The sequence below is a fragment of the Coloeus monedula genome (assembly GCF_965178545.1).
Source record: "Coloeus monedula genome assembly, chromosome: W".
Classification (NCBI taxonomy): Eukaryota; Metazoa; Chordata; class Aves; order Passeriformes; family Corvidae; genus Coloeus; species Coloeus monedula.
In genome coordinates, this window is record NC_138821.1 from 18,302,307 (window position 1) to 18,374,395 (window position 72,089).

A 72,089-nucleotide genomic window follows, 5' to 3' on the forward strand; every position below is an offset into this window, starting at 1 on the left:
ATGTGAGAGTCCCCCTCCCACGACTTGCAGCTTTTCCCACAAACGCTTTCGAGGGTCCACTCTTGAGCTACTGGGGTGCAATTTTAAGGTTGAGACGTTCAGAAACAAAAGTTCTCTTCATCCATCTCTGGAAGCATTTCATCTCTAAGAACAGAGGCCCTTCTCCTTCCCTGGGAGCAAAGGGTCCTCCTCATCTTCATCTTTAGGACTATCTCTGGGAGCATCTCTAGGAACTGAGGTCTTCTCCTTTCCCATTTGGAGCAAAAGTCCTCATCGCTTCCATCTCTCCCTGTTCAAACTTCTCATGAAATTACAGATGCTTCAGCATCTGCTTATCTCAGCACAGGTGCTTTTGTTCACAAGTACAAGTTAAACGCTCCACCCCCATGCCTTCATGAAATTACAATGGGTACTCTGATACATCATAGCTTTACAACAGAATTTCAGCTTTAAGCATCTCCTCTTTCTTCTCCCTCAGGTTTTCAGCTCTTCACAGCACTAAAAGCGTTAATCTCATGTCGGCCTTGCAGCTGGAAAGTCGCTTATCGATGTTGGTCACATGATCCTTTGCGGGACAGCAGGGCAGCTTTAGCTGAATCTTGGCCGAACTGGAGAGGGGGAGCCGGGCCACTCTGGCTGCACATAGCAGGGCTGGGGGAGGGGGGGGGGGGTCCACGGGTGGAACAGGGCCCGTCGGCCCCAGGATGGCTGTGGCCCGCTGGCCCCTGCATGGGGCCCGCAGCCACCTGTCCCAGCACCGGAAACAAGAGAGGGCTCTGCCCGGGGTTTGTCTATTCTTAAGTGTGGATCACAGAGGCGGTCACAATTTTAAGTGGCTTAAAAAATCATCCATATTCAAACTGGCCAGCTGATAGGTTCTGTCAGGTCACAGAGGAAGGTCTAAGCACACCTTTGCAAGAACATCACTTCCGAGACTATGCTTTGCTAACCCATGACAAGTTTCTACTACTACCACATAAGAACAGGACACTTTACTCACTCTACTGGTCATGGCTTTGGAGACAACAATAGAAGATGTCAAGAGGACAGATTTATTCTAGAATTGTGATTAAGCCTGTAAACTATAACCAAAAAGAAAGCTCTTAGGAGTAGAGAGATATATACTGATGCTTCCAAATAAAACCTCAGATTCATTCGCATCTCTGCTGGTGGGTCTCATCCCTTCATGTATCACAGGGGGAGGGTTCTTCCTTCTACCCCAATGTCGTGGTTTGATTCTGGCCAAACGCCCGGCACCCATGAAAGCCACTCGCTTACCCTCCCCTGCCACAGCTGGGCAGAGGAGAGAAAAAAAATTAACGAACAGTTCATGAGTTGAGATAAGGACTGGGAGAAAAACACTCCAGGGGCAAAACAGGCTCAACAGGTACAAAGTGAATGTATTACTAACAGAATCAGAGGAGGATAATGAGAAGTAAAATAAGCCCTTAAAACACCTTTTTCCTCCCAGCCCCTCCCTCCTTCCCACCGACAGTGCAAGGAGACAGGGCATGGGGGTTTTGGTCAGTTCGTCACCTGAGGTTTTCTTCTGCTGCTCCAGGAGAGGAGTCCTTCCCCTGTGAGACTGTGGGGTCCCTTCCATGGGAGACAGTTTTCCGTGAACTTCTCCAACGTGGGTCCACTCTCACGGGCAGCAGTTCTTCCAAAACTGCTGCAAGGTAAATTCCCCCCACGGGCAAACGGTCCTCCCAAAACTGCTGTGGTGTGGGTCACTCTTCCATGGAGTGCAGTCCTCCAAGGACAGGCTGATCCAGCCTGGAAGCAAGGGCCCTCTCCACCGGGTCTTCCACTGGATGACAGCCTCCTCCAGGCATCCACCTGCTCCAGCATGAGTGCCTCCCGGATGGGCTGTGGGTGGATCTCTGCATCACTTGTGGATCCCCATGGGCTGCAGGGGGACAGCTGCTTCACCATGGTCCTCACCACAGCCTGCAGAGGAATCTCGGCTCTGTCACCTGGAGCACCTCCTCCCTCCTTCTTCACTGACCTTGGTGTCTCCATGTTGTTTACCCTGACATGTTCTCCCCTCCTCCTTTTCTCTGACTAGAAGAAAAACTGCGCATGCCCCACTTTGTTTTGATTTTCTTCTTAAATATGTTATCACAGAGGCATTACCAACATTTCTAGTTGGCCCAGCCTTGGCCAGAGGCATGTCCATCTTCAGAGCCATCAGGGATTGGCTCTGCCAGACATGGTGGAATCTTCTATCAGCTTCCCACAGAAGCCACCTCTGTGGCCCCCCCACTACCAAAAATCAGGCCGTGCAAAACCAACACACCCAAGCACAGAAGAGCATCTAGTCTCCATATTGGGAATTACTTATGTCAGTCAGCTTGAGATTGGATTTTGGCTTACCTTCGTCTTGTGCAGCCTAAAGGCAGGCTGTCCCTCAGCCTGGGACAGGGTAAAATACAACGCATCAATCTGCCCACATTCTCGGATACCGTGCTGCCTGTCAATCTGTTTTTGTAACAGTTACTTGTCCAAGGAGATCTTCTCGCTGGGCACACTTGCAGCTATGACATCTACCATTGCCTGTGTTACCAAAAGTTCAGTAAAATTAAAAAACATCTTAACACTAATGTAGCATTAAGAACCAGGCATTCTTTATTTGGCAGGATGCATGGGGGTATATCTCCTCCGAAATACCATGCATGCGGAGTACAGGAAAGTTTCCAGTCCACTTTCCCATGACCTATTCATACATCTAAACTTATTTCCCAGTGACTCCTCATTCCCTCCCCATTCTTCACTGCAGAGCAACCATCAGCTCTAAATCCCCCTCCTCCTCTTCTCACCCTCACTTTAAGCACCTCTGTCCTATGCTGCACACAGAACAACATCTCTTCAACCCTTTGCCTTTCTTTTCCTTTTCAAGTGTTAAAATTAATGGGTCTTGTGGGGTCCTCCTGCATTCCTTTTGCCACTCCAGATGATTTCTTAGGGTGAAAAACAAGTCAACATAAGGAGCTTCATCCCACTTATTTTCCCTTCCACAAAACATTAATTGCAATATGGAATTATACTCTAAGGTCCCATCCTTAGGCTACTTCTCTTGGTCTTCCAATGAGTAAAGTGGCCACCACTGATTAAAAAATTTTATAAGTTTTTCTCACATGAGGGGATCACCCCCAATTTGTTTTCAGTATTTCAAGATACATCCCAGCAGTGGCACCTGTGATACCCCTTCTGAGGTTTTATCTCCCATTATAACCAATTACCATTGAGGAGCTCCTAGAAGGTACTCTAACTCTTCCCTGTTCCCACCTGTTGTGGTTTGACACTGGCCGGATGCCAGGCACCCATGAAAGCCTCTCACTCACTCGCCTCCTCAGCTGGACAGAGGGGAGAAAATATTATGAAGGGTTCATGAGTTAAGGACCAGAAGAAAACACTCATCAATTACCATCAAGGGCAAAACAGGCTCAACTTAGAGATATTAAGTAAATTTATTACTAAAACATCAGAGCAGGATAATGAGAAGTAAAACAAGCCTTTAAAACACCTTTTCCCCTCCAATCCCTGCTTCCTTCCAACTGACAGTGCAAGGAGACAGGGAGTGGAGGGGTTTGGTCAGTTTATCACCTGTGGTTTCTCTCGATGCTCAGGGAGAGGAGTAATTCTCCTGATGCACCATGGGGTCCTTCCCATGGGAGACAGTTCTCTGTGAACTTCTCCAACATGACTCCATCTCATGAGCAACGGTATTTCCAAAACTGCTGCAATGTGAGTCCCTCCCACAGGCAACAGTCCTCCCAAAACTGCTGTAGCGTGGGTCACTCTTCCACGGGGTGCAGTCCTCCAAGGACAGGCTGATCCAGCCTGGGAGCAGGGCCTCTCTCTCCATGGCTCTCCCACTGGATCACAGCCTCCTCTAAGCATCCACCTGCTCCAGCATGGGCTCCTCCCCCATGGGCCGTGGGTGGATTTCTGCATCCCCTGTGGACCTCCATGGGCTGCAGGGGGATAGCCTGCTTCACCATGGTCCTCACTTAAACCTGCAGAGTAATCTTGAGTCTGGTGCCTGGAGCACCTCCTCCCCCTCCTTCTTCACTGACCTTGGTGTCTGCATGTTGTTTTCCTCACATGTTCTCACCTCCTCCTCTTCTCTGGCTAGAATTAAAACTGTGCCACAAACTTTGGTTTTGTTTCTTCTTAAATATGTTATCACAGAAATATTACCACCATGTCTAATTGGCCCAGCCTTGGCCAGTGGCACATCCATCCTCAGAGCAATCAGGGATTGGCTCTGCCAGATATGGTGGAAGCTTCCAGCAGCTGCTTGCAGAAGCCACCTCTGTGCCCCCTCCCCACTACTAAGAACCAGGCCATTCAAAACCAACACACCACCTTAGGTACCTTTAAACACAACCCTGCAAAGCTTTTGCTGAACCTTACAGGCAGGTTAAAACCTTTATAGTAAAGAATGCCTTTATCTTACCAGGGGTCTTGCTCCAATTTCCTTCAGACCAGGAATCGAAGGTTCTCCCCGAGAGTCCCTCGGTGCTGGCTGGAGGTCCTGCAATCCTATTACTGTCTCTGTCCGACTCTGCGACTCCCATGCATGCACAAATGCATGGCTAGCTTCAGTATAAGGTCCATGTCAAAAGAGGCAGGAAGGGTCTTTGTGTGGGTTCCAACAGGAGCATTTATTGCTTCTACACTGTCGAAGGTTCCAGAGGCAAAGACAAGAACAATGGCGAACTCAGAGGTTTTATCCGGGGGCAGGGAAAAGGCGGGACTAGGGAACGGGACCAATGGGGAAGCTCGGGGGGAGTGACAAGGGGTAGAGGCTGACAGCCAACCGGAGAAGCCAAACTGGGGTAGATTAACATAACAGAACAATGCATCCTGGGAGAAGCCTTTCTGGTCACCCTAACCTAAAGAGGTTCTTGTGGTACTAGGGACTTGTCTTACTGAGAACTCTCTGTCCCTTGTAACGTAGGTTCATTGACTACCACAGATCCCTTGGACCTGTTGAAATTCAGGAGTGTGTTCCATCTGGGTCACCAAAACTGTTACCAAAAATTCAGTAAAATAAAAAAACTCCTTAACACTAATGTAGCATTAAGAAGCAGGCATTCTTTATTCAGCTGGATGCATGAAGGGATAGCTCCTCTGAAATCTAGTGCATGTGGCGTACAGGAAAGTTTCTGTTTATATACTGTATTTTACATACATTTTCATTGATTGTCCCAGAATAAACATACATATGATAATAATTTCCCCAAAATCATTAACATATTTTCCCTCCTCTTTAGGCATGCGTTCTTCTATCCTGGGGGTCTCTTTGGTGGTCCCTAGTGGTTGTGGACCCCAATGTTACAGACCCTGTCTGTCACCCCCTTAAAGGGCTGCTGGTTACTCTCTCCCTCTTCCTCCTCATGCCCTCTGTTATGATCCGCTTAAATATGAATTGAGGACAGAACCTCAGGTTTGAATATACCCCGAAACAAGATTAAAACTTAAACAAAGTTAAATGTTGACACCAAAAAATTGATATATTTTATTTAACAGTAAAATGAGAGAGAAAGAAAGAAATAGAAAAAGAGGTGGGGGGGGACAGGAAGAGTGAAAGAGACAGATTTAGTAGAAATATATCACCCCTCCATGGGTCCCAACAATATCTCATTGATCCTCTCCATCTGGTCTTCTTGGTGGTAAGGGTGCCCCGCCAAAAGGCATAGAATTCAATGGATTAATATATGTTTGGGCCAGGTGGGAATGCCCAGGTACCTCCCCTAAACGGGGGGGGGGGAAGTTTAACGCTGTGTCTTGCAAGAGTCTGGATCGGTTGCATCACCCTGCATCACATGCAGTGCTCTGGTGTGTAGAGGGATTCCTTGTGGAACAGGGGCATATGATACCCCTGGAAAGATTGGACAACCCAGGGTTGATGAGGAAAAACCCCTGAACTGGTCCCTGGCTGCAGGCAAGCCTGGAAAACACCTGGCTGCAGGCAGCCCTGAAAGTCCTTGGCAAAGCAATACACTGGTCGGCTCCCCTGCAGATTAGAGGCCGTCTAGAGGGACTAGGCGTGAATCTTTGCAAAAGTAGATATAAGCTTGTATAGGTAAACAATAAAGTGGAGAACGATGCTCAATCGTATTGGTGTATGTGTCATTACTCTGGCCAGCTCTTCAGCACTCAGACCCCCCAAAACCTGGCACCTGAGCAGGGACTCAAGTGATTTTCGCTTAGATGCAGTTTGTTTTTGCTTAAATGCGTTTTGCTTAGATGCGGTTTGTTTTCGCTTAAATGCGGTTCGCTTGAATGCGGCAAGACTCCGAATCATCACAAGGACGGTGAGGAGCCTGGAGAGCTGGAGCGGAAGTGTCCCGTCAAAAAAGTTGAGCAGAGCTGGAGACTGGAGCTCGCGTGGCCGAGCGAGACCCCGCAGGTAAGAAGCTATGAAATACGAGGCTGCAACTCATCTCCTAGCCAGTATTCTCTCTAAGAGAGGCAAGACTGTAAAAGATCGAGATCTCTATGCCCTAATTACGTGGGCCCGGGAACAAGGGTTTTTGAAATGCACTTCACTTTTGTTCTCGACCGAAGAGTGGTGGGAAGTTGGAAACAGACTGTGGCTGTCCACAATTGAGGGTGGAAAGGAAGGTAAAGAAGCAAAAGATCTGGGATTAACTTGGAAAGCTGTGACTAATACCCTCGTAGAAAGAAAAGCAGAGAGGAAGGTGGCCGCAGCAGCCATGGAGACACTGGGGGGTGTAGGCCTGGAAAAGAAAGAGAAAGGGGTCTCACGGAGCGGGGGCCGGAGACCAGGGTGGAGTCCAGGGTTGCACGATTCTTTGGGCTGACTGCGGGTTGACTGATGAAGGGAATAACAGCATCCGTATGTTCGCTGTGGGAGCTGCTGGATGCGACGGGGAAGGAAGTTACCCCACAGACGCCTGAAGGAGAAATGGCTGCAAAGGTGGAAGTACAGGGTCCCAACTCTGGGGGCGGGCTGCAGGTGAGCAGAGGAGAAATGAGCGGTCCTAGCTCCCGGCCGAAAACGGCAGCGCGCCATCCCCTCTGCCAGACAGGGGATCATCGTCCGACTGCGAAGCAGCCTCCACAGCTTTGTTGCCCACAGAAACAGAGCCAGCCAGGGCTGCCGGGGGTCAGCCCCAAGAGGAGGAGAAGCACCGAGAGATGATGCATGAAGTAATCAAGAAGCTTGCTGAATTGTCTACGCATCAGGACGTGCTGGAGTCTAAGGCTTGCGAAACCACACCATCAGCACCATGGCGTCCCATGGACCCACCGGTCAAGACAGCCACCAGAACTCCTACGTTCCCATCGGGAGAACCGGGCACAGGGCCTACGGCCCCTCCCTTCCCGCAGGAGGAGGTGCAGCCATTGCCTCCATCAGCCCCGACAGCGAGGATTGATCCATTGTGAAGGAGATGGAATGGAGTTGTCCGTAACACAATTATTGAAGGAGATTGGCAAGCCGTAGATGTCCTAGCCTGCCCTGTACTGATACGGGGGACACCGCAAAGTGGGAACCCCATGACTGGAAGATCTTGCAGCAAGCAAAGCAAACGGTCACCACGCACGGCTTACGGTCCAAAGCTACACGGAGCATCCTGCAGTTTATCTTTACAGCAGATGTTCTGTGTCCTAATGATTGCATCAGCATTGCACAACTGTTGTTAACCCCTTCACAGTTCCTGCTCTGGGAGCAAACATGGAAGCGGCTAGCACAAGAAGAAGCTAGCAAACATCAAGGTGACACACAAGACCCATTGTATGTGATCCAAGCCGAGATGCTAACTGGGAGCGGGGCTTTTGGAGCGACGGTGACGCAGCTGACCATGCCCGTAGTCATTCATCAGTTGTCACAGACTCTTGCCCACAAAGCCTTGTTGTCAGTACCCGAAAAGAAGTCTCTTCCATATGCAGCAGTCCGACAGGGGCTGTCAGAGCCATATGGTCAGTTCATCGTCTGTCAGCAGCCTTGAAGGATGCAGCTGAGCTCTCCGAAGAGCTCCAAGAGCAAATGTTCTGGACCCTTGCCTTTGAAAATGCTAATAGACAAACTAAGACAATTCTTGCCACACTGCCCCAGGGAGCAGGAGTAGATGACATGCTTGTTAGCCGTGCAGAGCAGTCGTCTCAAACAGCTGCATTTACCGCAATGCTGCAGAATGTCTTGCAAAAACAGGGACAAGTCATCGCCGCAGCACTGACTGGAGGGGCACAAAGACAAACGGGGACGAAGGCCACTGGCCCACCTCCTGGTCCCCAGATGGGCGGAGTAGCCTGTTTCCAATGCAGTGAAGGGGGCACCTGAGGCACACTTGCCGGAAAACAGTGTGGTGCCACAACTGCAATTCTGGCAACCATGCTGATGCCTTTTCCTGGTCTTAAAATCAAGAGTCATATACGGTTAGAAGGGGAAAAGGGATTTTACCTTGGTATTTATTTTAAGGATCCTTGGGTGCACACGTCCAGGTCATATGCATTGAAATGCATCCCGCTGAGTCTATCTCCCCAACATCGGGTATAACATTATAGGTTTTACTTATTAGCATATCTATCAAAGATTCCCCAATGAGAGGCTCAAGTGAGCCCCCCTCCCCAAGGAACCTTCCCCTGGATGGTTCTATCTTGGTTTACAGAATATGTTCTGGAGAGGACCTTGGGGTCTGGGGCACACTGATCCCTAGCTACGAAGCTTCTAAAATGTTTAGTCTCTTAGCTTGACAAACAAGTCCAAGAACGTAGGCAAAAAGCACAAGGAATACAGAAGTTGTAAAAAGGTATAACAGGGGTATAAAAGAAAAGGCAAAAAAACTTCATGGCATCAGTGTCACCATAGCATGCTGCCATACGGGAAATTGCCAGCGCCGCACAGTGGGGCCACGCGCCAGGACACATGTGAGCTCCCCAAAGAGCCATGACTAGAGTGCAACCCCGGTGGTTTCCTTCACCAGAACCAGCCAGACACCCAAGCGAGCCTGGGAGTGGACATGGCAACCTCAGTAGAAGTCACGCTGATGAACCACCAGGTCACCCTGATCCCGACCACAGCCAAGGGCCCCCTGTCATCAGACAGCCCTCGTCTGGGTGGCCTACTCGTGGAGCGGTCATCAACCAGCTGGCAGGGAGTAGTGGTGCTCCCTGGAGTCATCAACGCCGACTACACTGGCGAAATTAAGATCATGGCCTAGGCACTGCAACCACCCGTGACTATCCCGCAGGGCAGTCGCATTGCCCAAATCGTCCCCATTCCCCTAATGACCAACGGGGGAACCAGCAACAGCAGTGTCCGTGGAGACCACGCTTTTGGGTCTTCTGGGTTCAATGTGTTTTGGACATTGAACCTGGCCCAGAGACCTCAGCAGCAAGTGATCCTGCAAAGGGGGGCAGAAGCCATCAAAATACAGCCGCTTTTCGACACAGGGGCGGACATTACTGTAGGTACAAAAATGCTGCTAGCGAGGATTTTCTTGCTATTTTCTAAGTCCGTGAGAGATTTTTCTTTCTCACAGAAGAGGTAGCAGGGAATGTAAACAACCAAGCCACCTGCAACCTTGAAAAGTCTTGTTTATGGTATAGTAGAAAAATATTTTGACAATGGATGTTTTAGGATTTTAGCCAATCACCCCCAAGGGGTGGCTGGTCCTTTGTCCAATTAGACTATGAAGAAAAATGTCTACAAAAGAGTTTGTAAAATAATTAAATAAATCAATCTTGCTGCACAATTCCTGCCTGCTGGATCTTCTCTCCTCCTCCTCCCTACGGCTGCGGGACACGGTGATATACTGTAGGAACCAGGCCCGCGGTAATACATTACCATAATCAACCAGGCAGTATGGCCACCTGTTTGAGGACTGGAAAAACCAGCAGCCACGCTGGTAGGGGTGGGGGAAACACAAATCCCCCAAGTAAGTGCAACCGTAATTACCCTAGAGTTTGAGGACAATCAAACCATTGTGTGTCACCCCTATGTTATGAAGCTGCCTCAGACCCTGCAAGGCCTGATCGGACGTGACATCCTTGCGCAGCTAGGCCTTGTGCTCACCACAGACCAGCATTTATGCTTATGGCCACTGCCGATCAGCCGCCCATACGGGCTCTCACCTGGTTACCAGATGACCCTGTCTGGGTTGAGCAGTGGCCGGTAACAGACGAAAGGCTGAAGATAGTAGAACAGCTTGTTGCAGAACAGCTAGCGGCAGGATATATAAGGCCTTCAGTCAGCCCATGGAACACCCCCATCTTTGTGATCCCAAAGAAGTCAGGAAAATGGCGCCTCCTTCATGACCTTCGACAAGTGAATGCGTGCATGCAAACTATGGGGGCGCTGCAACCTGGGCTACCGGCTCCTACAATGATCCCAGCAGGATGGCAAATCACCATAATTGACTTAAAAGACTGCTTTTTCACAATCCCGCTGCATCCAAAGGACACAGAATGTTTTGCCTTTACAGTGCCCACAAAGAATCGCAGTGAGCCTACTAAGCGCTATGCATGGGTTGTCCTGCCCCAGGGGATGAAAAATTCCCTACGCTGTGTCAGCTATATGTTGACTGGGCTACGCAGAAGCACTCATCTACCATTACATGGATGACATCCTGATAGCTACTGCTAAAGAGTTTTCAGACCAAGAGATGCAATGGGTCAGAGAGCAACTGCATGAGACTGGATTAGAGATCGCCCCCAGAAGATCCAGCAGACTGCACCATGGAAGTTCCTGGGCTGGCTCATATCAGAATCGCAAATTAGGCCCCAAAAGATCGAGCTAAACACAGAAATCTCCACGCTCCATGATGCGCAACGGCTGCTAGGAGATCTGCAATGGGTCCGCAGAGTTGCGGGAATCACGAACGCCGACCTCGCCCCCTTCCTGCCATGGCTGCACGGGACGAACTCTGCTGAACCTCGAGAATGCTCCCCGGACCAAGCAGCAGCTCTCGCCAAGGTCACAGATAAGCTGCGGCACGCATGGGTGTCACGCAGAGAAGAAGGAGTCCCACTCGCCATCCTCATCACCCTGATCAGCGCAGCAGGTTCACATGCCATCTATGGCTATGAGCGGCTGGACCGCCCGCTGAATGTAGAACGGCCAGTACTAGGGCACACAGTGTTCATGGATGTGGGGAGGAAGACGAAGCAGGCCGCCTGTGCGTGGAAAGAGAACGACCACTGGAAGACTCATGTCATAGCAGGAGAACCGGCTGACAGCTTGCAAACACTCGAACTGGCGCCGTGATATGGGCCTTACAACAGTGGTCAAAAGAACCGGTGGATGTAGTCAGCGATTCCCTATATGTCGTTGGAGTAGCCCAACGGATCCATGATGCAGAAATCTGGTATACTAACAACGAACATTTGGGCAGACTGCTTATCACATTGCAGCATACCCTGCAAGAACAGACACACCCCTACTGTATCCTGCACGTTCAGAGCCACCAGTGGAACATTGGGCTGGGAGAGGGCGATGCCCATGCAGATGAGGCGGTGACCTGTGCCCCCATAGTGCATCTCCCACCCGCAAGCACTTTTGAGCAAGCCAGATGTAGCCATGATTTGTTCCACCAAAACACAAAATCCCTGCAGAGACAGTTTAGGATCCCGCTGACAGAAGCGAAAGGCATAGTGTGGGCTTGTCCCCGGTGTAGCCATCACGGCCCGGGGTTGGGTGTGAGAGTTAACCCCAAGGGTTTAAAAGCCCTCGAGCTCTGGCAAATGGGGATCACTCACGTCCCTGAGTTCGGCCAACAGCGCTATGTCCATGTAACAATTGACACTTTTTCACACTTCCTGTGGGCTACCGCTCAGACAGGAGAGAAGGCATTGCATGTGGAGCGGCATCTGCTCTCTTGCTTCACAGTAATGGGGGTACCCAGAAAGATCAAAACGGACAATGGGCCAGCATACACCAGCGGTCGCCTAGCCAGATTTATGCAGCAGTGGGGGGTAGAACATATCACGGGGATCCCACACTCGCCCACTGGTCAGGCAGTGGTAGAGCGAGCCCATCGTACACTAAAAGAATATCTGGGCCAACAGAAAGGGGAAGAGATGGAACCAAGTAAACGGTTAAGCAAAGTGCTGTTTACATTGAACTTCCTCTCTCTGGCCGGGGATAGGGAGAAGCCTCCAGTGGCAATCCATCATCAGATGGTTTGTAGGGGAATCAAGCAAGCTCTTCCAGGAATAAGTGTTTTGTACCGTAACCCTCGAACGAGGTTGTGGGAAGGTCCCAGCCCAGTGCTATTTAATGGCCGAGGATATATGTGTGTTTCCTCCCCAGAGGGACTGCTGTGCGTGCCCAGCAAGTGGTGCGGTGCTACGCATGCAGGACCCCAAAGCGAGAGTCATCAGCTCCTGAGGAAAGTAACGCCACTACTACAACAGCTGGAACACTGGGACCCCCATCCCGAGAAGCCTTGGGAGAGGCTGCAGACGTGGCTGAGTGAAGGGGCTGAGAACTTGCCAGGTCCACCACTCTCTGTAGTGGGGGAAATAGCGAGACCCTATGGCGAATGTAACGGCTGCCCTGGGTGGTTGCTAGTGACTTGCGGTGGTTTTCGGCAGACCCTCTGGACACACAAGCTAACATTAGAAAGCGGGTGGTATATGTGCCCGCCTTGTGCGGACCGTGATTGAAGGCGGAACCAAGAAGGGGAGTTGCGTAAATTCTTGGGTATAGCACCAGACACAGAGGTTGAGTGGGGAATTGTCTTTGACTGTCTTGAGACAAGGGTATTGGCGGACATCTTCGATCGGCTGTCCGCCCATTTAGACTGAGTGAAGGCAGTACGGAGTGTGGCAGTGTTAGGGCGAGAGTGTAGCACACAGGTTCGTGTCCTGCGGCAGCATGTGGTGGCCCCCGAGTGCTGGGAAGCGACAAAGCAGTGCTGGGCCTGCAAACATTCTGAGAGGTTTGCTTCTTGTAAGCATCCTAACAGGGTCCCACGCAATGTTGACAGCAATCCAAAAGAGACAAAACATATGGGTCAGCCTAGCTAATTTAACGGGGCAAGACTCCATGTGCCTGAGCCTGGCCACGCCAGGAGACCCATTTCGCACCTGCTTAATTGGGGTCCCATATTTTAACCCGCAAGACTTCCGAGGGATGCTAGACAACAGCTCCCTGATAGGGAATGCCACAGGCAATGGCAATTGTTCAGGGCTGATTGGACTCAAGCCTGTGCAGCAGCGTGCCTGCTGGCAAGGTGCATTCTTGAAAAGCATTAACGTCACCGTGGGGACACCAGAAGAGTTAGATCTACTGGGTTCCACAAACCAAACTGGGGATGGTTACATGACATTTGAGCCTCCCACTACCAGTCAATTAAATGTTAATAAGTGCCTTTGGGCCACTGTTGACCCTCTTGCAGACTGGTTTCTGAGAAACTACGAGTCCGAAGCAATTTACTACCGAATCAACCTCACGGATCAAGCCCCGAAACTCCTCCCCAGTGGTACGTTCTTAATATGCAGGGACCGCACGTGGAATGGGGTTCCCGCCAGCCCACATGGAGGACCGTACTACTTAGGGAAACTCACCCTGTTCCACCCAAACCTGCATCAACTCTTAAATCACCGACCGCACTGAAACCAGGGTGCGGCGTTCAGTCCATGACCTAAAATGTGAAAGGGCTGAAGAGCCCGTCTTCTGGAGTCGTGGTACAATTTGGCTAGCATCCATGTTTTTACATGGTGCTTCAGTGGCTAGAGCGCACGCAACATTATTCAAACTTGCTTGCTGGGCGAGGGATGAACTAAACATAATTTCGCAGATGCTTGACGAGCTAAGCGCTGTAGATACAAAAAATGCTGCTAGCAAGGATTTTCTTGCTATTTTCTGTGAGAGATGTTTCTCTCTCACAGAAGAGGCAGCAGAGTATGTAAACAACCAATCCACCTGCAACCTCGAAAAGTCTTGTTTATGGTATAGTAGAAAAATATTTTGACAATGGATGTTTTAGGATTTTAGCCAGTCACCCCAAGGGGTGGCTGATCCTTTGTCCAATTAGACTATGAAGAAAAAAGTCTATAAAAGAGTTTGTAAAATAATTAAATCAATCTTGCTGCACAATTCCTGCCTGCTGGATCTTCTCTCCTCCTCCTCCCTACGGCTGTGGGACACGGTGATATACCCTAGGGCCTAGGCCTGCGGTAATATTTGCTGCCCAACGTGATCTGCATGCTCCAAAGTGTCCTGCCGCTGCAACCCAAGACGAATTTCTCTAGAGGTACACTGTTCCCCTTCCCCCCCGGGACCAGGAGGTCCAACGTGACTGAGAAACGGCGAACAGCGGCTTACAAACCGATGCTGTGGTAACGGTCCGGAAAGGTGTGTTTAGCATAATGCACACCTCCATTTCTGAAAACTCAGTTCGGGAATTATTAGATTGGGCTACCTTAAAAGGGATTTCCATGGACAGAGATACTGCCCTGGACTTTGCCTTATGGCAGGAACTTGGCTGTGCTGTCCGGCACAAACTCCTGTCTGGGGACCCAGCAGCATTAGAATTATATCAAACCTGGAGGTCGTTATTTTCTCTGCTGACAGACCTTGACTGTAGCAGCCGAGCTGGCTCGCCTATTTCGGTGATGAGTGATGGAGGAATGTCCGAGGGGGACCCCGCTGACAGGGCTCTGGGGGCAAATGATGGTGGATCCGGAAAAATCCCCCTGGCTCCACAGGCAGAGCCTGTGCCGGCTCACCCTGCACAGTCGCAGGACTCCGCAGCCCCCAGGGACCCCGCGCCAGCAGAGGCGGGGGTGTCGGGGCAGCGGGAGGGCACGCAGTATGCCTTGCCGCTCGGCTCAGCAGCGGCCACGGCTTATCCAGGGCCGCGAATTCGCGGCTTAGCGAATTGGACCCCCGTGGCGGCTCCTAGCCCATTTGCGCATGCACCAGTGGAGCAAAAGTGGCCTGGATGTCCCTTCTTAGCCGGTGTAGCGCCAGGCGTGACTGCACCGAGACTGCCTGGGTGTGGTCCGCTGCCCTCCTTGGAGCTGGACTGTCCTGCACTGCTGCAGAACCAAGCCATCGACCTTTTAATATAGCATCTGCCTTTGCTGACAGAGTTACTGAACATATCCTGGCAGCTGGGAGAGTTGCTCAGCCTGCAAAAGCAGCTGCCACGGACGCCAGAGGCACCCTGCTGCGCGGGGTGTGCCGGGCCGGCGCCGCCAGCACCGACCGCAGAAGACGCGGCTCCGAACCAGGGAGTGGCATGGCCAGCGGCGAACCCGGAAGTAGCGCTGTCGCGGGAAAACCCGGAAGCGGCTGTGGCTGCAGAGCGGCGGCCGGAGGCAGCGGCGCTGAACGCGGCCGGGGAACAAGAAACAGCAGTAGTTTCGTCAGCGGCGCTGAGCGCGGCCGCGGAGCAAGAGACGAGTGCAGCGCCGGGCATGGCTTTAGCCCCAGAAACGGCTGTAGCAGCTCCAGCACCAGTTCGGTCAGGACCAGCCGAGACGGCATCCCGTAAAGAGGCTGCCGTTCAAACCGCAGCGCTGCCAACTGTAGTCTGTGCTGTCTGTTCTGCCATTAGCCAGTCTAGCCAAAGTGCCCCTCTCCCTCCATCCCTGTTCGCTCCCAGCGTCTCAGAGTTGCCTTTGCCTGATGATTCCTTATCGTCGGGCAGTGAGGCAGATGAGGTTCTGGCCCCAGGTCGTAAGGTGGCTGTAGCTGGGCGGCGACGGAAAAGGCTGCACGGGTCTTGCCCCTGAACCTTTCAGGACTGCACGGTAGCAGTGTGTCCAACCCACTGCAGTCGCTTCTTAGAGTCAATTAAAATGCGAGCAATGGAGGAGGGTGACTGGAGGTTATTGGAAACACTTGGAATGCCAAATAGATTTGAGGATTCTGGGGGTAATCGGGAAGCTGTTACACTCCATACACAGGCTGTGCCAGAAGTTCAGGATGGTATCGATTCCCCAAAAGGGGAGAGCCAAGCTTTCCCAGTGATAAGGCTCTCCCAAATTCAGGGGACAATGACAAGTATGAGGTGATTGTCCGGAAGGTTGCCCAGGACCTGCAATCCAAGGTGGGCTAGGTTCTGCTGAGGGTATGCAGATAATAAGGGTGATAAATACAGATTTGCTTGCTCCATTTGATATTAGACACTTAGGTCAAATTCTATTTCAACCTGTACAATTTACAGTTTTTGAGAAAACCTGGAGAAAGCTGGCTGGCAAGGCTGCATTAGGGAATATGCAGCTCCCTGCTGCCGATCCTAGGCGGACAGCGGGAATGGATGCTTGATGGGGACTGGTCCCTTCTCTGATCCCAGCCTACAGGGTGCTTTGTCCTCTAGCATCCTGCAGCAAGCTCAACAGGTCGGCATGGCTGCCCTGTTGAAAACCATAGAGTTGAAAACCATAGAGTTGTCTGCTCCTAGAAAGCGATATACTGAAATAGTTCAAGGGAGATCAGAGTCATACCTCTCTTTTGTAGAGAAAGTTGCTGCTTCTCTCGAGAAGCAGGTTGACGATGTCGGGTTAAGGCTCATGTTGTTAAGGCAGTTAGTGAGAGATAACGCAAACGAAGAGTGCAGAAAAATCATAGATGCCTTACCAGGGGATCCTGAGGCAACAGACATGGTTGAAGCCTGTGCTAAGGTGGGATCTGGGAACCAGAAAAGGTCTGCTTTGGCTGCGTTCCTGCAGCCTGTTCACACATCTTCTGGTCATGAACCAAAGCAATGAAAACAGGCGAAAAAATGGAAGCGGCCTAAGCCGAGCCAAAAAAGAAAACACACCGATCCCCCAGTGCAAGAGGTGTGGCAGGCCAGGGCATTGCACAGGCTACTGTAGATCCCGGACTCATGCTGATGGTCAGCCTTTGTTGGGAAACTTCCACCGGGGTGCAAGGAGGGGGAATTGCTCTCCGAAGCAGTTGCTCCCCCAGAGAGTGGCACAGGTACAGGCACAGGCCTACTCAGCCACCCTAGAGACGGCACCCAGGGATCAGACGGTTTTGACGTCCTCACCACAGCTGCAGTCGTCTTAGACTCTAGCGGTATTCATAAGGTTCCCTCAGATGCATATGGACCCTTAGCCCTGGGATCCGGTGTGATGCTGGTGGGAAAACCTGATGTTGCTCATCAAGGAATCTTAGTGCACTCAGGAGTTATTGATGCTATCTTGGCGCCCAACCGTGGGGCCTGAGGGCATTAAGAGAGAGAGGTGAAAAAGGAATAACAGTTCCTGGATAACTTAATTTTGTGTGCTGGATATAGGAACCTTGCTAGGCAGCACTATGTGGTCTACTTTACCCTGGTTCGGGTGGGATGTGGTCGTGGCTATATTCTTCTCCTTTGCAGCTCCTTACCTAAACATGGATCCTCTGACTAAGACTACCGTTGCTGTTATCCAGTTTGCGCTATGGGTCGAGAAGGTGAGGAATTCATGCGTTTTTAACTTCCTCCGGAATGTGGATACATGGATATAGGGCTATCACACATTAAGTGCATGTTTTTGGGGTTATTTTAAAAATAGTACCTTCTGTGAGGAAATGACACCAGGGGAAGTTTTCTCCCAACCCCTCAACTAGTTCTTTGGGCCCACCCCACCCTAATTTTCGAAGGGTTTAGATTCCCTCCAAGTACTAACCAACTGGTGCTGGTAGGCCTACTCTATTTAGCACTCAGGGATAAGTTGAGATTGACTTGGATAACTACCCAGACACCAGCCCCAGACACTAGACATCCTGCCCCACAGCCTGACCCTGCCCCACAGCCTGATACCGCCCAAAAGCCCACCTCAGAAATGGACTACCTGAACTGGCTGGGGGTACTGGTGAAGGGGATGCTGGAGATGCGCCAGGAGATATGACAGGAGATGGGCCAGGTGTGCCAGGTTATATGCCAGGAGATGTGTCAGGTGTGCCAGGGGATATGCCAATTGCTAAGGGAATACACCTCTTCAGCTAGTGAAAAACCCTCTCCCTGCCCCAAAGAGGATAAGTCCAATGGTGCAGCAGCGGAACCCACGGATGTTACAACCATCCAGGTTTCAGCTGAACCACAAGGACAACCACAGCCAGCAGCAGTCGCCCCTGTGCAAAGGAGGAAGTATAAGACCAAATCAGTACAACCAGTTAATGATGATGGGGAACCAGGGCCCTCACAACCAGCAGGAGAGCCAGAGCCAGAAATCATCACTGAGTCCCTGTTGTACGACAGTCTCCGTGGTATGCAAAAAGACATTGTGCGAAGGGGGCTTGAGCCTTATACAACCTGGCTGCTTCGGGTTTGGGACCTTATGGGCACAGGTGTGCAACTGAATAGTGGTGAGGCAAGGTATCTGGGATCGTTGACCTAGGACCCAGGTGTGGACCAGATATTTGTGAGGGAGCCAGGGCCCCTTTCTCTCTGGGAGCGGCTCTTAATGAGTGTGAGAGAAAGGTTCATTCACAAAAAAAGAATGCAGGAGTACCATCATAGAATGCAGTGGAAGACACTTAATGAAGGGATCAAACAGCTAAGAGAGGTGGCAGTATTAGAGGTACTCTTTGGGAGGGATGGACAGCATGATAATGACCCCAATAAGGTCAGGCACACAGGACAGATGATGTGGAACCTGGCAAGGCTAGGGCCATCGCAATACACCACCTTCATTGCAACGATTGATGCTGACAATAACCGAGAAACAGTGGGCTCTGTCACCAACAAGCTCAGGAATTATGACAGTATGGACAATGGTCCGCTGAAAGCTCATGTCTCTGCTGTGGTCCAGGACCTCAAAGAGGAGATGAGGGAGGATATGAGGGAGGAGATGAGGGAGGAGATGAGGGAGGAGATGAGGAAGGTCAGTGTGGCGCCAGTGCGAGTCACAGGCCCCCAAGTCAGAGCCCGTCGTCCCCCATCTAGAGAGGGCACACCCCACGAGCTGAGCTGTGGTTTTTTCTGTGCGAGCATGGGGAAGACATGAGAAGGTGGGATGGGAAACCCACCTCTGTCCTGGCAGCGCGGGTGCATGAACTCAAGGAGGGAGGCACTAACCGAGGGGGTTCCACTAAGGTGAAAGTAGCCTCAGCCCCCCGTGACCAAGCTGCCAGGTATTACAGAAGAGAGGATGATATTTTGGATCCCCTTGAAGGTACCTCAAGCATGTACGCCCAGGGAAAGAATGATAACCAGGGCTAGAGGGGCCCTGCCTCTAGCCAGGAAGAGGCACAGGAGAACCAGGTTTTCTGGACGGTGTGGATTCGATGGCCTGGCACATCAGAGCCACAAAAATATGATGCATTGGTTGATACTGGGGCACAGTGTACTTTAATGCCATCGGGACATGTGGGGGCAGAACCTGTCTCCATCGCTGGAGTGACCGGGGGATCACAGCAGTTGACCCTTTTGGAAGCTGAGGTGAGCCTGACTGGGAAGGAGTGGCAAAAGCATCCGATTGTGACCGGCCCAGAGGCTCCGTGTATTTTGGGCATAGACTTCCTCTGGAATGGCTATTACAAAGACCCGAAAGGACTCAGGTGGGCATTTGGGATTGCTGCTGTGGAGGCAGAAGGCATTAGGCAATTGAACACCCTGCCTGGACTATCAGAGAATCCTTCTGCAGTTGGGCTCCTGAAAGTGGAAGAGCAACGAGTGCCAATTGCCACCTCGACAGTGCACCGCCGGCAGTATCGGACAAATCGAGATGCTGTGATCCCCATCCACAAGATGATCCTTGAGCTGGAGAGCCAAGGGATGGTCAGCAAGACCCACTCACCCTTCAACAGCCCCATCTGGCCTGTGCGCAAGTCTGAAAGGGAATGGAGATTGACTGTGGACTATCGTGCCTTGAATGAAGTGACTCCACCATTGAGCGCTGCTGTGCCGGACATGTTGGAGCTCCAGTACGAGCTGGAGTCCAAAGCAGCAAAGTGGTATGCCACTATTGACATTGCCAATGCATTTTTCTCCATTCCTCTGGCAGTGGAGTGCAGGCCTCGGTTTGCTCTCACCTGGAGGGGTGTGCAGTACACCTGGAGCCGACCGCCCCAGGGATGGAAGCACAGTCCCACCATCTGCCATGGACTGATCCAGGCTGCACTGGAAAAGGGTGACGCCCCAGAACATCTGCAGTACATTGATGACATCATTGTGTGGGGGAACACCGCAACAGAAGTGTTTGAGAAAGGAGAGAGAATAATTCAAATTCTCCTGGAAGCTGGTTTCGCCATCAAGAAGAGCAAAGTCAAGGGACCTGTCTGAGAGATCCAGTTCCTGGGAGTAAAGTGGCAAGATGGACGGCGTCAGATTCCCACTGAGGTCATCAATAAGATCACAGCAATGTCTCCACCAACCAACAAGAAGGAAACACAAGCTTTCCTAGGTGCCATAGGTTTCTGGAGAATGCACATTCCCGAGTACAGCCAGATCGTGAGCCCTCTCTGCCTGGTTACCCGCAAGAAGAACGATTTCCACTTGGGCCCTGAACAGCAGCAAGCCTTCATCCAGATCAAGCAGGAAATCGCACATGCTGTAGCCCTTGGCCCAGTCAGGACAGGACCAGAGGTGAAGAATGTGCTCTACTCTGCAGCCGGGAACAATGGTCTGTCCTGGAGCCTCTGGCAGAAGGTGCCTGGTGAGACTCGGGGCCGACCACTGGGATTCTGGAACCAAAGCTACAGAGGGTCTGAAGCCAACTACACTCCCACAGAGCAAGAAATCATGGCAGCTTATGAAGGAGTCCAAGCTGCCTCAGAAGTAATCGGCACAGAGGCACAACTCCTCCTGGCAACCCGACTACTGGTGCTGGGTTGGATGTTCAAAGGAAAGGTTCCTTCCACGCACCACGCCACCGATGCTACTTCAAGCAAATAGATTGCCCTCATCACGCAGCACGCCCGAATTGAAAACCCAAGTCGCCCTGGGATCCTGGAAATAATTATGAATTGGCCGGAAGGTGAGACTTTTGGGTTATCTTCTGAAGAAGAAGAGGAGCAAGTGACATGTGCCGAAGCAGCCCCACCATATAACGAGCTACCAGAGAGTGAAATATGCCCTTTTCACTGATGGTTCCTGCCAAATTGTAGGCGCTAGCCGGAAATGGAAAGCCGCTGTATGGAGCCCCACACGACAAGTTGCACAGGCTACTGAAGGGGAAGGTGGATGGAGCCAATTTGCTGAACTCAAAGCTAGTCAGTTAGCTCTGGACATAGCTGAAAGAGAGAAGTGGCCAAAGCTCTACCTCTACACTGATTCATGGATGGTAGCCAATGCTCTGAGGGGTTGGCTGGAAAGGTGGAATAAGGCAAACTGGCAGCGCAGAAGAAAACCAATCTGGGCTGCTGAGGAGTGGAAAGACATTGCCACTCGGGTAGAGAAGCTATCTGTGAAGGTCCGTCATGTAGATGCTCACGTCCCCAAGAGCCGGGCTAACGAAGAACATCGTAACAACATACAGGTAGATCAGGCTGTGAAAATAGAGGTGTCCCAGATAGACTTGGATTGGCAACATAAAGGAGAGTTGTTCCTAGCTCGATGGGCCCATGATGCCTCAGGCCATCAGGGCCGAGATGCCACCTATAAGTGGGCACGAGACCGAGGGGTGGATCTAACCATGGACAGTATTTCCCAGGTGATCCATGATTGTGAGACATGTGCTGCGATCAAGCAGGCCAAGCGGGTGAAGCCCCTGTGGTATGGTGGGCGATGGTCCAAATACAAGTATGGGGAGGCCTGGCAGATTGATTATATCACACTGCCTCAAACCCGCCAAGGCAAGCGCTATGTGCTCACAATGGTAGAAGCCACCACTGGATGGCTGGAGACCTACCCTGTGCCTCATGCTACAGCCCGAAACACCATCCTGGGCCTTGAAAAGCAAGTCCTTTGGAGGCATGGCACCCCTGAGAGAATTGAGTCTGATAATGGGACTCATTTCAAGAACAGCCTTATAAACACCAGGGCTAGAGAACATGGCATTGAGTGGGTGTGCCACATCCCTTACCATGCACCAGCAGCTGGGAAGGTTGAGCGGTATAATGGACTGCTTAAAACCACCTTGAAGGCACTGGGTGGGGGGACTTTCAAAAACTGGGAGGTGCATTTAGTAAGAGCCACCTGGTTAGTTAACACTCGAGGCTCCACCAGCCGAGCAGGCCCTGCCCAATCCGAACCCCTACAAACAAGAGACGGGGATAAGGTTCCAGTGGTGCACATGAGAGGTATGCTTGGAAAAACTGTTTGGGTAAAGTCTGCCTTGAGCAAAGACAAACCCATCCGTGGGGTTGTTTTTGCTCAGGGACCAGGTTTCACCTGGTGGGTGATGCAAAGGGATGGAGAGACCCGATGCTTACCTCAAGGGGACCTTGTTTTAGGGTGAACTACCCATGGCTCTGTACTTGTATCAGTATCAGCATGTATATATGTATATAATTCGATTGATGAATGTATTTATATGGTTAAAAGGGTTAAGATTCATGTAACATGTTAGTATGGGAAAAATTCGGGGTGGATAATGTTGGGGTTTTAGTTTAGTCCTAGTTTTTTCCTGTTAAAGGAATTTTCCATATGCATGTTGCTAGGAGACAAATGGCTGCGCTTAAGGGAAACAAAAGGACCTGGCTGTTCTTTTTGTTTCACCTGGGTGTGGGGTCAGTTTGCTCTCGGGGTTGGGAGAGAGGAGCTGCTGGTTCTTTTTTCGGCCGCTTTTTCTTTCTGCGGAGAAAGATCCCAGGATCCCCGGCCCACCTTCCCTGCCCTGCTGGAGGCCGGGCTGTGGCTGTCCTGCCCAGCTGTTGCTTCGAGCCTTCGCTGCGTTGTAGCCGTGCTCGCCCTGCCTGCCTAGACCTCCAGGGGGTTCCCCGATTGGATACATCGTGTCTGCCACCCGGGATTTGTGCTCATCCCTGCTGCTCCAGCCTGCTGCTCCAGTCTGCCGTTCCAGCCTGCCGTTCCAGCCTGCTGTTCCCAAAGGTCCGGCCGGACACCGGGGCCAGCTGTCCAGGGGTTTGGGAAGCCTTTGTTCCATCCTTCCCCGGGATCCCAGGCCACCGGTGCCGCATGCTCCCTGAGCTCGTTCCGGAGTGCCCCCTGCAGCCGTGGGGAAACCATCGCACCTGCCCTGCTCACCAGGAGCTGCCAACGCCCCTGCCAGCTGCGAGCAGAACTGAACCCGAGGGGAAAGGGCCTGACAGCCGGGAAGGCTGGGACTGGGTTTGTGATTGTTTGCTGTTACTGCCATAGTTATTATTGTTTGTCTGACTGGTTATATATATATAATAGTAAAGAACTGTTATTCCTATTTCCCACATCTTTGCCTAAAGGCCCTTGATTTCAAAATTATAATAACTCGGAGGGAAAGGGGTTACATCTGCCACTCCAAGGGAGGCTTCTGCCTTCCTTAGCAGACACCTGTCTTTCAAAACCAAGACACACTGGCTTTAAAGGTCAGATTTGCGCTATGGTCTCCACACAAAAACCCCCTGTCACTATTCCTGAAAAGACCTGCCTTGCTAAATTAGTGCCTTTTAAATCTTGTGTCCCCAGGATAGAACAACCAACTCACGGAGATAGCGGCAGTGGATCTACGGGACTTCCGCAGGCCTTCTGGACTGCAGACATCTCTGACCAAAGGCCACAGATGATATGTAGCCTGATCCTGCCGAACGCCCATCTGCCCCGGACTCAGCTTCGAGGTTTGATTGATACGGGTGCTGATGTAACTATCATCTCCTTCTCTGCATGGTCTCCCTCACGGCCTTTAGCCCCAGTGGAATCAGCCATCGCAGGAGTAGGAGGAACCACACAGAGCTATTAGGCGAATGGCCTGTGGTGGTGAAGGACTCAGAGGGGCACACAGCTCCAATTAGGCCTTATGTTACTACCACTTCCCTTAACCTTTGGGGACGGGATGTGTTTAGCAGCTTGGGGGTACAGATTGGCACAAATTTTTAGCAGGGGTCACTGTGCGTAAGGGCGCACAGTATCCTAGACTGCCTTTGTGGTGGTTCATTAACACACCAATCCGAGTCAGGCTCTGCTTAGTTAGTTGAATTAAAGGCGATCATGGCTTTTCAATGACTCTCACAGGAACCTTTGAATTTGGTTACTGAAGCCGACTAGCAAAAGCTTTGTATACAATTAATCACCTTACAGTACCACAAAATTAAAATAATCCTGTTATTCTGAATCATTTTCTCTCATTGCAATCTTCAGGTGAGACACAACTGCCCCAGGCAAAAGTCTGGGTACGGAATTTACTTAGTAACAAGTGGGAACGCCCGCATGAGCTTATCGTTTGGGGTCGTGGGTATGCTTGCGTTTCCACAGATACTGGGGTACGGTGGCTACCTTCAAAATGTGTTCGCCCTGCCCTACAGCACCAGAGGCAGAACAGGCAACCTCCAAATGATGACCAGAACGCCAGGCATCCAAATGGTGACCAGAATGTAGATCATCAGCCTAATGACTCTTCTGATGATGACCAAGATGTCAACCCTCAAGCGGATGGTCCTTCTACAAGCAGAGACTGTGATGGTCCTTCCACAAGCAGAGACAGAACTTTAAAATTCTTGTTATCGAGTCAGATAGTTAAAGCCCTTAAGGACATATTTAGAATTAATAACTGATGTAGATTTCTATTTAGGATTAATAGTAGAGTTGTTATCTTATCAAACAAAAAGGGGGAATTGTAGATACAAAAATGCTGCTAGCAAGAATTTTCTTGTAATTTTCTAATTCTGTGAGATACTTTTTTCTCTCACAGAAGAGGTAGCAGAGTATGTAAACAACCAAGCCACCTGCAACCTTGAAAAGTCTTGTTTATGGTATAGTGGAAAAATATTTTGACAGTGGATGTTTTAGGATTTTAGCCAATCACCCCCAAGGGGTGGCTGGTCCTTTGTCCAATTAGACTATGAAGAAAAAAGTCTATAAAAGAGTTTGTAAAATAATTAAATAAATCAATCTTGCTGCACAATTCCTGCCTGCTGGATCTTCTCTCCTCCTCCCTATGGCTGTGGGACACAGTGATATACCCTAGGGCCCAGGCCTGCGGTAATAAAGCGCAGATGTTACCAGTGTTAGGCATGCGGTATTACAAAATCGGGCAGCCATTGATTTTTTACTATTAGCCCACGGCCACGGCTGTGAAGATTTCCGAGGTATGTGCTGTATGAATCTTTCTGACCACTCTGTCTCAATTCACAAGCACCTCTCTGACCTCCAGAGGGGCCTGCACAACCTTCGGGAGACAGACGACCCTATTGGAGATTGGCTTAAGGGTCTGGGTATCACCAGATGGCTGCGTACCTTGGTAGTAGAAGGCTGCCGATTGCTATTTGTAGTTATATTAGGCTTAATAGTATTTGGGTGCATTTTTTCTTGCATTAAAGCGGGGCTGCAAAAGATCATTGACCAGGCCTGGGTTGCCCAAAAAGAAAATGGGGGATGTGTAGCGGGATTCCTTGTGGAACAGGGGCATATGATACCCCTGGAAAGATTGAACAACCCAGGGTTGCTGAGGAAAAACCCCTGAACTGGCCCCTGGTTGCAGGCAAGCCTGGAAAACACCTGGCTGCAGGCAGCCCTGAAAGTCCTTGGCAAAGCAATACACTGGTGAGCTCCCCCGTGGATTAGAGGCCATCTAGAGGGACTGGGCGTGAATCTTTGCAAAAGTAGATATAAGCTTGTATAGTTAAACAATAAATGGAGAACGATGCTCAAATCTTATCTGTGTATGTGTCGTTACTCTGGCCAGCTCTTCAGCACTCGGACCCCCCAAAACTGGTGCAAGGCCTCAGGAATGAATCTGAGGAGCGCTTAGAGGGTCTTTGATAGATTATGACACCTCCCCAGCTGCCTCTCACATGAATGTCCCATGGATGTGGCCTTCCTGGGGTGAGGGGGAGCCAGTTTGTGTAATAGAGGATGGGTGTTGACTGCCTCTGACCAGAGGTCACGCCACACACCCAAAACTGTCCTCCTCCCCGCTTGGTTGGGGGGAAGTCTTTACAAACCTGGCAGCAGATAAGCCTGTGGGCTATGGCTTCTACCCTACTGTAGGAACTCTGTCTGGGGGGTGCTCGGTGCGGGTTCGGACGGTCGGGACGGTGACGGATGGAGACGAGAGATCTCTGTAGTCAGATCTTGGAACACGCGGTTTATTGCAAAGGGCGTGGGTACAGGGGCACTGCTTAGAGCTGCAGCTGGCAGCTCTGAGCAGGCCCAAGAGAGCAAGAGAGTAAGCGGGTAAGCAAAGAGAGAGAGGGGGAGAGAGAGGAATGAGGGTGAAGAAGTAGTGAGAGAGAATGGAAGTAGAGTGTAGTAAGAGTGAATAGTAAGAGTCTATAGTAAGAGTCTAGTAAGAGTCTAGTAAGAGAGAATAGTAAGAGTATATGAAGTCCTGGTTACAATACAATAAATCATCTTCTGTATTGAATATTCTAATTGTCACTAACCAATCTAATACAAGATACAAATCCTATAGCATTTACATACAGCCTATAAGAGTTCTTATATTACCATAGAGTGTTACATCTTAACTTCTAAAAACTACTCTTTGGACCCCTTCTGCTGAGCTAGTAGGGTCTGCTCTGACCCTTGGACCTGCCTGCAAGCAGAGGGTATTGTTCAATCAAGAGGGGATTACCTTCAGTCGGCCATACCATTGTTTTCCAGTTGTTCAGTAACTAAGGCTTGGTATCTCAAAGGTGGCTTTCATTTCGATGTCGCTTATAGTTTTCATATTCCCAAAATCTTTTGTCAGGCAATCATATTTATAAGGCTTTCCTGTTTCATCTTCCCCAACACCCTACAGCCAGCCAGGGATGATTTTCAGGACAGCTGCTGGGCTTAGCCCTCCCGTAGATGCTCTTCCAGGCTTATCTGTTTCTTCCCAGACCTGAGATGACTGAACAACAGTGTCACTTTATCTTATCTAAAGTTCTTTTAGGTGGCTTAACTCTCAGTTCAAGGTTTCAGTCAGGAGGCCCGTTCAGGGTGGGGTGGGTTTCAGTGGTGAAGCTTCATTATACAGTTTCGCCATAATGGGCAAAAGTCTTTCATATCAATGTTTAAGCCATGAACTATAACATTTCAGTCTCTGACACCCTCACTTTTAGTTTAAAGCCCTCCTAATGAGATTAGCTATCCTACTGTAAAAAATACTTTTGCCTTGCTTAGTGAGGCAGAGCCCCTCTCTCCCAAGCCGACGCTGATCCACAAACAGGATCCCATGCTCATAGAACCCAAAAACCTGTTGCAAGCACCAGCTCTGCAGCCAATTATTGATCTGCTTTATTAGTGCCCTCCTCTTCCCACCCTTTCCTCTCAGCAGCAGGACTGAGAACACCTCCCGAGCCTCCATGCCTTTGACTACCACCCTCAGAGCTCTGGGGTTGTTGCTAGGGGAAACCTGGTGTCACAGATGCACTCCTCCTGTTTCAACTAACTGAACTTTGGTCCTGGCAGATGCTCAACAAGTAAGATTATCCAAAGGTAATCCTACTGCATGAGGCTATTGGCGAGAACCCAGCACCAAAGCCAACAAACCAGTTTGGCTGGAGGCTGGGCTAATAAGTGGCCAAAACTGCATGAACACAGCAGAAAATCTGACTACAAGTTAACCACTTGACACTATCAATATGTGCAGTCGTCAGGGTCCTTTACTCTCCTTCCATAGTAGGTGGCTGAGCACAGAAGTGGTCTCCCCTCAAGTAGGGATGCCTCTCAAGGTTACCCCTCAAGGCTGAGACATCCCTTATCAGTCACCAGGCATCAATTGGGTGTTAAATGACAGGTTTTTTCATGCATGTGACATTTAAGATACACATAGTAAGCTTATGCGATAATCTTTGTATACCATACTGACATTAAGTGTAGTAAAAAGCTCACTGTTGACCTGTTACAAATGAGAGGGGAGAGTTTAGACAAGTCCCTGCCTTCGCCCAAGTTTCTGGCAGTAGACAGCAGCTTTATTGAGGCAGTCAGCACCCCAAAACCCACTCTGGCTTGCAAGTTCTTAATAATGACCGATCAGGTCTATTACAACATGAATTATTTATTGAATAGACACAAGGAAAACAGACATAAGACTTTAAACAGACTATTTACTACACAGGAGTAAAACAAAAAGAACTACTAGTAAATAAAATACAGTGCATTATAATAAAGGTACTTATATTACAGCTAGCAAGGAAATAGTATAGATCAGGATTCAGTGTAACTTACCACTGAATTGGTGATGGAGTGCACATGGAATTCTTTCACTCAATTCCCAGGGAAAGTATCCACAGAATTTGCATACAAACTCCCCGGGAGAAGTCCTACATGTTTCCAGGGTGTGTGTAGGAGGCTTCTGCCTCCGTGAAAGTTTGTGTAGCTTTTATAGCTTGTAAAGTAGTGTCTCTCAGTCAGGAATATCCAGCTTATCTCCCCACATCTGCTGTCATGCGCAGTTGCTTATTGGTAATTCGACCTCTGGGGCCAGAGAGAGAAATAACTCACTAGTCAGAGAGCTGGCCTGGGTTATCTCATCATTTCATGAGGGGAAGAGAATGTCTGGAGCTATCGTACCACCTGATGGACAGAGCAGATAAGCTCTTCTGTGGTAGGGGGGATATCCTGCCACATGACCGCCAGTCCATCTGTACTTATGAAAAAATTTTACATGCATAAATTTACTGATTAGAACTCAATAAACTAACTACTAAATCAGATCTGTCCGATTGATTTCTGACCCTTCTCCTGAGACACCTGGATGACATCAAAAGCATCTGTGGTGGGTTGACCTTGGCTGGATGCCAGGTGCAAGCCGAGCTGCTCCATATCTCCCCCTTCTCAGCTGGATGGGGAGAGAAAATAAGATGGAAAAAACCTCACAGGTTGAGTTAAGGCAGTTTACTAAAGCAAAAGCAAAAGTTTGTGCATGAATGAACAAAGAGGAAATGAAAAATAATTCTATCCTCTAGTTCCCATAAGCAAGCACTATCTGTCTACTTTCTGGGAAACAGGGCTTCAGAATGCATAGCGGTTGCTCTGAAAGGCAAACACTGTTGTGGATACAAAAATGCTGCTAGCAAGAATTTTCTTGCTTCTTTCTAAGCCTGTGGGATACTTTTCTCTCTCACAAAGAGATCAGCAGAAGTTCTATAAACTATGAACACCTGCGACCTTGCAGAACTATGTTTATGGTACAGTAGAAAAATATTTTGACAATGGATGTTTAGGATTTTAGCCAATCCACCCAGGGGGTGGCTTATCCTCTGTCCAATTAGACTATGAAGAAAAAAGTCTATAAAAGAGTTTGTAAAATATTTAAATAAATCAATTTTGCTGCACAATTCCTGCCTGCTGGATTTCTCTCCTCCTCCCTATGGCTGCGGGATACGGTAATATTTACTGTGCTAATATTTGGTGAACCCCGACATGTCCTGCATGCTGCAAGCCAAGCCGAATTTCTCTAGAGGTACGCTGTTCCCTTCTCCCCCCCGGGACCAGGATGTCTGACGGGACTGAGAAAATGGCGAACAGCGGCTCACAAACCAACGCTGTGGTAATGGTCTGGAAAGGTGTTTTCAGTATTATGCACACCTCCATTCTTGAGAATCCACTTTGTGAGTTATTAGACTGGGCTGCCCTGCATGGCATTTCCCTGGACAGAGACACCACCCTGGATTTTGTGATATGGCAGAAGATGGGCTGTGCTGTCTGGCGTGAGCTTCCATTTGGGGATCCAGCAGTGTTAGAATTATTCCGTGCTTGGCGATTTTTATTTAACCTGCTGATAGACCTTGACTGTGGCAGCAGAGCTGGCTCGCCTGTCTCGGTGGCGAGTGACGGAGAGATATCCGAAGGGGACCCCACTGACCTGGCTCCAGGGGCATGTGGTGGTGGACCCGAAAAAACCTCTCCGGCTCCACGGGCGGAGCCTTCTCCGGAGCCTGCACCGGGTCACCCTGCACAGTCGCAGGGCATCGCGGCCCCCAAGGATCCCGCGCCGGCAGAGGCAGGGGTGTCGGGGCAGCGGGAGGGAACGCAGCCCGGCTTGCCGTTCGGCTCAGCGGTGGCCACGGCTTATCCGCGGCTGCGGGTCAGCGGTCTGGCCTGTTGGACCCCCATGGCGGCTCCTAGCCCATCTGTGCATGCGTCCATTGCACCGAGAATGTCCGGATGTACATTTTTTCCCTCCGTAGCGCCGGACTGTTCTGCGCAGTCGCAGATCCGAGCAGTCGACCTTCTAATACGTCATCTGCCGAATATATCACGACAGTTGTCGAACTGCCAAACATATAACGGCAGTTATCGGAACTGCTCAGCGTGCAAAAGCAGCTGCTGCAGTGGCTAGAGGCGCCCCACCGCGCAGGGTGCACCCGGCCCGCGCCGCCCGCGAGAGACGCGGCTCCGAACTCGGAAGTGACGCGGCCAGCGGCGAACCCGGAAGTGGCGCAGCAAGCGGCTCCAAATCCGGAACCCGAGGTGGCGGCTGCGGCCGCGGTGTCAGCGACTGGCACAGCGCCGGCGCTCCAGCTGCCTGCGGAGCCGAGACCAGTGACAGAAGCGGCCCCGGCCAGCAGGGGCGCAGAGCGCTGCCGTGGCGCAGGAGACAGCCGCAGTTCCGGAAGCGACCGCAGCGCAGGGGCCAGCGGCGGCACCGAACGCTGCCACGGAACAAGAGACGGCAGCGACTCTGCGCGCGGCTGCAGCCCTGGAGACGGCAGCAGGAGCTCCAGTACCAGATCAGTCGAAACCGGCCGAGACTGCATCTCGAAAAGAAGCTGCAGTTCAAACCAGAGCTCAGCCGACTGCAGCCTGTGCTGCCTGTTCTGCCTCGGGTCAGTCCATTCCTCCCCGCCCACCTCTTTGTTCACGGCACCTCAGAGTTGCCTTTACCCGATGACTCATCGTCGGGCAGTGAGACAGAGGAAGTTTTGGCCCCGGGGCGTAAAGCTGCCGCAGCCGGGCAGCGAAAGAAAAGGCTGCTCCAGTCTCGCCCCTGGACCTTTCCCGACTGCACTGTGAAAGTGCGTCCGACCCACTACAATCGTTTCTGGGAATCCTTTAAAATGCGGTCTCTGGATGAGGGCGACTGGGATTTATTGGAAACTCTGGGAATGCCAAACAAATTTGAGGATTCTGGGAGTAATCGGGAAGCTGTTACACTCCATCCACAGGCTCTACCAGTAGTTCAGGATGGTAGTGACTCGCCGAAAGGAGAGATTCAAGCTTTCCCAGTGTATAAGGCTCTTCCAAATTCAGGCGAGCATGATAAGCATGAGGTAATTGCTTAGAAGGTTGCCCAGGACCTGCAATCCAAGGTGGCACAACATGGGCTAGGTTCTGCTGAGGTTATGCAAATAATAAGGGTGATAAATACAGATTTGCTTGTTCCATTCGATATCAGACACCTGGGTCAAACCCTATTTCAACCTATACAATTTACGGTTTTTGAGAAAACCTGGAGAAAGCTGGCCGACAAGGCTGCATTAGGGAATATGCAGCTCCCTGCTGCCGATCCTAGACGGACAGCGGGAGCGGATGCTCTTATGGGGACTGGTCCCTTCTCTGATCCCAATATCCAGGGTACCTTTCCCTCTAGCGTCCTGCAGCAGGCTCAGCAGATCAGCATGGCTGCCCTGTTGAAAACCATAGGGTTGTCTGCGCCTAGAAAGCGATATACTGAAATAGTTCAAGGGAGATCAGAGTCATACCTCTCTTGTGGAGAAAGTCGCTGCTTCTCTCGAGAAGCAGGTTGACGATAACGGGTTAAGGCAGATGTTGTTAAAGCAGTTAGTGAGAGATAACGCTAATGAAGAGGGCAGGAAAATCATAGATGCCTTACAAGGAGAACCTGATGTTGCGGACATGCTTGAGGCCTGTTCTAAGGTGGGATCTGGAAACCAGAAGAGGTCTGCTTTGGCTGCACTTCTGCAGCCTGTTCATGCATCTTCTGGTCATGAACCAAAGCAACCCAAACACACAAAAAAACGAAAGCAGCCTAAGCCGAGCCAAAAAGAGAACACACCGATCCCCCAGTGCAAGAGGTGTGGCAGGCCAGGGCATTGCTTGGACTATTGTAGATCTCTGACTCATGCTGACGGTCGGACTTTGTCGGGAAACTTCCGCCAGGGTGCAAGGAGGGGGAATTGCTCTCCGATGCAGTCTCTCTCCCAGAGGGTGGCACAGGTACAGGCACAGGCCTACTCAGCCACCCTAGAAACAGCACCCAGGGATCAGACGGTTTTGACGTCCACACCGCAGCTGCAGTCGTCAGACTCTAGCGGCATTTATAAGGTTCCCTCAGATGCATATGGACCCTTAGCCCTGGGATCCAGTGCGATGCTGGTGGGAAAACCTGACGTTGCCCATCAAGGAATCTTAGTGCACGCAGGAGTTATTGACGCTGACTTTAAAGGTCAGATTTGCGCTATGGTCTCCACGCAAAAACCCCCTGTAACTATTCCTGAAAAGACCTGCCTTGCTAAATTAGTGCCTTTTAAGTCTTGTCCCCCCAGGATAGAACAACAAACTCATGAAGATAGCGGCAGTGGATCTACGGGACTTCCGCAGGCCTTCTGGACTGCAGACATCTCTGACCAAAGGCCACAGATGACATGTACCCTGATCCTGCCGAACGCCCGTCCGCCCCGGACTCAGCTTCGAGGTTTGATTGATACGGGTGCTGATGTAACGATCATCTCCTTCTCTGCGTGGCCTCCCTCATGGCCTTTAGCCCCTGTGGGATCGGCCATCGCAGGAGTAGGAGGAGCCACACAGAGCTATTTAAGCGAACGGCCTGTAATGGTGAGGGACCCAGAGAGGCGCACAGCTCCAATTAGGCCTTATGTTGCTACCACTTCCCTTAACCTTTGGGGATGGGACGTGTTGGCAGCTTGGGGGTACAGACTGGGACAAATTTTTAGCAGGGGTCACTGTGCGTAAGGGCGCACAGTATCCTAGACTGCCTTTGCAGTGGTTGACTAACACACCAGTCTTTGAGCCGCAGTGGCCCCTACCAAAAGAGAAGTTAGACGCCCTTCATCAGCTGGTTCAGGAACAGTTACAAGAGGGGCACATTGATCCTTCTACTAGTTCCTGGAACACTCCTGTTTTCGTAATTAAGAAGAAATCAGGGAAATGGAGATTATTGCAGGACCTCTGGAAAGTTAATGCAGTAATGGAAGGTATGGGGGCATTGCAGCCTGGCATGCCCTCTCCCACCATGATTCCTATGGGGTGGGACATCCTGATCATTGATTTGAAGGACTGTTTTTTCACAATTCCTTTGCATCCTGATGACAAATCAAAATTTGCCTTTACTGTGCCTGCCATTGACAATGCTGAACCTGCTAAGAGATACCAATGGAAGGTCCTCTCTCGAGGGATGAGGAACAGCCCAATTATCTGTCAGTGGTATGTCGCTCAAGCTTTGTCCGGAGTCTGTGAGCAGTTTCCTGATGCATGCTGCTACCATTACATGGATGATATCCTGGTGGCAGCGTCCACACGGGACGAGCTGCTGAGAATACAGCCTCAGCTGCTCACTGCTCTGCATGCCTATGGATTAGAGGTAGCTCCGGGGAAAGTTCAACAGCATCCTCCTTGGAAATATTTAGAAGTAAAAATTTTGGACCAAACTATCCAACACCAAGAGGTGCAATTCCCAGATTCGATTAAAACCTTGAATGATGCTCAGAAACTGCTGGGTGTCATCAATTGCTTACGACCTTATCTAGGTCTAACCGCAAAGCACAACTTTCCCTGCTTTTTAATATATTAAAAGGGGACCCCGATCTGAATTCACCTCGGGAGTTGACTCCGGAAGCGCGACGAGCGCTGCAGGAGGTCCAGTGGGCTGTTTCCGCTCGTCAGGTTTATCGAGTGGATCCCTTCATTGCTATCACTGTTTTCATTACTATTCCAGACCTCCATCCTACAGGTATCATTGGCCAGTGGAATGCACAATAGCCAAATCCTTTGCATATCCTAGAATGGGTCTTTTTGACTCATCAGCCAAAAAGGACTGTGACCACAGTGTTTGAATTGGTTGCTTCTCTGATAATCAAATGCTGCCAACGGTGTTTGCAACTGATAGCTGCAGATCCTGCAGTAATTGTCATTCCGATCTCAAAGGAATACTTTGAGTGGAGCCTTATCCATAGTGCTCCTTTGCAAAACACACTGCAAAACTTTTCAGGGCAGATCACTTACCATCTGCCCAGCCATAAATTACTGCAGTTGGCAAAATCGACCGTACTTTCCTTGAGTCCAAGAAACAGCCGAGTGCCAGTGCAAGGACCCACCGTCTTTACAGATGGTTCTGGGAAAACTGGGAAAGCCATTGTTACCTGAAGGAGGGATTGGAATGGCAGGTGCTGGAAGGCCATGAGTCAGGCTCTGCTCAGTTAGTTGAATTAAGGGCTGTTACCATGGCTTTTCAACGATTCTCACAGGAACCTTTGAATTTGGTTACTGACTCTGCTAATGTAGCAGATATCACCCAACGCTTAGATTGTTCACTTCTGAAGGAGGTGAACAATGTGGCTCTGTTTTCACTGTTGCAAACCTTGTGGTTTGCAATTGAGGCTCAAGTGCATCCGTATTACATTCTGCACATTTGAAGCCACACCGATTTACCAGGTTTTCTAACAGAAGGCAATGCCAGGATTAACATGCTGGCCAACCCTGTATGGGTAGGGCCTCAGCCTGACAAAATTGCACAAGCCAAGGCATCGCACGGTTTCTTCCATCAAAGTGCACATACCCTGCAGAAGCAGTTTCATTTAACGCCAAACAAAACGCGTGACATTGTCAGCGCTTGTGCTGACTGTCACGGACTCGCTGCGCCATTGCCACGGGGGGTAAACCCCAGAGGGCTAAAAGCCTTGACGATTTGGAAAACGGATGTAACACACATCCCTGAATTTGGTCGGCTAAAATATGTGCACATGTCTATTGACACTTTCTCCTCAGCTATGTGGGCTTCTGCTCACACTGGAGAGAAGGGCCGTGATGTCATTGCCCATTGGAAATTGGCTTTCTCCGTCCTGGGCGTGCCAGCTTCTGTGAAAACCGATAATGGTCCTGCCTACGCCTTGGAGAAGACGCGGCAGTTCTTGCACCTATGGGGTGTAGACCATACCTTTGGTATCCCACATTCTCCTACTGGCCAAGCCATTGTCGAATGCGCTCATGGTACTTTGAAGCATGTTTTGGAAAAACAAAAAGGGGGAATGCATGGCGAAACCCCACAGAGCGGACTAGAAAAAGCTTTGTATGCAATTAATCACCTTACAGTACCACAAAATTAAAATAATCCTGTTATTCTGAATCATTTTCTCTCATTGCAGTCTTCGGGCGAGACACAACTGCCCCAGGCAAAAGTCTGGGTATGGAATTTACTTAGTAACAAGTGGGAAGGCCCGCATGAGCTTATCGTTTGGGGTCGTGGGTATGCTTGCGTTTCCACAGATACTGGGGTACGGTGGCTACCTGCAAAATGCATTCGCCCTGACCTATGGCACCAGAGGCAGAACTGGCAACCTCCAAATGATGACCAGAACGCCAGGCATCCAAATGGTGACCAGAATGTAGATCATCAGCCTAATGACTCTTCTGATGATGACCAAGATGTCAACCATCAGGCGGATGGTCCTTCCACAAGCAGAGACTGAAATTTAAATTTCTTGTTATGGAGTCAGATAGTTAAAGCCCTTAAGGACATATTTAGAATTAATAATTGATGTAAATTTCTATTTAAGATTCATAGTAGAATTGTTATCTTATAGAACAAAAAGGGGGAATTGTGGATACCATATTGCTGCTAACAAGAATTTTCTTGCTTCTTTCTAAGCCCATGGGATACTTTTCTCTCTCACAAAGAGATTAGCAGAAGTTCTATAAACTATGAACACCTGCGACCTTGCAGAGCTTTGTTTATGGTACAGTAGAAAAGTATTTTGACAATGGATGTTTAGGATTTCTAGACAATCCACCCAGGGGGTGGCTGATCCTTTGTCCAATTAGACTATGAAGAAAAAAGTCTATAAAAGAGTTTGTAAAATAATTAAATAAATCAATTTTGCTGCACAATTCCTGCCTGCTAGATTTCTCTCCTCCTCCCTATGGCTGCGGGATATGGTGATATTTACTGCACTAATACACTGTAAGCAATAAACTCCCCCCCCCCCTTCCTCCTCCTTTACTTAGCTTTTATATCTGAGCTGAGGTCTGTCTTGGGGTGACTTTATGATGTGTATCCCATGTCGCTGCCCTATGCCCAGAAATTAACTTTGTGCCTTTCTATGCCTCTAAACTGAGCCTGAGAGGGGGAAGGTAAAAACTGAGCAAAACTTTTTCAAAGCAGTTTGCAGCTTGTTCAAGGTCACACAGAGATAGTTTTTTTTTCCAGCTGCGGCAGGGGAGGGAGGAAGCACCCGGCTTGCTGCTTTCCAGTCAGCTTTTGGCCAGTGGTTCGGCTTCTTTTTCTCCAGAGAGAGACTGAGTTGAATTTTTTTCCTTCCCTGGAATTTCAGATTTTCTCCCTTTTCTTCTGGACTGCTTCAATATTAGAGCACATCAGGAGGACTTTCCACTGGCCACAGAGGGCCTGGCCCTGGGCCAAGCCCCAGCTCTAAGGAGGAGACCAAAGGGAGGACTCTTAACACTTTCCCAGTTTTTTTTTTTCCACAGCAAGAGATTTTATTGTTTAGCATTATTTTCCTTTTCTCGTGTGTTTGTTAAATAAATAGTTTTATCTCCTTCACTTTCCTTCGAGGAAAATTTATTTTTCCTGAACCTGGTGGGGGAGGGGTGGTTGTGCCTTCCCTCACTGGATATATTTCTAAATTTGGGCAAACCAAAACAAGGTCACATGATATAGACTATCCCTCTGGCCAATTTGGGTCAGCTGGCCTAATTGTGTCCCCTTCCAGGGTCTTGCCCACTGTTATGAATAGATGTGAGTATTTAGATAAGTTCCTGCCTTTTGCCCAGGCCACCGGCAGCAGGCAGTAGCTTTATTGGGGTGACCAGCACCTTAATACCCACTCTTGTTCGCAAGTTCTTTAATAATGGCCGATTTGGTTTATTATAGAATGAATTATTTATTTAATAGACACAAAACTAACAGACATAAGACTTTAAACAGACTACTTACTACACAGGAATAAAACAAAAAGAGACTTCTAGTAAATACAGCATGAGGTTAAATGTACCAATAATTTTACAGCTAGCAAAGAAATAATATAACTTAGGATCCAATGTTTCTTACCATCCAATTTGTGATGGAGCACACATCAAAATCCTGTCCCTCAATTCCCATGAAAGTAACTGCAGAACCTGCATCCAAACTCTGGAAGAAGTCCCGCATGTTTTCAGGGTGCATGTGTGTAGGAGGCTTCTGCCTCCATGATAATTCGTGTGTGCTTTTATAGACATAATAACCGTGTCTTTTGGTCACCGATGTTTTTCTTTCATCTCTTCCCACGTCTGCTCTCATATCAAGATGTGTACTCTGGGCTGGGGCTCAGACACTCGGACGCCTAGAGGTGACCCCTTGCTGGGCTACTGATCTGGCCTATGTCTTCCAGATGCCCCAGCCATGAGAGAGAGAGAGAGAGAGAGGAGGATGCCCTGCCACACCCACCCCCAGCCTACTGATGGGGGGCAGAATGCTGGAGAGACAGCACTGATGCTGTGCCAACACTGCTCAGCAGTGACCAAAACACTGGGGTGTTACCAACACCTTTCAAGCTACCAATGCAAAGGATGGAACAGCGAGGGCTGCTATGGGGAAAATGAACTCCATCTAAGCTACACCCAATACAATCTCCACCCCTTCCTCCATACAATTTGCGTCATACTCAGATCCCACAGAGTTTTATATATATATTTATATATATATATATACAAATATATATCTTCTAACGATTCCATTTATATTTATTTCTCATTACTGAAATCCCTTCTTACCAATGCTTACAACTTAAAACTACATCCTTAAACCATCTTTCTACCCAACACAAAGATGCATACATTTTCATTGACTACTGTCTCCCATCCTTTCATAGATATTATTTTCCCATTTCATGGGCTTCCTCTGCCCCTCCAGATGTTCAAAAAGAGGCTGTGACTTGGAGTCCATTCCATCAAGATGGGTGCTCAGGACAGGAGAAGAAGCACACTTGATCGTTGGGCCCCAACACCAGCCCTGCCTGGGCTATCGTTGCACTCTCCTTGCTCTTTGCAAAATTCACTCATTGTCGGTTCATGTCAGTCCTGCTACTTTACTTCCTGCAACAGACAATTTACACACAGATTATTTTTCACCCAAGGTTAAATTTCCTTGAAGAACACGCCTGGTATCCCCATCCTTCCGTGTTACCCACCAAGTATACCCTGGTCCTTGGGCAAAGGCAATCTCATTAATAGGTTTGCCTTTTCCCATGGAAGGAGAAATCCACATCAACTTCCCCAGCCACTTCCCAGTGTGTAGTAAAGGGATCTTATCTCCTCCCACAGTATGTAGTGGGTTTTTTTGGGCAGGACCAGTGTGGTTAGCAGATCCTCTGGTGTTAACCCAACAAGTGGCTTCTGCTAAATCTGCATCCCAATGTTTCCGTGCTGCATTGCCTAATCCTTTTAACACAGTCCTTAGCAGTCCACCATACCTCTCAATCTTTCCAAATGCTTGTAGGTAATAGGCGATGTGATATATCTACTCGATGCATGTTTCTTTGCCTAAGAGTTTATGAGGTTATTTCATAAATGAGTCCCATTGTTTGATTCCATTCTTTCTGGGGTACCATGTGGCCATAAAATGTGTCTCTCAAGGCCTAAGATGGTGTTTCGAGCAGTGGCATGGCTTACAGAGTATGTTTGCAGACAACCAGTAGTCACCTTAACCATAATGATTATCTAACTCTTGCTTTGGTGTGTTCGTGGCAGTGGTCCAATATAGTCAATTTGCCAGGCCTCACCATGTCAAAACCCTAGCCACAGTCCTCTATTCCAAGGAGATTTTACTCGTGTGGCTCCCTTGATTGCAGCACGTTTCACATTCATGAGTGACCAATGTGATAGCCTCCATGATCAGGTCCACCCCTCGATCAAAAGCTCACCTGTAGGTTGCATCTTTTCCTAGATGTCCTGATGTTTCATGGGCCCATCAGGCTGTAAATAGTTCACACTTCTGCTCCCAGTCTAAGTCTACCTGAGCTATTTCAATTTTGGGAGCCTTATCTACCTGTTCATTGTTTTGATGTTCCTCAGTGGCACGACTTTTGGGCATGTAAACATCTACGTGACATTCCTTCAAAGCCATGTTTTCTACCCATGCAGCGATGTCCTGCCACAATGCAGCACATGACGGCAGCCATCCTGCCATTTGACACCCAAGAACTGGATGTCCCGTGCGGGTCCCTTAACCTTGCTTTTCTTTATGGCAAACCCAGCTTTCAGGACATTATGAACTAATCTTTTTCCTTTCTCAAAAACTTCTTCAGCCTCATTGCCCCACACAATGATGTCATCAATGTATTGCAGATGTTCAGGGGCATCACCCATTTCCAGTACATTTTGGATCAGTCTGTGATAGATGGTAGTGATGCCAGAATGATTTTTGCTTTTATATTTCCTTCATATATATATTCTAGCTCTATTGTTGTATAGTTATATAGTTCCTAGCTAGCCCCAGCACTTTTCCCTACCTTTTCCCTATCCTGATAGGCAGAAAGACAAAACATATTCCAGAGGCTCAAAGCTGGGGGTCCAAGGCCCCTATCGTATCTTGGTTCTTCCTGGGAGCCGAAGTTGAAACCAGCTCTCCAAGACACATTTTCATAAACGAAACTTAGTTCCTATCCAAAGGGGGAGGATTTAGAAAAGGGTTGAACCAGGGGGGAATTACCTCACCAGTTATGTCTCTAATTGGGGATTTCTGTCAATTATGCTAATTTGCTAAACTTATAAAACTATATTCACCCTGTGCAGGGGTGGGCATTTTCCATATCTGCCCCTTGGAGGCCTTCAATAAAGGCCAGCCTTTATATTACCTCCTATACTAATATTGCCTCCAAAATGTGTTGTTTTATTTCTAGGTCTTTAAGGCATCAGTAGGGCTGTGTTTTCACGCCGGGGACAGTTGATTCCAGGTGTATTGGATACCCGTCCACATGAAAGCAAACTGTGGTCTGCACTCTGCTGCCAAAGGAATTGAGAAAAATGCATTGACAATGCCAAGTGCAGCATACCACCTGGCTGCCTTTGACTCCAGTTCATATTGGAGCTCTAATATGTCCTGTACAGCAGCACTCAGTGGGGGCATTACTTCCTCCAGGCCACGATGGTCTACTATTAATCTCCACCCTCCTTTAGACTTTTGCACTGGCCATATGGGGCAATTAAAAGGCGAGTGAGTTCTGCTGATCGCTTCTTGGCTCTCCTTATCTGCCTTTTTGTGGTGGGTTGAACCTGACTTGATGGACAGACTTTTAGACCAATAACCCTTCTCGCAATTTACATATTTAAACCGCGCAGAAAGGCGGGAATTTCCTTTTGTTCCAGCTCGCCTGCCAGGAGGTGGGGGGGGCCTCCAAGCCTCTGGGCCCTGCTGGGCCGGGCCCCGGCCCCTGCCCCCTTCCCCCTTTTCCCAATGCCGCGGCACAGACCCCAGGTTGCTGGGGGGGAACTATCCCATAGCCGCAGGCAGCTAAAACCAGCCATGGACTGCCACACAGCTAAATCCATCTGGCGCGGCTTCTTGGGACCGGTGGGTCCCTCTCCTCTCCACGCTAAGCTGGCGGGAGCTGGCATAGCCTCCTTTCTGCAGCCAGCACACTTCACGCTGAAACTGAAGAAGACACCATGCAGCCAGCAGCATAATGGGAGCAAGACTTTCTCTACCGTAAAGCCTGAACAAGAACACACTTCAACATGGCAGCTTCAAAGTCAGAGAGAAAGAGAAAGTGAGTCATGTGAGACAAAGCTGAAAATGGCGATGGGAAAAAGAGGGCAGCGCCGCGTTTTTCGCGCGTAGCTTAAAAATACTTCTTGCAGGCCGTGGTAAGAAACTGTAATATCAAAAATTGTAAATCCCTTTAATCCATATTTTTTAAAGTACATTGGAAATGAGGAATTCACTCGCAGCCTGTGAAGATGTGAAGAGTGCCTATGCCAGCTATAAAAAGGCAGTGAAAGGCTTTTAGAGACTTGTGAAGAAGAAAGCCTTTGTGTTCAGGACAAAATAACTCATCCTTAAAAAGACTAATAACCCCATTTGATAGCCTATGTTTGGCAGTGTGAAGGAACTGTGAGACTTTTCATGGGAGAGATGTTTTTTCACTGCAGCATATTTCCAGGAGGGTCTGTTGCTGGTGGCATTCTGGGAACCACGTGAAGCAAAAGAAAACCCTTTTTTCCTTAAGCATAAGAAAGAGACTTTTAAAGAACTACAACACCGACCAAAATCCCATGTTCTGTTATCCTTTGTATGAGTTGGGTAAAAGGAGGGGGGTGCTGGAAGAGAGGGGGGAGGTTTGCTTTAATTTCTTGTTATTTCTTTTTACTTTTAATTCTGTTAGCAATAAACTTCTTTGTAGAGCAACTGTTTAAGTTTGAACCTGTTTTGCCTCGTAGCTCTCTAGTTTTCCTCAATATTTTCTTATTTTCCCCTTATGAAAAAAAACAGACTTTGTGTGCTTGAAGCTTAGCTGCATCAAACCACGACACTTTTCTTTGTCAATTCTGGGGGCAATTACTGTAGTTGTTGTTTGGATCCCTATCTCAGCCACAGTCTTCTAACAGTACTGAACTGTGGCTTAATAGGCACAGGCCATGCCCCAGTACAGGATGAGAAGCTGCTGGGTTTCATTGGGATAGGAGAAGCAGCCTTTTATCAGGTGATACGTCAGTTTGCCAGGGTTCATTGCCTGTTCAGGTGTAAAGTCCCAGGCAATGGGAGATGATAACCACTCTAGGAACCTGCCCAAATCCTTCCACACACACTGCTACCCAGGGACCAGCGGCTTCAGGGCCCATTTCAATATCTCTGCACCTGCAGTTTGTCTTGTCTTACACCAGGATGACACCAGATTCCACAAACCCCTTAGTGTACCAACAGTATTAGTTAATAGTATTAATAGTAAACAGCTTCAGATAAGGATGAACAAGAAACACGGGAGCCTGCATTCTAAAACGATCCACATCAATCCTGGGGAAGGAGAGGGAGATATATTCCCTCATCATCCCCAGAAAATAGCTACCCCAGGACAACAAAGCCATTAATGTCACAGCAAAGCACAGAGCCATAGTTTGTATTAACATGTTCCCAAACTCAACAAAACAAGGAGATAAGCAGTGCACCTGACGAATTCCATGTCCTGCACAGCAGCTTGTTACTCAACAACTACTATTACTATGTGTCTTGGTTTGAAAGACAGGTGTCTGCCAAGGAAGGCAGGAGTCTCCCTTGAAATGGCAGGAAAAAAAATTGCAACCCCCTTCCCTCAGAATTATTATAATTTTGAAATTAAGGGGCTTTCAGGCAAAGATATGAGGAACAGGAATAGCAGTTCTTTACTGTTATATATATGTGTATAACAAGGCAAACAAACAGCAATATCTATGGCAGTAACAGCAAACAGAATCACAAACCCAGACCAAGCCTTCTCGGCTGTCAGGCCCTTTCCCCTTCAGTGCAGTTACTCTCGCAGCCGGAAAGGGGTGCTGGCAGCTCCCGGTGAGCAGGGCAGGTGTGATGGTTCCCCCACGGCTGCAGGGGGAGCTCCAGACCGAGCTCGGGGAGCACACGGCATGTGCGGCTTGGGATCCCGGAAAGGGGTAGAACAAAGACTTCACAAATGCCCTGAGCAGCCAAGCCCGGTGTCCGGCCGGACCCTTGGGAACAGCAGGCTGGAACAGCAGGGAGGAGCACAAATCCCGGGTGGCAGACAAGATGTATCAAACTCCGGAGCTGCGCTGGGAGCCCCCCGGAGGTCTGGGCAGGCAGGGCGTGGCGGGGTGACAAAGTAGCAGAGGCGCAAAGCAACAGCAGGGGCAGGGCAGCTGCAGCCTGGATCCCAGCGGGGAAGGGAAGGTGGGCTTGGGAATCCTGGGGTTTCTCTAGTAGAAGGAAGGAAGGCAGCCGAAAAAGTAGAAGTCTTCAGCGCAGACAAATTCCTTCCATCCTCTCTTTCATCCAAATGCAGGAAACTAACAGCCCACAAGCCCAGGTGAAAGAGAGTAGTCAGTTGGACCCCTCCTCATGTGGCCAGGTCTTTTGTTTTTCTTAAGCACCCAGTAATTTGTCCCCCTGGCAATATGTAGGGGGAAAATTCCTTTAACAGAAAAAGGAAACAGAAGGGGAACGCCTAAAACCCCAACATTATCCACCCCGAATTTTTCCCATACTAACATGTTGCATGACACTTAACCCTTTTAACCATATACATATATGCAGCACCTGAATTATATACATATATACATGCAGATACTGATACAAGTACAGAGCCATGGGTAGTTCACCCTAAAACAAGGTCCCCTTGATGTATGCATTGGGTCTCTCCATTCTTTTGCATTAACCACCAGATGCAGCCTGGTCCCTGAGCAAAGACAACCCCACGGATGAGTTTGTCTTTGCTCGAGGCAGAATTAACCCAAACAGTTTTTCCAAGCATATCTCTCATGTGCACCACTGGAACCTTATCCCCGTCTGTTGTTTGTAGGGATTCAGATTGGGCAGGGCCTGCTCGGCTGGTGGAACCTCGGGTGTTAACTAACCAGGTGGCTCTTGCTAAATGCACCTCCCAGTTTTTGAAAATCCCCCGACCCAGTGCCTTCAAGGTGGTTTTAAGTAATCCATTACATCGCTCAACCTTCCCAGCTGCTGGTGCATGGTAAGGGATATGGGACACCCACTCAATGCCATGTTCTCTAGCCCAGGTGTTAATAAGGTTATTCTTGAAATGAGTCCCATTATCAGACTCAATTCTCTCAGGGGTGCCATGCCTCCAAAGGACTTGCTTTTCAAGGCCCAGGATGGTGTTTCGGGCTGCAGCGTGAGGCACAGGGTAGGTCTCCAGCCATCCAGTGGTGGCTTCTACCATTGTGAGCACATAGCGCTTGCCTTGGCATATTTGAGGCAGTGTGATATAATCAATCTGCCAGGCCTCCCCATACTTGTATTTGGTATCTGGGACACCTCTAATTTCGCAGCCTGATCTACCTGTTTGTTGTTATGATGTTCTTCATTAGCCCGACTCCTGGGGACGTGAGCATCTATGTGACAGACTTTCAAGGGTAGCTTCTCTACCTGAGTGGCAATGCATTTCCACTCCTCAGCAGCCCAGATTGGTTTTCCTCTGCGCTGCCAGTTTGCCTTATTCCACCTTTCCAGCCAACCCCACAGAGCATTGGCTACCATCCATGAATCAGTGTAGAGGTAGAGCTTTGGCCACTTCTCTTTCAGCTATGTCCAGAGCTAACTGACTAGCTTTGAGTTCAGCAAATTGGCTCGATCCATCTTCTCCTTCAGTAGCCTGTGCAACTTGTCATGTGGGGCTCCATACAGCAGCGTTCCATTTCCGGCTCGCGCCTACAATTTGGCAGGAACCATCAGTGAAGAGGGCATATTGTCTTTCACTCTCTGGTAGCTCGTTATATGGTGGGGCTGCTTCGGCACGTGTCACCTGCTCCTCTTCTTCTTCAGAAGATAACCCAAAAGTCTCACCTTCCGGCCAATTCGTAATTATTTCCAAGATCCCAGGGCGACTTGGGTTTTCAATTTGGGCGTGCTGCGTGATGAGGACGATCCATTTGCTCCAGATAACGTCAGTGGCATGATGCATGGAAGGAACCTTTCCCTTGAACATCCAGCCCTGCACCGGTAGTCGAGGTGCCAGGAGGAGTTGTACCTCTGTACCAATTACCTCTGAGGCTGCTTGGACTCCTTCATAAGCTGCCAGGATTTCTTTCTCCGTGGGAGTATGGTTGGTTTTGTACCCTCTGTAGCTTCGGCTCCAGAATCCTAGTTGTCGGCCCCGAGTCTCATCAGGCACCTTGTGCCAGAGGCTCCAGGACAGACCATTGTTCCCGGCTGCAGAGTAGAGCACCTTCTTCACCTCTGGTCCTGTCCTGACTGGGCCAAGGGCTACAGCATGTGCGATTTCCTGCTTGATCTGGACGAAGGCTTGTTGCTGTTCAGGGCCCCAGTGGAAATCATTCTTCTTGAGGGTAACCAGGTAGAGAGGGCTCATGATCTGGCCATACTTAGGAATGTGCATTCTCCAGAAACCTCTGGCACCTAAGAAAGCTTGTGTTTCCTTCTTGTTGGTCGGTGGAGACATCACAGTGATCTTATTGTTGACCTCAGTGGGAATCTGACGCTGTCCATCTTGCCACTTTACTCCCAGGAAGTGGATCTCTCGGGCAGGTCCCTTGACTTTTCTCCTTTTGATGGCAAAGCCGGCTTCCAGGAGAATCTGGATGATTTTCTCTCCTTTCTCAAATACTTCCTTTGCTGTGTTCCCCCACACAATGATGTCGTCAATGTATTGCAGATGTTCTGGAGCCTCACCCTTTTCCAGTGCAGTCTGGATCAGTCCATGACAGATGGTGGGACTGTGCTTTCACCCCTGGGGCAGTCGCTTGCAGGTGTACTGCACGCCCCTCCAGGTGAAAGCAAACTGAGGCCTGCACTCTGCTGCCAGAGGAATGGAGAAGGCATTGGCAATATCGATGGTTGTGTACCACTTTGCTGCCTTGGACTCCAGCTCGTATTGAAGTTCCAACATGTCCGGCACTGCAGCACTCAGTGGTGGCGTGACCCCATTCAGGCCACGGTAATCCACCATGTCTCCATTCTCCGCTGGACTTACGCACTGGCCATATAGGGCTGTTGAAAGGTGATCGGGCCTTGCTGACAACCCCTTGGCTGTCCAGTTTATGAATTATCTCATGGACGGGAATCACAGAGTCTCTGTCGGTGTAGTATTGCCAACGGTGCACTGTTGCTCTGGTGATTGGCACTTCTTGTTCTTCAACTCTTAGCAGTCCCACGGCAGAGGGGTCATCTGAGAGACCAGGCAGGGTATTCAGTTGTCTGATGTCTTCTGTCTCTACAGCAGCTATCCCAAAAGCCCAACGATGTCCTTTTGGGTCCTTGAAATACCCATTTCTGAGATAGTCTATGCCGAGAATACACGGGGCCTCTGGGCCAGTCACGATGGGGTGTTTCTGCCACTCGTTCCCAGTTAAACTCACTTCAGCTTCCAGTACAGTCAGCTGCTGGGATCCTCCTGTCACTCCAGAAATAGAAATGGGTTCTGCTCCCACATACCTTGATGGCATCAAAGTACATTGAGCACTGGTGTCAACCAAAGCCGTGTATTTTTGTGGGTCAGATGTGCCAGGCCATCGGACCCACACAGTCCAAAAGACCCGATTGTCCCTTTCCTCTACCTGGCTAGAGGCAGGGCCCCTCTATTCCTGGTCATGGTGCATGTTGCTCCCTTCCGGTGAATATGCTCCTGAGGTCCCTTCAAGAGGATCGGTCATATTATCATTCCTATACCGTCTGGAGTTCTGTGCGCGAGAGACTGGAGCAGCATTGACTCTAGATGCGCTTCTTGTGGTAGTTGTCCCTCTTTGTAGTTCACGTACCGGGGCTGCTAAGGAGGAGGTGGGTTTTCCATCCTGCTTCCTCATGTCTTCTCCATGTTCCTGAAGGAAAAACCAGAGGTTACCTCATGGAGTGTATCTCTCCCTGGTTGGGGGATGCCTGCTCCTACTGGCAGAGACTCTTGTTGGTTCTGGGGAGATGTGGTAAATTTCTCCCTTAAGTTCCTTTTTCAGTTTCTGATGGCCCTCTTCAATCAAGCTCCGAACTTGCTCAGCCAGCCTTGTTTCTACGGATGAGACATGGGTGCGAAACGGGGCTGTGACAGTGTCCTCGTAAATCCTCAGTTTGTTCACCAAGATGCCCACCCTGTCCTAGCCTTCCCTTCATTGCAGCGTTGCCAGGTAACGGGAGTATATCTCTGGTCCAAGGCGTGCGAACCTCAACCACATCTGTGATGTGCACCGGACACCATCTGGGCTCCTAGGAAATCTCTCGTCTTCTGAGAAAATGATCTCCAGCACAGCCAATTCCCTCAGGCACCGGATACCTTGTTCCATTGTGCTCCATTTTCCTTGGTGCACCTGGAGGTCTTCTTTACAAAGGTACCTGTCCCTTACACTTGTCAGCAGTCGCCGCCAGAGGCTGAGAGTTTCTTGGGTTCTCCCGATCCCCTGGTCAATGACCACATCCCGGGACAGAGATCCCAGCTGCCTGGCCTCACTTCCATCCAGAATGGTGTCATTGGCTGCAGCGTCCCAGATGCGGAGCAGCCAGGTCAGGATGGACTCATTTGTCTGGCGGGTGAATGCCCTCCACAGGTCACGCAGCTCACCCAGGGATAGCGACCGAGTGATGATTTCTGGCTCTGTTTCTTCTGCTGGGTGTGAAGGTCCTGCTGCATCCTCGTCAGTCACTATGTGGACTGATTTGCTTTTTGATTTCTTTTTCTGAACAGGGGCAACTGCTATTGGTTTAGGCTGTTCTGGCTCAGTGATGGTTTGCGTGGAGACGCTGATGGTGCTTTTGGTTCCTTTCTCCTCTGTGTCAGTCTGCGTAGACATGGACACCGTTGTGTAGGGTATGTCCAGCCACTGCCCTGGAGGGACATCTTCTGAGATAAGGAGATTGAGCAATCTCCCAGCAGGACCCCCCCGGGAAGGGAGCTAACTTTTCAGTTACGGCGAGAAGAAGACAGACCCAGAATCCTCTGGGAGACCCTATGCAGATCTTTTGTAACCCATTGGCCTTTACCCTCTGACACCCACCCCCTGTATCCCTATAAAGCTAGCCCCCTGCCCCTGTGAGGGCAGAGAGAGCTCGTTCTTAGCTCCCCTTCACCAGAGTACAGACTAATAAAGCTACCTCGTGCGGAACAGCTACACGAGCCTCTCGTCTCTCTCCCTGGTCTGGCCTGGAGGCTGCCCTGCAGAGCTGAGCTGAGATCACTAAAGAGCTGACAGCTTGTGCATGGGCCCTCCTAGCTAGCAGCTGAGGGAAGACACTGAGCCTTGGGAAGACGATCCTCCACGGGACCATCTCTCTAGACCGCTCACAGCTTCCTCGGTCAGAGCTACTGACCCCTAACCAGCTGTCATACTGCTTTTTTGCATTTGGTTTCTTTCTCCTCTGTGACAGACTGTGTAGACATGGATGCTGTTGCTTTGCTTTTGGTTCCTTTCTTCTTTGTGACAGTCTGTATAGACATGGTGTTTGTTGCTTTGCTCCTTTTTACCTCCTCCTCAAGCAGACGTTGCACCACACTAAGTAGTGTTTTGTTTCTAAGCATGGTGTACACAATGCAAGCCGTAGAGAAAAAAGAGAATAGAACTGACAAGAAGATTATACCATCCTTAACATCAAGAGGGAACTCAATATTTTCAAAAAGCTGCTGTGCCTGGCCTGAAAGGCTGGAAGAAACCACTCTCTACTCTTCCCACCAGGGGCTGGGTGCAATTGTTGAGGAGATCCCAGACATAGCAGTCCAAACTGACAGCCAAACAAAATTGAGTATATATTCCGAATGGTACTCATTGCCTCGCAGGTTATTTTAACATAATAAACCAATAAAGCAATTCTCATACCATTCCCTGGTTTTAGCACGAGTAATACAACAGGCAGGTAGTTCCCCATTTGAGGAAAAATATAGAGAGCAAAATACAGTATCCATATAAACAAGCTGAGCACCATGGTGAATAGGTTTCTATTAATACAAAATTGTAATTCTGACTTTCTCTCAGAGCAAGCCTCACGTTGGGCACCAAAATATGTACTAGTTTGAAAACAAACAAGTGAGAGGCACCAAGTCAGAATAACAATTTAATGAGGAAGTTAAAGAAAAGGGAAAAAAACTAAAAGAAAACACTGGTTCGAACTGACAGAGTCAGGATACAACCTGACACCCTGTTAGGGTGGCAGTAGCAGTCCGATAAAATGGTGGCTGCAGTCCTCCTGAAGTGGTGGATGTGGTTCTGTTGAAGCAGTGATCCTGTAGAAAGGGTCTGCTCTTCCTCAAAAGGTCCAGTGGTGGCTATGTAGCTCCTTTCCTCTGGAAATCCAGTGGAAAGGGTTGTCTCTGGTGTTCAGAATCTGTTGATATCCAGGATGGAATGCTTGGTTCCTCCCTCTGGGTGGAGCATCTCACAATGGGGTGATGAGTCATGAGACCAGGCATTGATTAGGCTCATTAACAGAAGATGGTCCAGAGGGAGTTATCTCTGAGTCATGCTGCATGGCATTGATGGGCCATTAACAGAAAGATAGTCCAGGGGGAGGAGGCAAGGAAACACTGCCCCACCTGGTTTAAACAGCTCATGAGGATGGTAATAGAATACACTGCAACCCAGGACAGACAGAGCCCACTGTTTCTTGGTTGTTCTCGGCATCAATCGTTGCAATGAAGGTGGTGTATTGCTGTGGCCCTAGCTTTGCCAGGTTCCACAACATCTGCCCTGTGCACTTGACCTTGTCAGGGTCATTATCATGCTGTCCATCCCTCCCAAAGAGTACCTCTTGTGGATACAATATTGCTGCTAGCAAGAATTTTTCTTGCTTCTTTCCAGTCCCATGAGATACTTTTCTCTCTCACAGAAGATATTAGCAGAAGTTCTATAAACTATGAACACCTGCGACCTTGCAGAGCTTTGTTTATGGTACAGTAGAAAAATATTTTGACAATGGATGTTTTAGGATTTTAGCCAATCACCGCAAGGGGTGGCTGATCCTTTGTCCAATTAGACTATGAAGAAAAAAGTCTATAAAAGAGTTTGTAAAATAATTAAATCAATCTTGCTGCACAATTCCTGCCTGTTGGCTCTCTCTTCTCCTCCGTACCACTGCGGGATACCGTAATATTTTGTGAACCCCAATGTGTCCTGCACGCTGCGAGCCAAGCCGAAATTCTTTAGAGGTACGCTGTTCCCTTCCCCCCCCCCCCCCCCCCTTCTCCGGACCAGGATGTCTGAAGGAACTGAAAGAATGGCGAACAGTGGCTTAAAAACCGACGCTGTGCTATCAGTCTAGAAAGGTGTTATCAGTTCAATGAATGCCTCCATCTCTGAGGACTTGCTCTGTGAATTGTTAGACTGGGGTGATTTGCATGGCATCTCCCCGAACGCAGACACTGCCCTGGATTTTGGGCTGTGGCAGGAACTAGGCTGTGCTATCCTACACGAGCTCCCATCTGGGGATCCATCAGTGCTAGAATTACTACGCACATGGCGGTCTTTGTTTAATCTGCTACTAGACCTTGACTGTAACAGTAGAGCTGGCTCGCCTGCCTCAGTTGAATGTGAAGGAGAGATATCTGAAGGAGACCACGCTGACCTGGCTCTAGGGGCATGTGGTGGCGGACCCGAAAAATCCCCTCCGGCTCCATGGGCGGAGCATGCTCCGAAGCCTGCACTGGGTCATCCTGCACAGTCACAGGACTCTGCGCCCCCAAGGACCCTGCGATGGCAGAGAAACTGGCGGGGGTGTATGGGCAGCAGGGGGGCGCGCAGCCCGCCCTACTTTTTGGCTCAGTGGTGGTCGCTGCTTTCTCGGCGCCGTGTTTCAGTAGGCTTGCATCTTGGACGCCCATGGCAGCTCCTAGCCCATCTGTGCAGGCGCCTGCCATGCTGAGAATGCCCGGATGTTCTGTGGAAAAGCAAAACCAAGCAGTCGACCTTTTAATATGTCATTTGCCTTTGTTGACAGAGCTGCCGAACATATCACGGCAGCTGGCAGAGCTGCTCAGCTTGCAAAGGCAGCTGCTGCAGCTGCCAGAGACACCCCGCCATGCAGCGCCCGTGTCGCCTGCAAGAGACGCGGCCAACTCAGAGGTGGCGCAGCCGGCTGCTCCCAACCCGGAACCAGCAGCGGTCGTGGTGTCAGCAACTGGCACTGCGCCAGCGTCCCAGCCACCAGTAAAGCCAAGACCAGCAACAGAAGCGGCGGACCGGTCAGCTGTGCCCCATCTGGCGGTGGCTCCAGGCGCGACCGCAGCACAGGGGCCAACAGCGACTCCGGGCACGACCGTCACATTGGAGACGGCAGCGGCTTCAGTGCCAGATCGGTCGAAACCGGCTGAGATAGCACCCCGAAAAGAGGCTGTGGGTCAAACCACAGAACAGCCGACTGCAGCCTGTGCTGCCTGTTCTGCCTCGGGTCAGTCCATTCCTCCCCACCCACCTTTGTTCATTCACGGAACCTCAAAGTTGCCTTTACCCGATGATTCATCGTCGGGCAGTGAGGCAGAACAGGCTTTGGCCCCGGGGTGCAAAGCCCCTGTAGCCAGGAGGCGAAAGAAAAGGCTGCTCCAATCCCACCCCTTGACCTTCCCGGACTGCACTGTGACAGCACGTCGGACCCACTACAATTGTTTCTGGGAATCCTTTAAACTGCGGGCTCTGGAGGAGGGTGACTGGGATTTATTGGAAACTCTGGGAATGCCAAACAGATTTGAGGATCCTGAGAGTAATCGGGAAGCTGTTACACTCCATCCACAGGCTGTGCCAGTAGTTCAGGATGGTAGTGGCACTCTGAAAGGGGAGATCCAAGCTTTCCCAGCGTATAAGACCCTCCCAAACTCAGGTCAGCATGACAAGCTCGAGGTAATTGCCTGGAAGGTCGCACAGGATCTGCAATCCAAGGTTGCACAATATGGGCTTGGTTCTGCTAAGGTTATGCAAATAATAATGGTGATAAACACAGATTTGCTTGCTCCATTCAAAATCAGACACTTAGGTCGAATCCTATTTCGACCTGTACAAGGCACAGTTTTTGAGATTACCTGGAGAAAGCTGGCTGACAGGACTGCATTAGTGAATATGCAGCTCCCTGCTGACGATCCTAGACATGCAGTGGGAATGGATGCTCTTATGGGGACTGGTCCCTGCTCTGATCCCAATATCCAGGGTACCTTTCCCTCTAGCGTCCTGCAGCAAGCTCAACAGGTTGGCATGGCTGCCCTGTTGAAAACCATAGAGATACCTGCTCCTAGAAAGCGATTTACTGAAATAATTCAAGGGAGATCAGAGTCATACCTCTCTTTTATAGAAAAAGTCACTGCTTCTCTCGAGAAGCAGGTTGAGGATAACGGGTTGAGGAATTTGTTGTTATGGCAGTTAGTGAGAGATAACACAAACGAGCAGTGCAGAAAAATTATAGATGCTTTACCAGGAGAACCTGAACTCATAGACATGGTTGAGGCCTGCTCTAAGGTGGGATCTGGAAACCAGAAGTGGTCTGCTTTGGCTGCGCTTCTCCAGCCTGTTCACGCATCTTCTGGTCGTGGACCAAAGAAACCCAAATGCGCGAAAAAACACAAACGGCCTAAGCCGAGCCAAAAAGAGAACACAGCGATGCCCCAGTGCAAGAGGTGTGGCAGACCAGGGCATTGCTCGGACTATTGTAGACCTCTGACTCATGCCGACGGTCGGCCTCTGTCGGAAAATTTCCACTGGGGTGCAAGGAGAGGGAATTGCTCTCCGATGCAGTCGCTCCCCCAGAGGGTGGCACGGGTACAGGCACAGGCCTACTCAGACACCCTAGAGAAGGCAATGCAAGGGCTGACATGCTGGCCAACCCTGTATGGGTTTGGCCTCAGCCTGACAAAATTGCACAAGCCAAGGCATCGCACGGTTTCTTCCATCAAAGTGCACATACCCTGCAGAAGCAGTTTCATTTAACGCCAAACAAAACGCGTGACATTGTCAGCGCTTGTGCTGACTGTCACGGACTCGCTGCGCCATTGCCACCAGGGGTAAACCCCAGAGGGCTAAAAGCCTTGACGATTTGGAAAACGGATGTAACACACATCCCTGAATTTGGCCAGCTTAAATAAGTGCATGTGTCTATTGACACTTTCTCCTCAGCTATGTGGGCTTTTGCTCACACTGGTGAGAAGGGCCGTGATGTCATTGCCCATTGGAAGCTGGCTTTCTCCGTCCTGGGCGTTCCAGCTTCTGTGAAAACTGATAATGGTCCTGCCTACGCCTTGGAGAAGACGCGGCAGTTCTTGCACCTATGGGGTGTAGACCATACCTTTGGTATCCCACATTCTCCTACTGGCCAAGCCATTGTCGAATGCACTCATGGTACTTTGAAGCGTGTTTTGGAAAAACAAAAAGGGGGAATGCATGGCGAAACTCCATAGAGTGGACTAGAAAAAGCTTTGTATACAATTAATCACCTTACAGTACCACAAAATTCAAATAATCCTGTTATTCTGAATCATTCTCTCTCATTGCAGTCTTCAGGCGAGACACAACTGCCCCAGGCAAAAGTCTGGGTATGGAATTAACTTACTAACAAGTGGGAAGGCCAGCATGAGCCTATCGTTTGGGGTCGTGGGTATGCTTGCATTTCCACAGTGTTGGGGTTTTAAGAGGTCTAGTTTTTTTCTGTTAAAGGAATTTTCCCCCAAACTGTTACTAAGACTACAAATTGCTGGGTGCTTAAGAGAAACAAAAGAGCTGGCTGCTCCTTTTGTTTCACTTGGGTGTGTGGTGAGTTCGGTCTTGGCGTTCGGGGAGAGAGGAGCTGCTGGTTCTTTTTCGGCCACTTTTCTTTCTGCTGGAAACAACACTGGGATCCCAAAAGCCGCCTTCCCAGCCCCGCTGGCGGCCGGGCCGTGGCGTCCCTGCCCTGCCGTTGCTTCGAGCCTTTGCTACGTTGTAGCTGTGCTCACCCTGCCTGCCCAGACCTCCGGGGGGTTCCCTGCTTGGATACATCGTGTCTGCCACCCAGGATTTGTGTTTGTCCCTGCCGTTCCAGCCCGCCGTTCCAGCCTGCTGTTCCCGAGAGTCCGGCCGGAAACCGGGGCCAGCTGCCCAGGGGTTTGTGAAGCCTTTGTTCCATCCTTCCCCGGGACCGCAGACCACCGGAGCGCCCCCTGCAGCCGCGGGGGAGCCATAACACCTGCCCTGCTCACCGGGAGCCGCCAGGGCCCCTGCCGGCTGCGACCAGAACTGCACCCAAGGGGGAAAGGGCCCGACAGCCGAGAAGGCTGGGACTGGGTTTGTGATTGTTTGCTGTTACTGCCATAGTTATTGCTGTTTGTTTGACTGGTTATATATATATAATAGTAAAGAACTGTTATTCCTATTTCCCACATCTTTGCCTAAAAGCCCTTGATTTCAAAATTATAATAACTCCGAAAGAAAGGGGTTACATCTGCCACTTCAAGGGAGGCTTCTGCCTTCCTTAGCAGACACCTGTCTTTCAAACTAAGACACACAGATACTGGGGTACGGTGGCACCAGAGGCAGAACAGGCAACCTCCAAATGATGATCAGAATGAAGACCATCCACATGGCGGCCATAATGTAGTTCATCAGCCTAATGACTCCTCTGATGATGACCAAGATGTCAACTCTCAGGCGGATGGTCCTTCCACAAGCAGAGACTGAACTTTAAATTTCTTGTTATGGAGTCAGATAGTTAAAGCCCTTAAGGACATATTTAGAATTAATAACTGATGTAAATTTCTATTTAAGATTCATAGTAGAATTGTTATCTATAAAACAAAAAGGGGGAATTGTGATACAATATTGTGCTACAGTGGGGATTACTGTAACATGATGTATCAAACAAGGAGGCCATGGAAAATAAATATATATGGACCGATTCTTGATAGATGTTTCAGGGATGTTTATTTCTCCAGCCACATGGCCGGGTTCTGCCGAGGAACTGTTACAGTCACGGGACCCGAGGGTCCTTGCCTGCACAGGGGAACACAAACCAACCAATGGGGAACGAGGCTGACCAGGGGCTAGGGAAACCCCATGTCTCTCCCAGGGCCCCTCTCCCAGGGCTACATGGTGGAGGGAAGGGACCCCGACATTTCACCCGTTTATTTTTAACAAAAGGAGATTTAAAATTTAACATTGAAAACAACTGGATAAGCATAACAAGAATAGTTTTAAAACAAAATAAGCCACCCTCCTGAGTCTTTAAATGTCCAAACAGATTCTCTGGAACATCTTAGGGCTGACAGAAGCGAGACAGAACTCTCTGAGCATGCTTTGTGGGGAAATTGAGGCAGGAGAGGGTTTAATCTCTTCCCTCCCCCCCTTTTCATCCCCCACTCAGCATTGGAAAGGGATTTTTGGGGAAACAATTGGCAAAGGCATGGTTTTGTGAGGGAAACCATGGGTGGAAAACGGATTGGGAATACACTGGGGGTAATAGGACATAGGGTAAAAGGGAAAGGTGGGATTAGGAAAGGGAGACTGGGGGGGGGGGGCTTATAATGGAGATATTGTCTGACATGACTACAATTTTTAGCATATATACTGCCTTTTACAGGAATACCATCAGGCCCAGTGACCTCTGATGCTTGTAACCCTTTTCTACCCTGTACAATTTTGAACTCCACCACCTCTCCATCTCCCCCAAGCTTGGGATGTATTTTTCAGGGTTATTCTTTTTAACAGAAGTTCTATGAACGAATATGTCTTCTTGGTTGTCACATCTTGTTATTAAACCATAATTTTGTTTAACATTATACCATTTTACTATTCCTAAAACCTTAGCTACAGTGATCTTTTCCTTTTTTCGAGTGGCTGCTGTTTTCTGTCTCTCTGCGTTCTTGCTTTCTCTTTCACTTGATCCTGTGTTGGAATTGCCAGGGCTGCTAGTGCTGCCGGGGCCGCCAAAGCTGCTCGTGCCTGTGCGCTCTTCCCGGGGTCGCATTCGGGGCCGCACGGGCCGGGCCGGACCGCGCCGCTCAGTTCTCCGTGCGTCGCCTCCTCTGGTCGCAGCTGCTCTGCCGCTGCCTGGCGCTGCACCCACGTCTCGGCTGGGCCCCCGAGCGATGACTCCCTTGCGCCCTGCTCCAGCCCGCGTTTCGGCTGGGCGCGGCTCCGCTCCACCGCCACCGCCGCCAGCTGCCGCCTGCGCACCACTCCTTTTAGTCGGGCGTTCATGAGGCTCACTCCACCACGTGCTGCGCGGGGCCGGGGGGGCACCGCCGGGTCACCCCGCTCCCACTGCGCCTCGCTCTGCTGCCTACACTGAAGCTCGCGTCGCTCCGCTCGCGCGCGGGAACTGCCTCGCTGCTGATCGCAGAGGGCTTGGTCCACGTGGCCTGGGTCGCACAGTCCCTGAGCAAGGCTTCCCTTCGCCAGGACACAGCTGACATTGCTCAACAGTCTTGATAATTAAATAATATTCACGAAAATATTCTTCCATCAGCATATATTTTGACTCAAAAATTAACTGTGTCCAAACAGTGTTCCAAAAGTCTTTGGTAAGAATCAAATCCCAAGAAACATAGAAAAATTTCTTAAACAACCATGCCAGGAAATGTTTCAGTTCTTTTTGAGATTGAATTAAGCTAAAATTTACAAATCGTTGTTCAAGAATCTTTTCAAGTTTAAGATAAATGTCCATATGCAGCTCTGAGAGCCAAGAGTCTTCCCACCGTTCCTCCATAGTTTAGATATGGAATAGCAGAACAAAAACAAGAAGAGGAATCCACAGTTTCTTGGGTTTACTCACACACATCAGTTGCTTAGGGATCGGGGATTGTTCTGCTCGCAATTCACCACCATTTGCTACAGTGGGGATTCTGTAACCTGATGTATCAAACAAGGAGGCCGTGGAAAAGAAATACATATGGACAGATTCTTGCTAGATGTTTCAGAGATGTTTATTTCTCCAGCTGCATGGCTGGGTTCTGCCGAGGAAGTTACAGTCACGGGACCCGAGGGTCCCTGCCTGCGCAGGGGAACACAAAACAACCAATGGGGAACGAGGCTGACCAGGGGCTAGGGAAACCCCATGTCTCTCCCAGGGCCCCTCTCCCAGGGCTACATGGCAGGGGGGAAGGGACCCCGACATTTCAATATTGCTGCTAGCAAGAATTTTTCATGCTTCTTTCCAGTCCCGTGAGATACTTTTCTCTATCACGGAAAATATTAGCAGAGTTCTATAAACTGTGAACCCCTGCGACCTTGCAGAGCTTTGTTTATGGTACAGTAGAAAAATATTTTGACAGTCGATGTTTTAGGATTTTAGCCAATCGCCCCAAGGGGTGGCTGATCCTTTGACCAATTAGACTATGAAGAAAAAAGTCTATAAAAGAGTTTTTAAAATAATTAAATAAATCAATCTTGCTGCACAATTCCTGCCTGCTGGATCTCTCTTCTCCTCCCTGCCACTGTGGGATACCATAATAACCTCTAATACCGCCACTTCTCTTAGCTGTTTGATCCCTTCATCAAGTGTCTTCCACTGCATTCTATGATGGTACTCCTGAATTCTTTCTTTGTGAACGAACCTTTCTCTCACACTCATTAAAAGCTGCTCACAGAGAGAAAGGGGTCCTGGTTCCCTCACAAATATCTGGTCCACACCTGGGTCCTGGGTCAACGATCCCAGATACCTTGCCTCACCACTATCCAGTTGCACACCTGTACCCATAACGTCCCAAACCCGAAGTAACCAGGTTGTATAACGCTCACGCCCCCTTCGCACAATGTCTTTTTGCATATTACAGAGACTGTCATACAACAGGGACTCAGTGATGACTTCAGGTTCTGACTCCCCTGCTGGTTGTGAGGGCCCTGGTTCCCCATAATCATTAACTGGTCGTACTGATTTGGTCTTATACTTCCTCCTTTGCACAGGGGCGACTGCTGCTGGCTGTGATTGCCCTTGTGGTTCAGCTGGAGCCTAGACAGTTGTAACATCCATGGGTTCCGCTGCTGCACCATCTGACTCTCCCTTTTTGAGGAAGGGAGAAGGTTTCCCACTAGGTGGGGAGGGGTATTCCCTCATCACCTGGCACATCTCGCGCATCTCCTTCACCAGTGTCCCCACTAAATCTGGGTGGTTCATTTCTGAGGTGGGCTGTTGGGCAGTATCAGGCTGTGGGGCAGGGTCAGGCTGTGGTGCAGGATCTCTAGTGTCTGGGGCTGTGTCAGGTTGTGTGGCAGGATCAGGCTCTGGGGTAGGATCTCTAGTGTCTGGGGCCATGTCAGGTTCTGGGGCAGGATCAGGCTCTGGGGTAGGATCTCTAGTCTCTGGGGCCGGTGTCTGGGTAGTTATCCAAGTCAATCTCAACTTATCCCTGAGTGCTAAATAGAGTAGGCCTATCAGCACCACTTGGTTAATATCCAGGGGAAATCTAAACCCTTCGAAAATTAGGGTGGGGTGGGCCCAAAGACCTGGTTGAGGGGTTGGGAGAAAACTTCCCCTGGTGTGGTGATGCGAGGTTTTTATTGTATTTTCATATGTTTTCTGTACCCCAGTGGTTCATCCCTACCTTCCCCACTCCTACTCCCAGTTGGTTTGCCCCAGACCCAAGTCGCTCCCCCAGTGCTCCCTATATGGTTGTTCTCCTCCCCCTGTTCTGGCTCTCTCCCTATCAGTCACCCAAACCCCTCCTGTTGTTCCCGAAGGTTCGGTGTCTATCACCTGCGCCCTCCCTAATTACCCTAATATGGCCCCCGTCAGTCCCCCGAGATCCTGCCCCCTCGGATACCTCCCCTCTTGGAAATCTCCTAAACCTCGACACCCCATTGGGGCATGTGACCCCTCTCCCTCCACCCACCAAGACCATTGGACCACATGTGAGTCCATCCCTTCAGCGTCCCTCCCTCCTAATCCACTTATTGGTCCCTGGTTGGTGTACTCCCCTTGTTCACCCCCCCTTTGTAAGGCATGGGCGAGCGGCAGGTGGGGATTGTCCTCGGTGGATTCCCTTCAATAAACTTGGATTAGCTCCTGGGGCAAGTCTCCTCACTACTTTTTATCTCTCCCCTCGTCGGGGGCTGCTGGCTGCTACAGTGTCTGGAGCCGGTGCTCCGCAGGGTAGAGCTGAGGCTTCAGAGGAGCAGCTTTAAAGCTCCGTGCCTCCAGCTGCTCCCCACTCCTGTCACACACCGCTGGAGCTAGCCTGGGCTATAGACAGCAACGGTCAGTGTGACAGCCTGCGCCCAAGGTGAGGTCTTCCTGAGGTCCAAGACCCCACGCTGAGGATTTTTTCTGCTAATCCATTGGTGCGTCAGCAGCCCCGGTGGGAGCAGACCTGTTTGTGCCAGGTGGCAGCCCTGGGGCAGGAAGCGGCAGCCCCTCAGTGCCAGAGGGATCGCTTCCCAGGGAGAAGACCTTATCTGCAGCACCCCGTCCATGGAGCTTTGTGAGTGTCCCTATTGGCCAGGGGACAAAAGAGAGGCCTCAGTTGGTTGTGTGTGGGGGGGGTTAGAGTGTGTACCCCTGAGAGTGTGAATGCCCGAGAGCTCCCGGACCCTTTTTGTTTCTGTTCCTTTTCCTTGTTGTTTTGCTGTGGGTAAGGGTAAGGTGTACTATGCCAACAGTTTTGTTTTTAAGAGAGTGTTTGGCCCCCAGTTTTTTCAAATGGGCGCACGGTTGTCGGCACAGCAGCGGAGAATTTATCTCCAAGTTGTGGGACTCCTGGGGGGGGGGGGGGGGGGGGGGGGGAAGTTTAAAAAGGGGTTATTAAAAAAATTCATTCGTTGGCTCTTTTTCCATTTCCCACTGGTGTCCCCAGGAGATGTGGCCTCGCTCCCCTTCTGGAACATTGTGGGAGCGATGATCACTCAAAAGGTGAATGAGGGGGACACCCAGGTGTCCAAATTAATACCATTATATGTTTTAATCCGGCTTACACTTAAAGAAAGCAGGGGAATGGAAAAAGAGCCCCTCAGTTCTTCCCCATACCTCGACCCCTTCCCCTAATCCCTCTCTGGGTGGTTCCCAAGGAGCAACCCATGTGACGCAGGGTAGCCGCAGTACTGTCAGTCTCCCTGGCTCCTCGCGAACCCCCCAGTCCCCTGGTCTTGGTGGGCAGGGCCAGCCAGCCAAGGCTTCTATCCTCAAGCCCTCTACCCCAGTTCTGTCCCCCAAAGTTGTTAGATTCAATATCCCCAGTTCGGATCCCTCTACCCCCGATTCTAGTTATTCCCCTTACCCATCTCCCTGTTCCTCCCGATCTCCCCAGTTCTCCCGAGAGTCTCCCTATCCTTCCCCTCGTCCTTCCCATTGCTCCCGAACCCTGTTACCGTCTCCCTACCCGTCTCCTAGTCCCTCACTCCTATCCCTCCTGAACCCTCAAACTGGCCCCCAAAAAACACAAGATGGAGGGGACCGCATGGTCGGCCCTCCCCCTTGTGCTTCTTGTTCCCGAAATCCCCTTCACCCTAACTCCTCCCCTACCTCCACCTCCCCGGAACTTCCCCCCTGCCCTTCACCACACCCCTTTTCCCAAGACCCTGATCCCCTCCCTCCTCCCTCGTGGGAGGTGCTCCAGGACCAGTCTGCCTTTTCCGGGGCAGAAGCCGGCCCTGTCCCTGTTCCCTCCCCCTTCTCTGCTGACCCCATCTCCCTGCTTCCGACTTCTGGTTCCCACGCCCTGGCATCCGGTTCCCACGCTACCGGGGCCGGATGCAGTAAGCCCGGGGCTCGGAACCCGGAACCGGGGGCAGTCTACCACGCCACGCCTGTTTCATTTGGTGGGATAGGGGGAAGCCTTTGGGAATGGAGGCCTTTCTCCTACCAAAATAAAAAAGAACTCTGCAAGGCCCAGAAGGAATTTGGGAGGAAAAGTGAGTATTTCAAAGGCCTTCTAAAGGCCACCTTTTCCTCCAATGACCTGGTCCCTTGGGACATCAAAGACCTGTTTGCATGCCTGCTCACCCCTACAGAATACATGCTGTGGGAGCAAGCATGGAAGCGGTCCTTGCAGGCTTTCCTTCTGGACCTCTGGAGAGATCAGAACACAGCTGTTGACGCCAATGAATTGACTCTTTCAATGGACCACCTGTGTGGCGAGGAAGACTAGAAGGAGCCTAGGGAGCAGGCCCGGGTTTTACCCAAGGCCGTCCTAGAAAAGATCATGGCAGCAGGGGAGAAGGCTTTCCTTTCCCTTCCCGCACCTACCCCAGAAGCCCCCAAAAGTTATTTAAATATCAGACAAGCCCCTAATCAGTTTTTTATTGAGTTTGTGGACCAGATAAGGACGCAGGTAGAGTGGCAAGTAGAGAATCAGGCCATGCACCTGACGATCATCCTTGAGGTGGCCAAAGAGAACACCAATGAAGCATGCAAGAGGGTGATCGCTGGGCTGCCAGTGTACCCCGAGCCAACGCTCCCTGCGCTCGTGAAGGCCTGCATGAAGAAGGCCTCCACAATGGATGCCAGACCACCACCTCGACGGCCCATTCCAACAACGGCCATGGCAGTCCACCTACAAACTCCAGCACAATCACAAACACCACAAAGACTAAAGGGGGAAATTATATGTTTTTACTGTCAGGGGGTGGGGCACCTCGCTATGTTCTGCCCCAAAAGATGGCAGATACAGCAAGGGAAAGGGGGGGAAGAGCACCAACACCATCGGCACCCGGTGCTGCGCCAAAAAGAAACTAGGCACGCAGCGCAGTCCTGCCTCTCGTGGAGACAAAAAGGAGGCAGGACCTGCGGGGAATGGGGGGAAATCAGGAACAACTCCACTCACCAGATGTGACATAAAAATCGGATGTGACTCATACAGGTTTTCCCTCTACAGCATGGAATCCCAGCAAAACCTGGCACCCTCAACCACCACTGTCTCTGAGAACGGCAACGGACCACTTGTTAAGATTGGATCAGTGGACAGTAGTTGCAGTGGAACCACTCGAAGGAGGATTGGTGCCTTCAGGGCTAAGCTGTAAGTACATGGCCATCGGAGACACTAAGCACACACCTCAAGAGCTAGAAGTGTGCCCGGCCATTCTCACGAATGACCTGGCACGACTTCTGCTGGTGGCACGGTGCATCAACCCACCCTTCTATCTAGCCAAGGGGCAAGTCATTGTCCAGGCTATCCCCATACCATCGGAGATCCCAGTAGACAGCAAAACACCAAATGTCTACTGGGCAGAAGTGGTGGGGGAAAATAAACCCATTATTTACTGCAATGTCCGGCAAGGTAATGATGCAATCTGTTTGGAGGGCCTGCTGGACACAGGGGCAGATGTCACGATCATTCCCCACGGGGAATGGCCGTCACATTGGGAATTGCAACCCGTGGCAGGAAAAATCCAGGGTATCAAAGGGACAAAATTGGCTCAGATTTTGAAGAGCATTGTACAAATTGAGGGACCGGACGGGAAATTGGCTACTCTACGCCCATTCGTGACTGATTACCAGGCACCCTTGTGGGGACAGGATGCCATGTCCCAATGGGGGGTTAGATTAGAGATCCCGAAAACCCCTCGGGATTTTTAATTGCAGCCACTGTGGAGCGCCCCACTCAAAAGTTAGATTGGACAACTGATTCTCTGGTTTGGGTGACTCAGTGGCCGCTAGAAAGAAAGAAATTGAAGGCGCTCACCAAACTCGTGGAGGAGCAGTTGGCTCTTGGAAACATCGAGCCCTTGGAATTCTCCGGTTTTTGTCATCAAGAAGCCGGGGAAGGAAGGGTGGAGACTCCTCCACGACCTTCGGGAAATCAACAAGGTCATTGTGGACATGGGGCCCCCTAAACCAGGGATGCCTTCCCCAACAATGCTCCCCCAAAGTTGGAATTTGGTTGTTATTGACATCAAAGATTGTTTCTTTAAAATTCCTCTGGACCCTGCTGATGCTCCACAGTTTGCCTTCTTGGTTCCCACCACCAATCGAGAAGCCCCAATGAAGCGGTACCACTGGCGAGTTCTTCCCCAAGGCATGAAGAACTCCCCTACCATCTGCCAGTGGTATATCACTTCATTGCTGTCCCCGATTCGTGCCACCATGAGAGAAGCCATTGTACTAGTTTGAAAACAAACCAGTGGGAGGCACCAAGTCAGAATAACAATTTAATGGGGAAGTTAAAGAAAAGGAAAAAAAACTAAAAGAAAACACTGGTTCAAACTGACAGAGTCAAGATACAACCTGAGTCCCTGTTAGGCAGGGTGGTGGTAGCAGTCTGGTAGAATGGTGGCTGCAGTCCTCTGAAGCGGTGATCCTGTAGAAAAAAAGGGTCTGCTCTCCTCAGAAGGTCCAGTGGTGGCTATGTAGCTCCTGTCCTCTGGAAATCCAGTGGAAAGGGTTGTCTCTGGTGCTCAGAGTCTCAGATTATATCCACGATGGGACGCTTGGTTCCTCCCTCTGGGTGGAGCATCTCACAATGGGGTGATGAGTCATGAGGCCAAGCGTTGATTAGGCTCATTAACAGAAGATAGTCCGGAGGGAGTTATCTCTGAGTCATGTGGCATGGCATTGATGGGCCATTAACAGAAAGATAGTCCAGGGGGAGGAGGCAAGGAAACACTGCCCCACCTGGTTTAAACAGCTCATGAGGATGGTAATAGAATACACTGCAACCCAGGACAGCCATCATCCTGCATTATATGGATGATGTGCTAGTGTGCACTCCCGATGACCAGATACTTCAAGACACCCTTGACCAAGTCGTCAATGTTTTGACATCTGCTGGATTCTCTCTCCAGGAAGACAAAGTTCAAAACATGCCCCCTTGGAAATATTTGGGGTTAGAGATCACTAAGAAGACCATTGTTCCTCAAAAATTGGCCATTAGAAGTGATCCCCAAACATTGGCGGACCTCCACTCACTGTGTGGCACTTTAGGATGGATCAGGCCCTGGCTAGGGATTACCACCGAAGACCTAGCCCCCTTTTCAATTTGTTGAAAGGGAAGGAGGAGCTGAGTTCTCCTAGGACCTTGACCCCAGAGGCAAGGGCTGCCTTGGAAAAGGTAAAGATGCGTGAGAGGCAGGTGCATCGTTGCAAATTGGAACTGCCCTTCAAATTCATTGTCATGGGAAAGTTGCCCCACCTCAACGGGCTCATATTCCAGTGGGACCCGGGCCAGAAAGACACTCTCCTTATCATCAAGTGGGTGTTTCTGAGCAATACCAGGTCTAAAACCATCACAAAGGCCCAGGAACTGATGGCCCAGTTGATCCGGAAAGCTCGGGCGAGGCTTCGGGAATTGGCTGGGTGTGAGTTCTCATGCATCCACTTGCTGGTCCGTTTGGAGCAGGACAAATTGTCCTTCACCAAACTGACCAAAGAGATGTTCGAGCAGCTACTAGCTGAGAATGAGACCCTTCAAATAGCTTTAGATAGCTACACAGGGCAGATTTCTGTCCAAATTATTCTAGGAACAGTTTGTTCTGTTCTCAAAAAATATCAGAAGCAGGCATCCTCTAGAGGCTGTGACAGTTTTTACAGACACGTCCAGGGGATCCCACAGGTCAGGGACGACCTGGAAGGACCCTCAAACTCAGCAGTGGGAGGCAGACATTGAGTACGTTGAGGGTTCCCCTCAAATTGCTGAGTTAGCCGCTGTTGTCAGAGCCTTTGAGAGGTTCCCTGAGCCATTCAATCTGGTAACGGATTCGGCCTATGTCGCAGGAGTGGTAGCGAGAGCAGAGAATGCTATTTTGAAAGAGGTCTCAAACGAACATCTCTTCCGGTTGCTCTCGAAGTTAGTATATCTTGTCTCCCACCGAGAGCACCCATTCTTTGTGATGCATGTGAGGTCGCACACAGACCTGCCAGGCCCGATAGCCAAGGGTAATGAGAGAGCGGATGCCCTCACCACCCCCATGGAGATGGCCAGGATGCCGGAAGTTTTCAAGCAGGCGAAACTGAGCCATCAAATGTTCCACCCAAACGTGCCAGGGCTGGTCCGTCAGTTCCACCTAACGCGAAGTCAGGTGAAGGCCATTGTGGATATGTGCCCACATTGTCAGCGGTCAGCCCTCCCCTCTTTAGGCACTGGGGTGAACCCCAGAGGGCTGGCTAGCTGTGAGGTGTGGCAGACTGATGTCACGCGCTTTCCCGAATTCGGCCGAATAAAGTATGTTCATGTCAGCATAGATACCTTTTCCGGAGCAGTCTACGCCTCTGCCCATGCAGGAGAAAAGGCTGAACACGCCAAGAAACACCTTCTCCAAGCGTTTGCAGTCTTGGGGGTCCCCAAGGAAATCAAAACTGATAATGGCCCCGCATATAGATCCGAGGCTTTCAAGGAGTTCCTGGATGAGCAGGAAGTAAGAAGGGCATCCCTTACTCCCCGACTAGTCAAGCGGTGATTGAGCGGGCTCACCAAATGCTCAAAACCACCTTGAAGCACCAATGGGCAAGCAGTAGAGAGCTTTCCCCACAGGATCAGCTAAGCAAAGCTCTCTTTGTGATCAATTTTTTGAACTGCTCGTTTAACAACATGAACCCGCCAGTGGCAAGACACTTCGGCCCACACAGCAACTACCCTCTGCGTGAGCATCTGCCGGTCCTCATAAAAGATCCGGAGAGCGGTAAGGTTGAGGAGCCATACAAGGTGGTCACATGGGGTCATGGGTACGCTTGCGTATCCACACCCCTGGGAGTGAGGTGGATCCCATAAAAGTGGGTAAAGCTGTACACGCCGAAGCATCCAGTGAGACCCCCAGACCCCCAGGTAGACGTGTGCACCAGGAGGAGGAAGCGGCATCACCATCCCCAAGACTTCCTTGAATCCCTATTTATCCCTGAGTTTTCATGCTTATATTTGGATTTCCTTGCTAATGCTTTTTAATCCTGTTTTTAGTTAAAAAGTCTCCAACCAGAAAGAAAATGCAAGACCTTCCCCACCTGCTCATCCTGTTCGTCCCGGCCTTCCCAGCGTCACCGTGGGTCATCCCTCAACTGAAGACCGTCTGGGCGCTCCTAGCAAAGACCCTTGGGCAAGATCATATTTGCCAGAGTATGGCAGCCGCAGACGACCCTATGTCGACCTGCCTGGTGGGGATTCCCTTAAATGTTTCTGAGTACCCTCCCTGTTTGCTTTCCATCCAAGAAAATTGGAACCGGCAGACTCATCAGATATTTCGATCCTCTATCATCACCCTGGTGTCATTTCCTCACAGAAGGTACCATTTTTAACATAACCCCAAAAACATGCACTTAGTGTGTGAAAGCCCTTTATTCATGTGCCCACATTCCAGAGTGTCTTGGGGTGACTTTATGATGTGTATCCCATGTCGCTGCCTATGCCCAGAAATAAACTTTGTGCCTTTCTATGCCTCTGAACTGAGCCTGAGAGGGGGAAGAAAAAACTGAGCAAAACTTTTTCAAATCAGTTTGCAGCTTGTTCAGGGTCACACAGAGATAGCAGTTTATTTCCCAGCTGCGGCAGGGGGAGGGAGGAAGCACCCGGCTTCCTGCTTTCCATTCAGCTTTTGGCCAGTTGTTTTCAGTTTCTTTTTCTCCAGAGGGAGACTGAGAGTTGAACTTTGCTTTTCCTTCCCTGGAATTTCAGATTTTCTCCCTTTTCTACTGGACTGCTTTCAACCTCAGAACACATCAGGACTTTCCTCCGGGCACAGAGGGCCTGGCCCTGGGCCAAGCCCCAGCTCCGAGGAGACCAAAGGGAGGACTCTAACACTTTTCCCAGGTTTTTTCTCCACAGCGAGAGATTTTATTATTTAGCATTATTTTCCTTTTCCCGTCTGTTCGATAAATAAATAGTTTTATCTCCTTCACTTTCCTTTGAGGAAAATTTATTTTTCCTGAACCTGGTGGAGGAGGGGTGCTTGTGCCTTCTCTCAGAGTATATATTTCTAAATTTGGCCAAACCGGAACACAGAGGAAGTTAAAAACCCATGAATTCCTCACCTTCTCGACCCATAGCGCAAACTGGATAACAGCAATGCTAGCCTTAGTCAGAGGACCCATGTTTAGGTAAGGAGCTGCAAAGGGGAAGAATATAGCCACAACCACATCCCACCCGAACCAGGGTAAAATAGACCACATAGTGCTGCCTTACAAGGTTCCAATATCCAGCACACAAAATTAAGTTATCCAGGAACTGTTATTCCTTTTTCACCTCTCTCTCTTAATGCCCTCAGGCCTCACGGTTGGGCGCCAAGATCTGTCTTGGTTTGAAAGACAGGTGTCTGCCAAGGAAGGCAGAAGCCTCCCTTGGAATGAAAAATGCAACCCCCTTCCCTCCGAGTTATTATAATTTTGAAATTAAGGGGCTTTCAGGCAAAGATATGAGGAACAGGAATAACAGTTCTTTACTATTATATATATGTGTATAACCAGTCAAACAAACAATAATAACTATGGCAGTAACAGCCAAAGGACCCACAAACCCAGTCCAAGCCTTCTCGGCTGTCAGGCCCTTTCCCCTTCAGTGCAGTTACTCTCGCAGCCGTCAGGGGCGCTGGAAGCTCCCGATGAGCAGGGCAGGTGCGATGGTTCCCCCATGGCTGCAGGGGGAGCTCCAGGGAGAGCTCGGAGAGCACGCGGCAATGGCAGCTTGGGATCCCTGGAAGAGATGGAACAAAGGCTTCACAAACGCCCTGGGCAGCTGATCTCGGTGTCTGGCCGGACCCTAGGGAACAGCAGACTGGAAAGGCAGGGATGAGCACAACTCCTGAGTGGCAGACAAGATGTATCAAACTCTGGAGTTGCGCTGGGAACCCCCCAGAGGTCTGGGCAGGCAGGGCATGGTGGGGCTACAAAGTAGCAGAGGCTCGAAGCAACGGCAGGGGCAGGGCTGCCGCAGCCCGGCTCCCAGCAGGGCAGGGAAGGTGGGCTTGGGAATCCTGGGGTTTCTCCGTGTAGTGGTTTGGGTTTGTAACCGGGCGGAAACACCAATTTAATGTAGTGGTTTGGTCCAAGATACTCATTACTGTTTATCTTCTGTGAGATAAGAATTAGGAGAAATGCAAAGCAGGCACCAAACTTGAAAGAATATAAAGAAATTTATTAACAGAGCTAAAAGAAGAAGAAAAAAATACCACACCTTCAGAACTCTTCTCCTCCCCCCACCTTTCTCCCTTCTCCCACTGACAATGTAAAAAGACAATCCTCAAGATGTTCAGTCTGTTTACCACTTTCATAATAACCTTGTTCAGTCCATTTAGGAAGAGGAGTCTCTCTGCTCGCATGCGAGTCCTTTCCCCCAACTTGCAGCTTTTCCCACAACTGCTTTCGAGGGTCCACTCTTGAAATTACTGGGGTAAAATTTTAAGGTTGAGCCGTTCAGAAACAAAAGTTCTCTTCACCCATCTCTGGAAGCATTTCATCTCTAAGAACAGAGGCCCTTCTCCTTCCCTGGGAGCAAAGGGTCTTCCTCATCTTCATCTTTACGACTATCTCTGGGAGCATCTCTAAGACCTGAGGTTTTCTCCTTTCCCATTTGGAGCAAAAGTCCTCATCGCTTCCATCTCTCCCTGTCCAAACTTCTCATGAAATTACAGCTGCGTCAGCATCTTCTTAGCACAGGTGCTTTTGCTAACAAGTTGAACTGAACACTCCACCCCCCATATCTTCATGAAATTACAACGGGATACTCTGATATATCATAGCTTTACAACAGAATTTCAGCTTTAAGCATCTCCTCTTTCTCTTCCCTCAGGCTTTCAGCTCTTCACAGCACTAAAAGGGTTAATCTCACCTCGGCCTTGCAGCTGGAATGTGGCTTATTGCAGTGGAGAAGGGGGGGGTAGCCGAGCTGCTCCAGCTGCCCACAGCAGTGCTGTGGGGGGGTTTTGCAGGTGGAAAAGGGCCCATCAGCTCCAGGATGGCTGTGTCCTGGCCCAGCCTGGCCCGAGCAGGGCCTGGCCGGGCCCACTGGCCCCCGCATGGGGCCCGCAGCCACATGTCCCAACACCGGAAACGAGAGAGAAAGTCTGCCTCAGGGTTTCTATTCTTAAGTGTGCATCACAGAGGCAGTTACAATTTTAAGTGGCTTAAAGAATTGTCCATATTCAAACTGGCCAGCTGATAAGTTCTATCAGGTCCCAGAGGAAGCTGTAAGCACCCCTTGTCAAGGACATCACTTCCAGGACTATGCTTGCTAACCTATGACACTCCGGTAGAAGGAAGGAAGGCAGCCAAAAAAGCAGAAGTCTTCAGCGCTGATGAATTCCTTCCAGCCTCCCTCTCTGTCCAAACGCTGGGAACTAACAGCCCACAAGCCCAGGTGAAAGAGAGTAGTCAGTTGGACCCCTCCTCATGTGGCCAGGTCTTTTGTTTTTCTTAAGCACCCAGTAATTTGTCCCCCTGGCAATATGTATGGGGAAAATTCTTTAACAGAAAAACAGAAGGGAAACTCCTAAAACCCCAACACTATGGCATGCAAGATCTATACTTGCCATTGTCTCAGCCCACGTTGGGCACCAAAAAAGACTGTTGCGGGTTTACATTGACTAGATGCCAGGTGCCCACCAAGCCGCTCTATCACTTCCCCTTTTAAGATGGACAGGAAAGATAAAATAAAATGGAAAAAAAATTGCAGATTGAGATAAAGCAGCTCACTAAAGCAAAAGCAAGTTTGTGCATGAACAAACAGAGGGGAAAAAAAAAATCCCTAAACCAACTGATTGTCTATTTCCCATCAGGAAGCACTCTCCGGCCACTCCCCGGGAAGCAGGGTTTCAACACGTGTAGTGGTTGCTCTGAAAGGAAAATGTAAATAACGAAATGCCCCCCTTCCTCCTCCTTTACTTAGATTTTATATCTCAGCTGATGTCATATGGTATGGAATATCCCTCTGGCCAGTTTGGGTCAGCTGGCCTGGTTGCATCTCCTCCCAAGATCTTGCAGGCCCACAGCCTACTGACTGGGGGCAGAATGTTGGAGAGAGAGTTCTGATGCTCTGCGAACACTACTCAGAAGTAGGCAAAACACTGGGGTGTTATCAACACCTTTCTAGCTACCAATGCAAAGAACGGCACTGTGAGAGCTTGTCTCGGTTTCAGACAAATTAGGAGGAAACATCTGAAATGATTGTCCTCTAATAGAAATCAGGTTTCAGGAGCCCCTCCCCCACCAGATTCCAAAAGAAATTTCTTGGAGGAAAGTGAAAAAAAAAAAAAAAGCCATTTAGCTAACAAGCAAAGTGCACACAGGCACAAAATTAATAATTTTAGATAATAAACCTTTTTGTTGTGGAGAACAACCTGGTAGATTCAGAGTCCTTTCTGTAAGTGTGGCTCTGCTCTCTCTGGAGCTGGGGTGCAGCATGGGCCCCTTCGGGCCGCAGAGTGGGGCCTCCCGCTCATGGTGTTCCGGACCAGATCAGAAAAGTCCCGAGAAAACTTCTTGCCTCAGATAGCAGGCTAGCTAAAAAGTAAAGAATTTTACCTCTCTGTCTCTCTCCTGAGAAACAGAGCCGAGAGCTGGCTAAAAGCAGGAAGGTGCTCCCTCGGCTCTGCAGAAGTGAGAACATGGGGGAGTGTGTGTCAGTCTGTAGTGGTTTGTAACCAAAATACTCATTACTGTTCACCTTCTGTGAGATAAGAATTAGGAGAAATGCAAAGCAGGCACTAAACTTGAAAGAATATAAAGAAGTTTATTAACAGACTTAAAAGAAGAAAAAAAAAAATCATACCACACCTTCAGAACTCTTCTCCTCCCCCCACCTTTCTCCCTTCTCCCACTGACAATGTAAAAAGACAACCCTTGAGATGTTCAGTCTGTTTACCACTTCCATAATAACCTTGTTCAGTCCATTTAGGAAGAGGAGTCTCTCTTGCCCATGCTATGAAAACATTATCACAATGAGACAGCCGCCCAGGTTGGTTCTGTGCTCGCATGTGAGTCCCTTCCCACAACTTGCAGCTTTTCCCACAACTGCTTTCGAGGGTCCACTCTTGAAATTACTGGGGTAAAATTTTAAGGTTGAGCCATTCAGAAACAAAAGTTCTCTTCACCCATCTCTGGAAGCATTTCATCTCTAAGAACAGAGGCCCTTCTCCTTCCCTGGGAGCAAAGGGTCCTCCTCATCTTCATCTTTACGACTATCTCTGGGAGCATCTCTAAGACCTGAGGTTTTCTCTTTTTCCATTTGGAGCAAAAGTCCTCATCGCTTCCATCTCTCCCTGTCCAAACTTCTCATGAAATTACAGCTGTTTCAGCATCTGCTTATCTCAGCACAGGTGCTTTTGCTCACAAGTACAAGTTGAACGCTCCACTCCTCATGCCTTTATGAAATTACAACGGGTACTCTGATATATCATAGCTTTACAACAGAATTTCAGCTTTAAGCATCTCCTCTTTCTCTTCCCTCAGGCTTTCAGCTCTTCACAGCACTAAAAGGGTTAATCTCACCTAGGCCTTGCAGCTGGAATGAAGCTTATCGCTGTAGGTCACATGATCTCTGCCGGACAGCGGTGCAGCTTCAGCTGAATCTTAGCCGCGCTGGAGGGGGGTGGGAAGCCAAGCCGCTCCAGCTGCCCACAGCAGGACTGTGGGTGGGTTCCACGGATGGAACAGGGCCCATCGGCTCCAGGATGGCTGTGGCCCGGCCCGGCCTGGCCCGAGCAGGGCCTGGGCTGGGCCCGCTGGCCCCCACACGGGGCCAGCAGCTACCTGTCCCAACACCGGAAACGAGACAGAGCTGTGGGGGAGGTTTTCTGTTCTTAAGTGTGGATCACAGAGGCAGTCACAATTTTAAGTGGCTTAAAGAATTATCCATATTCAAACTGGCCAGCTGATAGGTTCTGTAAGGTCACAGAGGAAGCTGTAAGCACCCCTTTGCAAGGACATCACTTCCGGGACTATGCTTTGCTAACCCACGACACAGTCCTTGAACACAAACCATGCTGAAGAATTCACCTGGCTACTCTCCCCCCTCTCCTGGACCAAGCTCAAAGGCACAGGATTCATGTCTGGCATAGAGCAGGCAATAGGGGATACAGCATTGTAAAGTCACCCCAAGACAGACCTGCTGTGGGGAAATGACTTCATCTCAGCCACACTCAATACAGCATCATTGGGGCCTGATTCTCGGGTTTGGGTGTACTTTGCTGCTGAAATTGCAGTTATAGAAGACAGTTTGGTACCTGCCCTTCACTCAAATCAACATTCAGTCCCAATCCTTCCAAACAAAAGGGTTGGGCACAACATCGCCAGCCTTACTTATTATCCTTTTACCCTTCACATCCTCAAGGCATTGCCTTCTGTAAGGCCCTGTCTTAATCAAGTTTAGCCAGACCAACCTCACATCTCCTCCATGACCTCATTATAGCTGGTCCTGGGTTTCCAACACACACATACACAAAGATCACACAATGAGCGCTGCATAGTTTCATCCCTTTGCATGCAGG